At 44.5% G+C, this 72,089-nt stretch overlaps 1 protein-coding gene across 1 annotated transcript; it reads left to right on the forward strand.

Moving 5' to 3' along the window:
- Nucleotides 1-27,814: 27,814 nt before the first annotated feature.
- On the forward strand, nt 27,815-56,627 carry LOC118590733 (dehydrogenase/reductase SDR family member 2, mitochondrial-like). The gene is made up of 11 exons (XM_036198502.1): nt 27,815-27,848; nt 28,249-28,391; nt 33,417-33,461; nt 43,851-43,917; nt 46,086-46,278; nt 47,151-47,328; nt 47,954-48,055; nt 48,658-48,728; nt 54,885-54,936; nt 55,250-55,401; nt 56,477-56,627. Exons 1-11 carry the CDS (start codon nt 27,815-27,817, stop codon nt 56,625-56,627), a joined length of 1,188 nt encoding a protein of 395 aa, XP_036054395.1.
- The last annotated feature ends 15,462 nt before the right edge of the window (nt 56,628-72,089 follow it).

The raw sequence follows: 72,089 nt of genomic DNA on the forward strand, positions 1-72,089 counted from the left end.
TAACGCAGAGGCCCTGTTCCTGTCCCCATTGGGAAGAGCACTGCATAGTTTCTGTAGAAAGCTCAAATGCACCCGGAAGCTTTGATGAATCAGCAGACAGGACGAGGAAAGGAAAAGGAAGACAGACTAGAGCATTTTGTGGAAAAAGAAAAGGAGAGTGAATAACATTTCCCTCTGTGTGACAGACGCCTGTGGAAGAAGACAGTGCGGGCGCCTAATGAGACAGAGGGTCAAGAGAGGATGCGACTTCTGCTTCCTCTCTCTCTGTCTTCCCTCGGAGGAAGGCAGGGCCGAGGGAGGGCTCCCAGCACCCGACCACACTCTCAGACTGTAGAGACCCACATCTGGCCACACTGGGTGGTAAGTAGACAAGTGAGGAAAGGTGGGAATAGGGGAGGTGGTCTTCCCTAGAGAAGAGCACACCAATCGGTTGTCCAGTGCCAAGTGCTCAGCCCTGAAAACATGCACACAAGCAACGTCATACAGGCTGAACAGGCCATATTTAATATATATGTACCTATGTTTACTTATATGCGTACAATAAGCAAGAAAAAAAAAAAGGCCAAGATTTTTAAAGAGAGGTGGAAGGGGTATGTGGGAGGGCCTGGAAGGAAGAAAAGGGAGGAGAAATGTAATCAATTTATGTTATATCTCAAAAAGAATTCACACCGGGTGTGATGGCACATGCCTTTAATCCCAGCACTAGGGAGGCAGAGGCAGGTAGATCTCTGAGTTCAAGACCAGTCTAGTCTATAGAGTGTTCCTGGATAGCCAGGGCTACACAGAGAAACCCTTTCTCAGAAAACAAAGAAAAGAAAAGATGACTTTGCATCTGCTTTGTTTCCTGGAAAACCAAAACTGTCCCAGGAATGAAAAAAGGAGGTATAGGTGTGCGTGTGTGCGTGTGTGCGTGTGTGCGTGTGTGCGTGTGTGCGTGTGTGTGTGTGTGTGTGTGTGTGTGTGTGTGTGTCTATGTGTCTCTATGTGTCTGTATGTCTCTGTGTGTGTGTCTGTGGGAGTGGGGGAGAAAGGGAGAGAGAAATGGAGAGAGAGTGCATACCCTCTGGTTTTTAAAAAATATTTAATTTTAAAAGTCTTATGTGTATGCATGTCTTTTTAAAATTTGTGCTTATTTATTTGTTCTATGTGTATGGGTGTGTTGTTTGCATGTATGTCTGTGCATCACAAGTGTGGCTGGTGCCTGTAAGTGTCAAAAGAGGGGGGTCAGAGCCCCAGGAACTGAAGTCACTGACAGTTGGTTATAAGCCACCATGTGGGTACTGGGAATTGAACCCAGGTCCTCTAGAAGAACAGCCAGTGTTTATAACTGTTGAACTGTCTCTCCAGACTGGTACATTTATTTTGAGACAATGTCTCACTAACTTGCCTAGGCAGATGTGAACTTGTGATCCTCCAAGCCTTCCCAATAGCTGGGATTATAGGCCTGTGTCCCAGGGTCTCTGAGGAAATCTTACGATATCTCTATAAGGTTCCAATGGCTTATTTTATTTCACTTTCTTCCTATTAGCCAAGCCTGAGGAACAGTAGATCAGGGATGGCTTTATGTCATAGTACTGAAGTGTTGGTGACATTGTGTCATGGTTTAGAAGTCACAGGATAGCAAGAAAAGCAAACATCACCCAGGGACTTCTCATGTTCAGGGGAGAAGATCAGTGGCTTTGAAAACATACTGCACAATGTACTGTGTAGGTGGAATTATAACCTGGTATTGTCTTTATTAAGATGTGTGTGGGTGCCAAGAGTTAAATTGTGATGGTTAAGTTTATGTGTCAACATGGTTGGTCCACAGTGCCTGAGTATTTCATCAACATTATCCTAAATGTTTCTGTGAAGATATTTTTAGATGAAATTAGCATTTCATATTATCAGATTTTGAGTAAAGCAAATTACTCTCCAATATGTGTAGGTCTCATTCAATCAGCTGAAGGCGTTAAAGAAACAAAGAATGGCCTTCCCTGAACAGGAGGGAATTCTGCCAATAGACTATCTTTGGGTTTGGACGGCAGCTCTCCAGCCTGTCAGCCTCCCCAGCTCCAGCCTGCCAGCCTCCCCCTGCTAGATCAGCCACAGGAGCCGGTTCCTTAAAATGGATCTCAACGCTCCACCCCCACTTCTTTCTTGCTATGCATAACAGACATTTGCAGAAAGAATAACACAAGAACAAAAGGAATAGGACTCAGAGGAGGAGGAGGGGGAGGGAAGAACAAAAAGAGAAAGAAGGAAGGAAAGGAAAGGGAGGGGGTGGAGGAGGAAGAAAAGGAGAAAGTGTAGAATTAAAAAAAAAAAAGATCACAGATTGAAGATCATGCCATCAAATTGTCTGGAAAACTCACCATCAAAAGAAATCTCTAGACAGAGCTTCTTTGACGCCAGGGAAAGAAAAGTTGTCCTATTTCCAAGCAGGAATTAGCTGGCCATGCCCAAAGGAACAAGTCCTCACAGAGGCTCTGCATTTCCCTCTGCTCAACAGCTACACAAAGACAGAGGGACAGTGTTGTCCCCAGAGACCCAGAGGAGATGGGAGTCTCAAGGGACCCACCACACCTAATTTCAGTCTGTCCAACCTTTGAAACTTGTCAGTCAGCATCCTTTATGTCGAAGATGCCCTGGAAGGCACTAAAGGTTGTAGTTAGATCAAATCCCTGTATATTGTTTTTTGGAAAGAATGTGTAATGGCTTCCGAACACCGCCTTTGCTTTAAGTTCTAAAGTTGGTAAGCCTACAGTAAATACAGCAACCTAGACAAGAAAAGAAAAATCGAGAAAGGGGGGTGCCAGCCTGTCAAATCAAAAGTGTCAAAAGCTGGGCAATTAAGAACACTTGTTCTTGCAGAGGAAGGACCTTGGTTCAATTCTTGGCATCTCCACGGTAGAACACAACCATCCATAACTCCAGTTCCAGAGGCTCAAAAAAAAGAAAGAAATTTATTTTAAAGAGTGTCAAAACCTAAATGACTATAGACAAAAGAAGGTGCATCAGTTGTCTTTTAAAGAGTTACCCCAAGTCACAGTTCATTCATGACTATAAAGTATTTTAAGACAGGCCAGGCAGAGGTGGTTGTACACGCTTTTAATCCCAGCACTGGGAGGCAGAGGCAGGCGGATCTCTGAGTTCAAGGCCAGCCTGGTCTATACATCGAGTTCCAGGATAGGCTCAAAAGCTACCCAGAGAAATTCTGTCTCAGATTTTGTAAGTTTATATAAATATATATGTGTGTGTGTGTGTGTGTGTGTGTGTGTGTGTGTGTGTGTGTGTATGTGTGTGTGTATTTGTTTGCTTGAGATAGGATTTCACTGTGGAACCTGGGATATCCTCAGACTTGTAATCCTCCTCCCTGAGTGCTGGGACTAAACAGAAAAAAAATTAAATGCTTTCTTCAAATGTATTAAAAAGTAACAATAACACGGAAAGAAAGCCAGTATCCCACCTCAGTCTATGCAGCCACCACAGTAACTGTAGCTCAAGCAGGAAAAAAGACAGTGTGTTGCATTTCAAAATGTCAAAAGTGGACAGTGACCCTTGTCTCTCGCTTGTGTCAATCCTGAGATTTGCCTGGGTGCTGGCTGCAGGCTCACCGTGAATACCCAGTCTGAGCCGCAACAGACATCAGTTCCCTCTGGGGGCAGTGGTGACCTTCCTGTCACAAAAGTTGCTCCCAGCGGTCACCTTTAACCTTAGCTGTTGCCATCCACCTTCCCTCAGTCGTCAGGACAGGGTACCTGCAGGAGACAGCTGGAGGGAGGGAGGATGTGTTCTGCCTTGTTTCAGAGCAGTGACCGTGTGATGAGGACTCCCCACACAGCTAGTGGACCAGGGAGCTGAGAGAACAGCCAGAATCGGGGGCTGGGATCGTCTTCAAAGGACACCTTTGATGACCCACTTCCACCCGTAAGGCTCCACATAGAAAGGCTCAACAGCCTTCATATAGCACCACACACTGGGGACCGAGACCTGAAGACAGTTTGTGGGAGCCATTCCAGATCCAAAGTGCAACACCCCAAAGACCAGATTCCAAGAGCGCTACACAACCTTAGAATTATAATTAACTGATGATTTGTGCCTAGCAAGAGAGCAAGCTGGCCTGGGAACCTTACTATTCACTATAAATGAAGAATTTAGCATTGTGGTTTCATTTTTTTTTAATGGTGGTATTTCTATGAACTCCCAATCAGCTACTTTAAAATATTTTGATACAAGCCTATAATCCCTCAGACAGGAGTGCACGTCAAGAAGGAAGGCCCTTTGTTTCCCTTTGGCAGTACCACTTGACAGGAGCAGATGTAGGCTATTTATAGCCTCTATCCTGCTCCATGGAAAACCTCCTATGTCTAGCTGCAGAATCTCTGTGTTTGATTACAAGACATCCTGTATTATAGCTGTTGAGATATGATGCTTGTCCTTTTTCTGTAGTCGTTAAGATAATGCCTTTGCCATTTATTATGTTTTATAGTGAATTAAACTGATTGATTTCTTCATGTAAACTGAATTTGCTCATAGCACATCATAGTTTAATATATTGCTCAATTTAGGTTCCTGATTTTTAAAAAGGATTTTCGCATCTACGTTCATGAACATTAGCCTAAAATTTGCGTTTATAATGTCATTGTCAGCTTTTGAAATAAAATTATGTTAGTCTCATGAAATAGGTCCAGAAACATTCCCTGTAATCCCTGAGCTGTCTGTAAGATCAGGATTAGTGTACCTTCTTTCAGAAATGCTTGCTAAGAATCATAGGCCCGGTGTTTCCATTGTCAGATAACATTTGGTTAAAAAGAGAGGAAGGGAGGGAGGGAAGAAGAAAAGGAGGGAGGGAGGGAGGGAGGGAGGGCAAGACAGAAAGAGAGAGACAGGGAAAGAGAGAGAGAGAGAGAGAGAGAGAGAGAGAGAGAGAGAGAGAGAGAGAGAGAGATGTCGGCTGGAGCTGTGGTGCAGCATGCAGGAACCCCTATTTCATGGCTGGTTCTGCAAAGCAAAGCACAGCATTCCTCATCACGTAAACACTGGTGGGTCTTTTTGTACACAGAAACTTCATCTACACATTTGAATGTATTGGCATAAGTTAATGAAACCGTCCTTTGATTGTTTTCCTGTTATCCGAAGCATCAGTAGCCGGCTTCTCTGTGTTCCTGTTCTGGTCTTTCATCTCTTCTTTCTTGACCTGACCCCTACTGCCAGTCACCAGTCTCGGCGCCTTTCCAGAGAGCCAGACTCTGGCATTGGCCTCGCTCCTTGTTTCACTCTGCTTTATTTAGTCTTTTGTCTACTTTCTTTGATTTCCTGTTCCTGTTCTTTTTCATATTTCCCAAAATAAATGCCTAACTCACAGGTTTTTTTCAGCTATTCTTTCTCAATAGTTCTTTGGACTAATGAGTGTCCCTCTTAGAAGCCTTTTTCTTCATGTTCAATACATACTGTTTCATTGGTACTCAACTTCAAGTGTTTAGAATTTTCATTACGATTTCCTCTGTGGAGCGAGTTGTTTAGAAATAAGTTTTAATTTCCAAACGTGTAGTCTCCTAGTGGTTGCTGTTGTTGAATTTGAGCACAGTTTCAATGACAACAAAGAACATATACTGAATAGTTTCAATTTTTTTTCAATTTGTTTCAAGGCCTTTCATTCCTGAAGTACATTTTTCCAGGCTGCAGTTTGCTTGTTTTCTAGTTCTTTGGGCACATCCTTCATTGTCTTCTTGCTTCTGTTGTTTCTGCTGAGAGAACCAGCCAGTTGACAGGGCCGATTCCATCAAAGCACTTCCTTCAGGCGTTCATCCCCATGGTGACTGACATGTGTTCCGGGTGCGAGACTGCCTTTCCTGCCAACACCGCCTGAGCCAACACCATTCATCACCGGCTCATGAAATGCCTGATGTATCAGTACGCTCACCCAGACACTTTACAACAAGCCGGTGACAAGGGCTCAAGCCAGAGGATGTGCTGGCTCTGCCACCCTGCACTTGAAAAGAACATTGGGATGGTTTCTGAAGGCATTCTCAGGCACTGGCTTGCAGATGACAGGTTGCCTTTCGGGATTCAGTGTCCACCTTATACTGGTGGTATTTCGTTCCTGCAGACAACACATGGCTTTCCAGGAGCAATGGAAATGTGTTCTCTCTTGTTTGTTCTCAAGGACTCATTAGGAAACGTATCCTTCTGTGATTTTACTTTCGGCCAACTCTGGAGTCCTGGTTCCCAGAATGGGAACTTTCCAGCAAGAGTCACAGTGAACATAACAGCTTGGTTGTCACCAAATAATTTGCTTTCCTCTTGCCACTAGGACAGCAGACAAAGGAGTTAGGTCCTAATAGTTAGTACTAAGGAGATTGCTCAGTCAGCAAAGGGCTCACCACTCAAGCAGGTGGACATGAGTCTGACCCTCAGAACTCATGTACAAACCCAGGTGTGGTGGTTCACACTTGTAATCATGGTGCTGGGGAGGCAGAAACAGGAGGATTCCTGGGACCACCTAGCCTACTCAGTGAGCTCTAGGCCAAGGAGAGACCCTGTATCAAAAACCAAGGGATGACTCCTGAGGAACAACATTCAAGGTTGACCTCTGGCCCATACACATGGCAGCAGTGGTGTGTGTGTGTGTGTGTGTGTGTGTGTGTGTGTGTGTGTTAGTCTTAAAGACTTGAAGGAACAGCTGGGCAGTGGTGGCACATGCCTTTAATCCCAGCACTCGGGAGGCAGAGGCAGGCAGATCTTTGTGAGTTTGAGGCCAGCCTGGACTACCAAACGAAATCCAGGAAAGGAGCAAAGCTACACAGAGAAACCCTGTCTCAAAAAACCAAAACAAAAAGAACAAACAACAACAACAACAACAACAACAACAACAACAAAAAAAAAAAAGACTTGAAGGAACAATTAACTCAGATTTCCTTGAGGAGATAGGCTACTGTTGCAACACAATGCAAGTAAGAAGAAATAAGTCTGCAACTCAGGGGATCCACTGAGCATCTCTTGCCATAAGTTATAGTCATATGAGAAGAGAGACCCTCAACTAAGAAAATGCTTCCATAAGACCAGAATGTGGGCAAGCCTGTAGAACATTTTCTTAATTAGTAATTGGTGTGGAAGGGCCCAGCCCATTGTGTGTGGTATCACCCCTGGGCTGGTGGTCCTGGGTGCTATAAGAAAGCTGGTTGAGCAAGTCAGTAAGCAGTACTCCTCCATTAACCTCTGCATCAGCTTCTGCCTTCAGATTTCCAACAAGTTGGAGCTCCTGCGTCGACTTTCCTCAGTGGCCAATGACTCCAAATATGTAAGCCAAATAAACACTTTCTTTCCCAAGTTGCTTTTGGCCATGGTGTTTCATCACAGTAATAGTAACCCTAACTAAGACACCCATTTTAACTCAACAATGAGTATTGTCAACCATGGGCTGATAAAAACTTAATAAACTACCCAGACTGACAGAAATGCTACCAAGAATGAAGAGAATGAGGAGCGTATTCTACAGGAATGTCAATCATAACATTTGGAACAACTGCACTCAAAGATTGCCATGGATGCATCATTCAAGCTTCCTATGAGACTTACTGCTACACAGAAAAATCTGTTGTTAAGTTGGAGTCAACTTAATGGGAGATGTGAATAAACCTTGGCGACACAGGAGTGGGCTGTACAGAATCATGTTGATACGTTGCTCAAATTCCCTTGGGCCTCCTGATAATTTCCATGTGCCTTCCCACTGAATGTGCTTTTGTTTCCAATAGTCAAGGTCCAAGTTCATTTCTGTTGCTGTGATAAAAACATCCCGACAGAAACCAACTTAGGGAGAGGAAGAATTTATTTGAGTTCATGGTTCCAGGTTACAGTCCATCACTATGGTGAAGTCACAATGGCAAGAGTTTAAAACAGTAGGGTCACATCATATCCACAGTCAAGAGCAGAGAATGAATGTGTGCTGTGGATATTGCTCTGCATGTTGAATGTATTGCTCTGATTGATTGATAAATAAAACTCTGATTGTCCAGTAGCCAGGCAGGAAGTATAGTGTAGGTGGGATAAGGAGAGAGGAGAATTCTGGGAAGTGGAAGACTGGGTCAGGAGTCGCCAGCCAGACACAGAGGAAGCGAGATATAAAAGTACCAGTAAGCCATAAGCCACATGGAAACTTATAGATTAATAGAAATGGGTTAATTTAAGATGTATGAACTAAATAGCAAGAAGCATGCCATGGCCATACAGTTCATAAGTAATACAAGTCTCTGTGTGTTTACTTGGGGGGCACTAGTGGGAGAGATGTGTCCCAACTGCTGGCAGGCCGGGACACAGGAAAACTTCAGCAACAAATGTGTGCATGTTCACTTGCTTCTTGTGTGTGCTCAGCTCGATTTCCTCACTCTTAAACAGTTTCAGGGCTCCCAGCCTGGAGAATGGCGCTGCCAACAGCGGACTGGATCTTCCCTCATCAACTAAAGTGAGACAATCTCTCCACAGGCAAACCCACAAGACAGCACAATGTAGAAAATCTCCCACTGAGGCTCTCTTCCCAGGTGAGTTGAAGGCATATCAATTTGACAATTAAAATTAACCACCCTTCCCAGCATATATGGTTTCACCATCTTCACCATTGTCCTTTCTCCTCAGAGGAAGCTGGAAGGGCCTGAGTTTACATCCAGCCCTACATGCTTCCCAAAAGAAGCCTTTAACCAAACAGTGGTAGGGGAGGCTTATGGCAGGCCAACACCATTTCCTAGAGTTGGGTAACTCTTGGGTGTAACCTGCATTCCAGCTCTTCCCTGGGGGACTCTCCTGAAACCCGAGTCCTGCAGAACTTTGTCCAAATCATTTTTGCTTGTCTCCTCTTCCCTGTCTGGCTTCTCCATTCTGCTCCTGGTCTATTTTTGGTGTTTCCCTCAGATGGGTTTTTGCAAGCACACTGTCACCTGAGAATTTTCTAGGCAACTCAACCAAGATGTTCTTTTACATGATTTCCTTCTCATATACAGTTTACCATATGTTTGGTGTTATTATAGAAGGAGGTCCACTGTTGCAACGGAAACAGTTTTAAATAGAATGCTAGACAAAACTCGCTCACAAGGGCATAGGTAGCCCAGTTCCTTCATGGAGTATCCATCAGCCATGTTACTTGGCCCTTTACTCTAACCAAGTTCCTCTTCAGTGGTCTTGGGCTGTAGTTGTTTGGTACAGCATTTACCTAGCATGTACAAGGCTGTCACACACACACACACACACACACACACACACACACACACACACACACACACACACACACCCCACAACTTATTTATCTCTTTTCTGCAGTTCTGAGCTGTCATTGAGTTCCCAGGGAAGTGGACAATAACTTGTCCCCTAGAAACTGAGGGGCATTTGTCTTAGTCCATTTGTGTCTTGGTCCACAGAATACACAGACAGGGTAATTTATAAAGAAATTTCCTCTCAGCTATTGACAGTTCATGGTGCTGAAGGAGGGAAAGCCATTCTTCTTTGAAACTGAGGCCACTGGTAGGTTGCTCATGACTCTGTGGATTGTCACATGCCTGTGCATATGTGGGCAGCATTTATTGGACTTGAGTCCATTAATAATAAAAAAATTAAAAAAAGACTCTGTCAGTCTGACCAATAGGTAGGGCAGAGGCAGGACTGGTCCAGCCTGTCTCTCCTTGGGGCTGAGTGGGATGGTGAATGTTGATGCCCCAGACCTCCCCTGTCCACCAGAGAGAAGCACACTGAGCCAGGAGTCTTGTCGAAGTAGGAACTTGCTTTATTGCATCAGGAGTGAACTTATATAGGTTAGGGCGATGGGGGGGGGGGGTGGGTAAGGATATCGGGCCAATGAGATCATGCCATCTCAGCAGTTACTAGGCAGAGACAATTTTAGGTCCAGTAGAGCTGAGTCACTAGTATGTGGAAGTCATGTCTGAAGACAGGTTGCCAAACTCAAGCTAGGCTCAGGAAGTTGCACCGGGCCTCACACCCGGACCTTAGGGCCCAAGAAGCCTCAAGGCTGGGAGGGAGTTTGGAGGCACTGAGGGAGGTGGAGGATAGTAGTGGTGAATGGGTCTGATCAGTACACATTGTATGGAACTTCCAAAGAAGAATAATAAAAAAAAACTATAAAAAAAAAAAAAAAAAGAAGAAGAAATGTCCTCCCATAGTTCAGTAGCTCAGCAGTCTTAGACCAAGCTGCTGGCATCTGCTGTGGGATGTTCTGCATGTTAAATGGGTTGCTCTGATTGGTTAATAAATAAAACACTGATTGGCCAGTAGCCAGGCAGGAAGTATAGGTGGGACAAGGAGAGAGGAGAATTCTGGGAAGTGGAAGGCTGAGGTAGAGAGAGCCAGCCACTGCCATGAGTACCAAATATGTAAGATACTGGTAAGCCACGAGCCATGTGGCAAGGTATAGATTTATAGAAATGGGTTAATTTAGGATATAATAACTAGATAATAGGAAGCCTGTTATGGCCATACAGTTTGTAAGAAATATAAGTCTCTGTGTGTTTACTTGGTTGGATCTAAGTGACTGCAAGACTGGCGGGTGAAAGAGATTTGTCCTGACTGTGGGCCAGGCAGGACCAGGAAAACTCTAGCTACAGTTGGCACCCAACGGCTGGAGTGTCCACCTAAAACCTGAGAAAGACAATTCTAAAACAAAGCTAAAACAGCTTCCTGGTTGTTTCTCTCAAGTTAGCTGCAGCCTGCATGCTTGAGCTACTATATGGCAGGTTTGTGGCATGCATCTTGATCTGCAGTATGGCGGGAATGAGGTGTCTGCAAGCAGCACATTACACTGCTATGTGGTGGATTTAGCCTTTGCTAGTACAGGAAAACAAGTTTCTGGGCTATGCGCTGCTTTGATAGAACTGCTTCTGATAGTTGATGGTACACATGGCTCCAGACCCAGAGCTGGTGGTAAACTGTACCACCGCCATGTTGGGAAGCTGAAGTGGGTGGGAGCCAGCAGCCACAGTGCCGTTTCAGTCTTAGAATGCTGCAGTTTAAAGCAATAGGTTCACAATAAGACAGATTCAGATAGAATAGTTTACAATGTGTGTAAAATATAGTAGGCTTGAAAGAGAGTCTGGATTATGTTGTCTTTGATATTCTTAACTGCAGAAAGACATTTGATTGTAAAAGCTGATGAGTTAAGCCAATATGTATATTTTAAAGGTACCTTGACTTCAAAATTTAGATCTAAGGATATGTTGCTTTGGAAAGGAGGCTCTGCTTTTGTTTCCACAGAAAGCCAGAGGCTATGAATTTGTTCCAGATTAAGATACATCAGGTTTGACAATAGAAGACCCCCTGAAAGGTCTCTGATGACACCATGGCCCAGATGATCCAACATTCATAATAATTTCAAGGCAACTGGCTCAGACAATACATCCTCACGGACTACTCCATAATCCTAAAATTTTCTTTGTGTCCCCATAAGATACAGCACCCCCCTCCAGCAGGAAGTAGTAAGAGAAGCTATGCCCAAATTCTCAAATATACCAAGATTCTTTTGTCCCATATCAGAAGAGTCCTCTGGTATGTGATAGAGAAAAACCAATATTTTTATTTAAATCAGGTTGATTATAAATGTGATCTCTTTCTAAAGAAGAAAAGGGGATATGATATAGATATAATAGGATGAAAGGATAGATTAATGAACCTACTTTTAAAGAGTAACAACTTGTTAAAATGTTTTACATTGCTATGGATTTTAGTTTATTAATATAAGTTTAAACTTAATTTTGTTATACTGTATATATATTTCTATTCTCATTTGAGGCATTATGTTTATGTAAATCATTTAGATTGTAATGGATAATTAAGAAATACAGATTAACAATTAGTCTTCTATGGTAGTCAAACTTATAGTCATGTTAAGTTTTGTAGTTATACATAGATATATTTCAGATAGATAGGTAATCTTCAAATACTTCAAAAACCTACAGAATATGGCATTTAAAATGTTTTAAAAAATTTAGACTTTCTGGACAATGAGACATATCTGCTCCTGACAGCACCAATTTACTTCAGAGAGGAGGATGGGCATTGAAGACACTCTATATGGAGTTTATCTTCTTCTTGGCAAAAATAGCCATTTAGGCAAGAAACTGTTCTTGCCTGGACTGCTTGAAAAAATGTATCATCTGGACATGCATGACCCATAGGAAGGTGACCACTGAACTTTGAAGGCAAAAATGGTCCTTCAGGTTTCTGCTTTGCAGAGGAAACTGCCAGACCTTCTACAGGACATAGAGAGAAGTGACTGAGAGACTCTAGACCTGTGGGCTGAAGACAGATGCCCCAACTTTACAAAAGAACTTTGGATGACTATCCAGGCTTCCAGCTGTCTCTGTCTACTCTTGCAAGACTCCCGAAAGTTACTTGTATCCTTTTCCCATTTCTCAGGTAATAGTATATCCTTCTGAGGTCTTTGGTGTAGTTGAAGACTGGGTAGTTATAATTTCCTTAGTTATGGTAAGAGATAAGTTAGATATGAAACCTTAGACTCACAAATATAGGATATCTTCTTTAGTTTTGCCAAATACAAATAGACTAGATATATATAAACTAGATATTGTAACTGTAATTCTTGCTTGATAATTGTTTTGTTATCTGTAATTTTACTATGTGAAAGTTAAAACCTTCCTTTTGAAAAAAAGAAAAGGGGAAATGCTGTGGGATGTTCTGCATATTAAATGTGTTTCCCTGATTGATTAATAAATAAAACACTAATTGGCCAGTAGCCATGCAGGAAGTATAGGTGGGACAAGGAGAGAGGAGAATTCTGGGAAGTGGACGTCTGAGGCAGAGAGACGCTTCCAGCTGCCTCCATGAGTACCAACATGTAAGATATTGGTAAGCCATGAGCCAAGGTACAGATTTATAGAAATGGGTTAATTTAAGATAGAAGAAGTAGATAACAAGAAGCCTGCCACCACTATACAGTTTGTAAGCATTTTAAGTCTCTGTGTGTTTACTTGGTTGGGTCTAAGCGGCTGCAGGACTGGTGGGTGAGAGAGATTTGTTCTGACTGTGGGCCAGGCAGGACCAGGAAAACTCTAGCTACAGACATTTGCTGTCTTTCTGGGTTTTCTTACCATGTGCTCACATGGGCAAAAGTGCCGAAAAAGAGTGCACACCCTTTCTCCAATCTCTCTCTCTCTCTCTCTCTCTCTCTCTCTCTCTCTCTCTCTGTGTGTGTGTGTGTGTGTGTGTGTGTGTGTGTGTGTGTGTGTGTGTTGGGGGTATGAGTGGAAGACATCATTCACCTTGTTTCTTTGAGACTAGGGTTCTTACTGGGCTGGAGCCACAGTGATTTTCTTATCTCCACAGATCTGGGGTTAAAGACCCACAAAAGTGGTCATGCCTTATACCCAAAGGACTCTACATCCTACTACAGAGATACTTGCTCAACTACATTCATTGCTGCTCTTTTCATAATAGCCAGAAATTGGAAACAGGCTAGATGTCCATCAGTGGATGAATGGATAAAGAAAATTGACATAATAGAATATTACTGAGCTACTAAAAAAATGAAATCATGAAATTCTCAGGTAAATGGATGGAGCTAGAAAACAAATCATCCTGAGTGAGGTAACTCAAGGCACAAAAACATAAATATGGTGTGTATTCATTTATATGTGGATTTTAGCTGTCAAATCCTTAATAAACAATTTACAATCCATACATCATAGTTATAGCAAGAGACTAGGAGGAGGGAAGATCTCTCTAAGAAGAAGAAAGAAAATAGATGGTTATGGATGGATGGGCTAGGGGAGGGACTGGAACAAGAGGATCAAACAAGGAGGAGGGAGGGGGTGGTAAGGGAAGGAATTCAGGGAAAGGCAGTTAGGAGCCATGTTAAGGGTCATATGTAAACCTACTTCTATAGACACTTCTTAAAATATATACATATATGAAAGAAATCTAAATTGGAATCACCAAAGAACAGGAGAGACAAAGCCCCAACTAGACATTTCTCATCCCCAAATAAAACCTCCAGTGCCAGGAATAGGTTACATAGAAATAAGATGTTGTCCAAAGGGGCCCAGTAGAAATTGCCAAACATTCCAGGCTATTGCCAAGGCTGTTGGTTGCTCTCCACAAACTGATAGTAAGGCTTTATTGCTGAAGACAACATCTGCACAATTCACTGAACATGGAGAAGTTGAACTGGTGCCTACTTAAGAGTCTTCACTCCTACTGATGAGTGTTCGTGGTATGGGAAGGTGGTAGAATATTAGTTGAAGATGTGTTACATTCTTTTATGCTAGGAATATTAGTTTAATGATGCAACAATGTGTTGCATTCTTTTATGTTGCATGTGTTTAACTCTGTGAAGCTGTGTTACTTTGCCTGTATAGAACACCTGAGTGGTCTAATAAAGAGCTGAATGGCCAATAGCCAGACAGGAGAAATGATAGGTGGGGCTGGCAGGCAGAGAGAATAAATAGGAAGAGAAATCTGGAAAGAGAAGTTAGAGGAGCAAGAAAAGGAGAAGGAGTAGGGCTCTAGGGGCCAGCTACACAGCTATACAGCAAGCCACAGAGTAAAAAGTAAAGAAAGATATATAGAAAGGTAAAAGCCTAGAGGCAAAAGATAGATGGAATGATTTTTTTTAAAAAATGATTTATTTATTTATTTATTTATTTATTTATTTATTATGTATACAGTGTTCTGTCTGCACATATCCCCACAGGCCATAAGTGGGCACCGGATCTCATTACAGATGGTTGTGAGCCACCATGTGGTTGCTGGGAATTGAACTCAGGACCTTTGGAAGAGAAGCCAGTGCTCTTAACCTTTGAGCCATCTCTCCAGCCCATGATGGAATGATTTAAGTTAAGAAAATCTAACTAGAAACAAGCCAAAAAGGCTGGGCATTCATAAGAAAGAGTAAGTTCCATGTGATTTATTTGGGAACTGGGTGGTGGGCCCCAAAGAGCAAAAGAGTAAAATCATCCAACTATAGGAAGGTATGCTGCATACTTTGAGAGGAGAAAGATAAACACCAAGCCAGCTACAAACCCTTCAGTCTGCAGTGATGACCTGCCTGCAAGATGCACTGGTGCAGTAATAGCACCAAAATTTGTTGTACCAACCAACCAACCAACCAGCCAACCAGCCAACCAACCAACCAAACAACCAACCAACCAACCAACCAACTAATATTTGATTTGAATTAAGGCCCACTCCATGAGATGGAACCCATACCAGACACTGCCCAGGTATCCAAGGACCTAAGACTAGATAGGCCATCTGGGTTTACATTACAAGTTCCAATAGGCCAAGACTACATAAGACAACTTTGCTTCAGGAAAAAAGTGAAGGGTTTATCTAATTATTCTTTATCAATAAAAACTTGGAAGTCAGATATCAAGGTAAGAACCTAAATGATCAGAGAAACAGCAGCAGAGAAGTAACCAGTGACCACCCTCCCCATTCCTTGATTCAAAAAGGCCAAGACTCTCTCTAAGCCCTGCCCTATTACTTCCTGTGTCTCTCTATTGGTCCTTGGTCCTCCAAAACCTCTATGGCTAATTTTGGTCAGCTAGTAGCTAGCTCCACCCTCTGATTCAAAGCAAACTTTATTGTCAGTCTCAGCAGTGTCAGAGTGTGATCAAAATATCAACAACAAAAGATGAAGAGGAGGAGGTGGAGAAGAGGAAGAAGGAAGGAGAGGAGGAGGATCACAGTGTGAGTGCGGTCTTTGCTGGGTTCCTTCTAACACTCAACATAAAGGTGACCCAGGCTGCTGTAGGAGCTCTCACTGAAGAATTTCAGAGACTAAGGCCAAGGGGCAAAATGCATTATGGGACTTGGTAGAAGGAGGGCTGGGCTTTTCCTCCCAAGGCCCTTGCTGTCCCTTAGGCAGAGGAGGACCCTAGTATTCTCCACATTCTAGCTGTCCGTGCAAGGCTTCAGTGAGAGACGCATTGGAGTCCTCCTGCCCTGGCAAATGGGGAAGGCACCTTGGGCAGATCCCTGGGGCTGTTTCCTGGGGTCTGTGCCACAAGTGGGGGACCCAGCCCCTCACAGGAATGGGCAGAGGACCCCACTGCCTGGTTGTGTCTGGAGAGACTCGTACCCTCTAAAAAGTCACACCATTTGGCCAACAGGAAGTACTTTGCCAGCCCAGTGTGAGGTCAGGGGTTGTATTTACTTATGGCCTTTATCCTCTGCCCCCTTTTTTGTTGTTGTGGTTTTTTTTTTTTGAGACAGGGTTTCTCTGTATAGCCTTGGTTGCCCTGCAAGTCACTATGTAGCCCAGGCTGGCTCGAACTCACAGAGATCCTCCTGCCTCTGCCTCCCGAGTGCTGGGATTAAAGGTGTGTGCCACCACCGCCCGGCTTGCCTTTGTCCCTTTTATGCAGCTCCCTCCTCTTCCCCTTCTCGTCCTTCCCTTCCACCTCTGCTCCTCCTCCTTCCTCCCCCTCCTCCTCCCCATTTTCCCTTATCCTCCTCCTGTTCCTGATGTGTGAACCCAATTAGTCTTAACAATAAAAACCCAGAGTCAGATATTGAGGGTGAATGATAAAAGCTCAGAGAAGCAGAGCAACAGCCACTAGAAATGTCTTACCTTTATGAATCCTCTGACCAAATGGGAGTGAGAGCCTGTCTCCACCCGCCTTATATTCTTGTCTCTACCCACTAGTGCTGGGATCAAAGGCATGAAACAAAGTGTCTGTGTGACCAGAGGTTTGAAACTGTTCCTTGGTTGTGTTCCCGTGTACACAACTGAAACAGTGATTGCCCCTCCATCAGAATCCACCAGCAGCTAATAGTTCAGTCCAGAGGTGGGGTATCCCCTCCTGAACCCATCTCTGGTCAATGATTGGCTGGGGACAGATCCAATCCTGTGCATGCCCAGTACAGGCAACCCCAGCTGCTGTGGGGCTATGATCGCAACAGCTGAGTCATGCCTAGAAGACGGAATTTCAGAGCCTTTCTTTCTGTTTTCTGTCTTCTTTTCTACAGTGTTCCCTGTGCCATAGATGGAATGATATAAATGTCCTGAGTAGGAATGAGCACGTGACTAACCCTTCTTCTCAGCATCTAGAGCAGCTGCTGTGAGTCCTGGCATCCACTACCATCATTGCAAAAAGAAGCTTCTCTGACTAAGACTGAAGGTGACATTTGTCTGTGGGTATGAACAGTCATGTTTAGGAGGCAGTTTGAGGCCATCTTAATTTAGCTACACAACAGTAAGGTCTTTCTGTAGAGACCTCCTCAGCCATGGGCTCTTGGCTGGGTGTTTAGCGCCTGGCATGAGTTTTTCCTGTGGTGTGGGCCTCTTACCCAAGCAGAGACTCATGATTGTCCTAGCAATGGCCATACCACTGTTGCAACAGTGAACACATCTTGCCCAGCAGGTTGGCATTGTGGTTCACAGGGTTCACAGGGTTCATATTTGGGTAAGACTGTTGAAGTCTTTTCTCCCCAAATAGTCTGCCAGCTGTCCTGGGACTATGAGAGCTTGCCAGCAAGGAGGAAGCTTCCAGCTCACTTCCAACCTGATTTGGTGATATAGATTTTGCAATAAAGATGAGTAGTGTTTTCAGCATTAGAGTCTTATCATCTAGTTTCAATGGGCAACCAAAAGAGATGGCAGGAGCCTGTATTGTTTGGAGGGCCTCTGAGGATTCCCTGACCAATAGTTCACAAGGATTTAATTGTCTTACAAAATGGTAGGTCTTCATATGAGTTTTTCCACACAGCCTTTGTTTCTGTTAACTTCCTCCTCAGCCTGCTCATCTCTCCCCTCCCTCTACCCCATTATCAACTACTGAACTTCTTCACCTCTCAGTAATCTCCATTTCTACTTTAGATCACTTACTTCTTCTATGCCAGCCCCCTCCTTTAGATTCCCGGTACAATGGTCCCTTTCTGGTTTGTAGATTATATAGGTATTCCAAGTTAAATATACAAATCTTGATGTTTGAAGATAGAAGCAGAAAAAAAGAAAAGAAAACATTCAGTGTTTGTCTTTCTATGCCTGATTGCCTCAGTATAATTTTTTCCCATTTCCATCCATATAAATTCCATAATTTCTTTTTTTTTCACTTTTCTTTAGAGCTAAATAAAATTCTATCATGTGTATATGGCACTTTTATTATTTATTTATTCATTGGTTTGTGGCTACTTGGATTGGTTCCATTTCCTAGTTATTATAATTGAAGATCAGCGAACATGGATGAGCAAATATCTCTGTAGTAGGAGATAGAGTCCTGGAGTCTTAGCTAGAACAGTAAGACAAGAGAAGGAAATAAAAAGGGGGAGAAAGAAGTCAAAGAATCCCTGTTCACACATTGTCTTACTCACTTTTCTTTTGCTGTGACAAAATGCCATGTGACCAAGGCACCTTGTAGAAGACAGCATTCAGTGGACACCTACAGTTTCAGAAGGCGAATCTATGACTGTCCTTGAGAAGAGCATGGCAGCAGGCAGGCAGGACACTGGAGCAGTAGCTGAGAGCTCACATCTGCTCCACAAGCACCAGACAGAGAAAGAGACACTGGGAATGGTATGGGCTTTTGAAACCTCAAAGCCCACCCCCAGTGACACAAGTCCCCCAACCCCACACCAAATTCTCCTCAAATAGTTCCACCAACTGGAAACCCAAACATTCAAATATATGAGCCTATGGGACTATTACCATTCAAACCACCACATTCCACTCCCTATCCCCCATAAGCTTACAGCCATGTCATAATACAAAATACATTTGGATCAACATCAAAATTCCCCATAGTCTTACAGTCTCAAAACTGCTTAAAAGTCCAAAGTCTATTCTGAGACTCAAGGCAATCTCTTAATTGTAACCCCCTATACAACAAAAATCAAGTCTTGTACTTCCAGCACACAATAGCACAAAATATGCATTACCATTATAAAAGGGGAAAATGGGGGCATTATGGGGAAATACTGGACCAAAGCACGGCATAAATCCAGCAGGGCAAACTCCAAATCCAGTTCTGTGACTGATGTCAAAGGGCTTCGATGGCTCTCCTCCTTCAGCTTTGCTGACTACAACACATTTCTCATTCTTGGCTGGTTTCACTCCCTGTACATAACTTTTCCTAGTGGACATCGAATGTCTCTGTCACCTCCAATATCCTGGGGTCCCCAACACAACCCAAACTTCATTTCCAGTTTCACAAAATGGCCTCTCAGGGCCTCAATGCAGGGACTCTCCTGTCTCACATCTAGCTCCGAAGCTCTCCTTAACCTCAGAGGGAGAGTCTACAACCTCTCTACTCCTGTATCATTCATGACTCTAAGCCAAGTTCTGCTGCTTGGTTGGGATGGTACTTGGTGTCCTCCATTATATTTACATAAGCTTTGATTCGTTGTTGTTCTTCAGGGATTAATAATTCCTTAGTCCTTTTCTTTTTACAAATTGCAGGATTAACTGTGTGAGATCTTGCCCTGAGGGTATCACTCCTGAATTCCATTTCTCTTTAACTCTTTCAGCACAAACCAACAAAATGCTAGAAGCATTGTCATCTTGGATCTCAAGTTATGCTACAGAGCCATAGAAATAAAAATAGCATGGTACTGGGACAAAACCAGACATGCAGACCAACAAAAGAGAATAGAAGACCCAGATTAAAATCATGGCAGCACTTGATCTTTTTTTGTTTATTTGTTTTACAAAAATGCACACTAAATAAAATAGATCATCTTCAACCAATGATACAGGAAAATATAGACATCCACATATTTTTGCTGTGGAATAATCCTTGTGTACATTGTGTGAATATATGTCACTATGATTGGTTTAATAAACAAGGTGACTGGCCAATAGCTAAACAGGATAAAGTTAGGTGGGAAAGCCAAACTGAGAATGATGGGATGAGGAAGGGTGGAGTAAGGAATCGCCAGCCAGATGAACAAGCCAGACACACAAAATGGGATAGAGGTAAAAGCCATGAGCCTTGGGACAGCACATAGGTTAATAGAAATGGGTTAAATTGTAAGAGCTAGTTAGCAACAAGTCTGAGCTATTGGCCTAGCATTTATAATTTATATTAAGTCTCCAAGTCAGTTATTTGGGAAGCAGCTGCTGTGGAATAGAAAAACTCTGCCTACAAATGGCACCCAATGTGGGGCAAGAATTTACACATAAAACCTGAGAAAGCTTTAAAAAAGGTTTTAAACACACAGAAACAGAGACAAATGCAGCTTCCTAGTCTCACAATCTCACACCAGCCACAATGCAGAGATGCCTCTCCACATCTGCCTGTGAGATGGAGCCAGCCACCATCTGCCATAAGCCAACTGGCATGGTAGATTCCTAAAATCTCTCACATGGGCTGCAATACAGAGGGGTGTCTCCCAGTCATGGACTGCATGGCTGATTTGGGAGTTTTGCTTATGCAGACAGAAAAAGTTACAGATACACAATAAGGGCAGATTCAGATGGAAAAAAGACCTCTAAACAGGTTACAATGTGTTAAAAAATTATACATAGGCTTGGAAGAGAAAAGAAAAAGGGTAGAGAAAGTCCTAAAAAAGGAATAGAGTAATAAAAAAATATAATAAGCCAGGTAAAGATGGGAAATAGAGAGAGAGTCTGGATCCTGTATGTTATTGTGTTGTCTTTAGATTTTTCTCATTGCTAATAAAGAAATGAAAGCTGCTATGACACATTGGATTTTGAAACCTGCTGGATTCAACCAACTTATATATTTTAAAAATATTTTGATGGCGGCAAAATTTAAGTCAAAAGATACGTTACTTTGGGGGAGAGGTTATGCTTTTATTTCCACAGGAAATGAGAGGCTGTGGATTCATTTCAGGTTAAGGAAAATCAGGTTTGATTGAGGAAGACCCCCTGAAATCCTGACTGCAGACACAAAGATATAAACCTAAAAGAACTACAAGACACATGATGTGTATTTCACCTGCTCAAACACATAACAAAAAAAATCATCTTTGGTTGACTTGTGTATAATGCATAGTCTATATTTATATTGATGCAAATATGTATGTTATCTTTAAAAGTTTATGTATTTTCAGAACAAGGAGACCAAACACCAGTGAAAATGAATGACCTAGGTGATCCAGCATTTCAAAATGCCTCTGTTATAGTCTCCTCAGAGTTCTGCATCCAGAACAGCTTCAAGACTGCTGGTTGAGATGATCCAGCAGCACAGAATACTCCAGTCAAGATTTCAATGAAAAACCCAGAACTCTGAAGCTGCAAGACTACTAGGTAAGGACTACACTACATGGTTTTGGCATAGGTGAGGATCCCCCCCCCCCCCCGGCCTCTCTCCCCGAGGATTTTTTTTCTTCCACTTCTTTAAGGGAATGTTTTATTTCCTCTTTAAGGGAGTTTTTCATTTCCTCTTTAAGGGCATCTATCATCTTCTTAAAGCCATTTTTAGGATTGATTTCTTCTGCTTCTTCTGCCTTGGTGTGTTTAGGTCTTACAGGTGTAGAATCACTAGGTTCTGATGTTGTCATATAGGTCTTTATGTTTTGCACTGGCGTCTACTCATCTCTTCCTTTGCTCAGTATAGGTGGTGACTGTGTTTGAAGGTATATCTCTTGTTCTAATTGTTATTCTTGGTCCATTAGGAATTCTTGGTCGAATCAATGCTGTTGGGCTCTGATTCTTGGGGAACACCTTAGTCCAATCAGTGTTAGTGGGTTCTGTCTCAGGGAGCAGTTGTTCCCATTTGGTGCAGGGTGGGCTTATGGCTCCAGTGGTTGTTGGGTTCACAGGGGCTGGTGTGTGTGTGTGTGTGTGTGTGTGTGTGTGTGTGTGTGTGTGTGTGTGTGTGCAGGGAAAGGTAGCTGTCATGTCCCTGGGGCTCCAATGGCTGGGGCCTAGGGGCTGGAGACCTGGTCTGCCGGTCCAGAGATGGGGCCTTACCTGTTCCCATTTGGTGTAGAGTGGACTTAAGATTCTGGTAATCTGGTTAGGTGACTGGATGGCTCCTTCTCTTGTGTTCCCAGGTCGCATTTTGCTCATTTTTCAACTCCTCAGCTGTTCTTGTTTCCTCAGACTGCAGAGTGTAGGCTTCTGAAACCTCTCCCAAATGGGTCTCAGCTGAGCAATCTCACCAATACCTCCAAATTATTGGGCTTTGCAGGATCATAGCTGGGTCCTGGGTTGGCCTCAGGCAGATTGTTCTGGTTGCGTCCCACAGAGACTGCTCCTTCCCTGAGTGCTGGGATTAAAGGTGTCCCTGCTCCAAGCTCTTAATCTCCATGTTCTCACCAACTCCTTAGTGGATAAAAGCTCAGCTTCCAGTCTTTACTACGACTGTGCCTCTGCCTCTCTGGAGGATTTTTTAAATAGGACTTGAGTCACTCAGGAAACAAGGCCCACACTTAACAGCCAGACAGGGTGGGAACACCTGTAATTCTAGCACTCTGGAATCTGAGACAGGAGGATTGCCTAGAGTTCAAGGACAACCTGGGTTACATGTTAGACATATAGATCTGTCTTGAAAATATAAAATACCAGAAACAATCAGAGGAGATGAAAACATATTCTTCTTTGTAAAAGAGTAGCTACAAGAAATAGGAGAAATTGAGAAACGTTGCATTTGATTTGTCCATGAGATTCAAAAGGACCAAGTATTTCTGAAGAAGAAGCAGTCTGGCATTAAGAAAGATCTGGATCATCCAAACTTATAATTTATAACTTAAAACGCACAAGGGGGACCAGAAAGATAGCTCAGAAGTTATAAGCACTTGCTACTCTTCCAGAGGACCATCAATCAGTTATCAGCATAAATAAAAACAAAAGTAAATCTTTAAAATAAGCTTTAAAAAACTTCAGAACAAGTTAGCTGAAGATAAGGATTGTTGGTAAGTGAACTCACAATGGGGCAGAAAACAAAACTCTGGCACAGAACCCAGGAGGGAAAATCCACACATCACTTTCCTGCAGGCAAAAGTCACATCAAGACTTCCTAGTTAGATGGACTTTGTCCCAGCATGAGTCTGACCCCCAATGGTGCAAAATCAGGACCCTGGAGGGTACAGACCCAAAAAACAAGATTACTATGGTTCCCAAAGTGTCCTCCCAAATGCTATGCTGGAAATGCAAACTCCATTGCAATTGTATTGGAGGGGTTGTACAAGTATTGTTCATGAATGAACAAATGGCACTACAGAACTGGCCTGCAAGGAGTGTGCCCCACTCCATCTGCCTTCTGCCATTCAAGGACACAATATGTCTCTTTGGGCCTCCCCTAGCACCAACGTACCTTGATCTTGAAATTCCCAACCTCTAGCACTGTTGGAAATAAACTTCTGCTATTTATAAATTGAGTAGACTGTAGTATTTTGTCATCCAAACACAAAATGGACTAGGGTAAGGACTCAAAGGCTGGCTCACATGGTGGTGCTGGCATACCGGACTTTAGTTGGACAGGCTTAACACTGAGCACAGTGGAAATGGATGAGACATGCATAAACTGGAAAGGGCACATCTTCAATATAAGATCCTCTTCCCTGGAGACCCTACTATGTAAAGTTCTCCTGACATTTGGGCTCACGACTCTCAGTGACAGATTTCTCATACAATTAATTTATTTTTAGCCAGCTTGTGTTAGAGTTCACATGAGCAAAACTTCTCGTGTCACTTCAGCTAAAATGTGCTGCCCAAACAGGAGTCATTCTCTTGTTTTCCCTGGAGTTTTCGCGGGGCTTTCTAGAGACTTCCCTAACTATATTGCATAAAAGTATCTCTGAAACCACATCAACTTGCAAACCAGAGTGAGAAATGACTCTTAAATGTGCCCATCACTTCTGTGAGGCCACACTCTCAGATTTCTATGTCTCTTCCAACCTAATGGTGCCTCAGTCTCCATTGCCTTTCCACAGTTAACTGTGGGATTAAATGTAAGGGTGTAAGAGTCAAATCCATCATTTCCAACAGATTCTTGGGTAAGTCATCATTTAATCAATACAGACAAGTGCCAAATAACCATAGTTAAATGAGAAGTAAAGTGTTGTGGAATCTGTTGATTTATTAAAGTTTGTCCCCACTCCTGTTTTTTTTTATATTTCTTCTCACATCATTTGCTCATCCACAACCTTAATGAATGTGGAAATCCTTCCATTTGGTCTCATACTTTGGATGCAGGCTCTAGTGGAACCCAGTGGTTGCAGAATGTGAAGGATATCCCGCCTCCAGCATTCAGAAACTGTCCCAGCTTCTCATCCTGATGGAAGGGGCTTCAGGGAAAGGTGGTTTCTGGGAAAGAAGAAACCAGAATTCTTGATATTGTTTCTCACAGACTCTATAAAACTCCTGGGTAGGTGCAAAAGCAAATCTCTCCCACCCTAGTGGTTATGTCGCTGTGGATTCAAAATCTAATCATGCAGAGATCTTATTTGTCAAAAATACAAGGAAAGGCAAATCCTCTATAATTTTTATTTTTTTTCTGATCCAAATGATAAACATTCAAACTTCTCTTAAGGAGTTGGTTTCCTGATGGATTTTAACCTCAATCAAGTCATGGCATATTCAAGCATCTTCACCGTCACACTTTTATGGGAACGTGAGACTTCTCTGACTTCAATCATGTTGTACAGTAATGAGGAAATTGTGATGAACAGACAAATCAAAAATAATTCCTTTGGAGCTGAGGTGTAACTCAATGGTAGAGCATTTGCCTAATATTCATGAGTCCCTGAGTTTGGTCCCTGTGGTAGTCTGAATGAAAATGGCCCCTATAGACCCATAGGGAGTGGCACTATTAGGAGGTGTGGCCTTGTTGGAGTGGGTGTGGCTTTGTTGGAGGAAGTATGTCACTGGGGGACAGGCTTTGAGGTCTCAGCAGCTCAAGCCAGGCCCAGTGGAATACTGGTTCTTCCTGCTGCCTGCCGATCCAGACATAGAACTCTCAGCTACCTCTCCAGCACCATGTCTGCCTGCATGCCACCTTGTTTCCCACCATGACAACAATGAACTAGACTTCTGAACTGTAAGTCACCCACAATTAAATGTTTTCCTTCATAAGAGTTGTCATGGTGTCTTATCACAGAACTAAAACCCAAACTAAGGCAGTCCTTTTCACACAAACAATCCTGATTCCTGAATAAAACTTTGGGAGTGGAGCTGTGGTCCTGTGGTTTCTACTTCAGATATTACTTAGAAATATTTTTTAAGCTTTCTGAGGAGAGCATGGGATGGGAGGTTGAAAAGTCTGAGGCTCATTGTGGGGTTGGCTCAGGTGGTGAAGCATGTGCCAAGTAAGTACGAGGACCTTTGTCACTCCCCAGCACCCATCTATAAAAGCTGGTCACAGGGATGCATGCTTGTAATCTCAGCATTAGAAAAGAGGCAACTATACCCAGGCACCTCATGATCAATTCCTACAAACTAAAGACAAAGACTTTGAAAGCAGTGGAAGCAGCTACATGTCACCTATGGGGGACAAGAAACACAACTGCTTTTCTCCTCAGTAACTATGGAGCCTGAGGAAGGGACACACGTTGTCAAAGGGCTGAAAGAAAAGACCTGCCAACTTAAAGTTCTGTCTGCTGTGGACAGATCCTTCAGAAATGTAGGTGCCATAAAGACATCCTTGGATTCTGGAAAAACTAAGAGAATTCTAAAAGAACTAAGCTGACCTGTTTTAAGAGATAGGAATGGCCAATTACTAGACAAAAGAGTGAGACACTCCACATGTGCTGATGTGAACAAGTCTCTGTGCTGTGTTGTATATAAAAAGCAAGTTACTGGGGTTGGGGATTTAGCTCAGTGGTAGAGCGCTTGCCTAGCAAGTGCAAGGCCCAGGGTTTGATCCTCAGCTAAAAAAAAAAAAAAAAAGCAAGGTACAGAACAAAATGCCCATTACAAGACTAATCATGTTGGCAAATGGCCCACACACTCATGGGCATTTGGGCTCAACCCATGTGCCTGAGGGAAGGTCTGGAAATGTGTCACAATTAAAATAGTTCTTGAGAGGTCACTGGGATTACAGAGGCACAACAGCAGCCAAGGGAAATTTCACATGCAATTTTAATTTTAAGACAAGAACGTATTCACATACTTTTCAAAAAAAAGTAGTTTTGTAATAGTGGGATGGGACAAGATAGTGCAGAGGTTCCTCTTTTTATGTTCTTGCTGAGGCCATTTCAGGTTTAACTAGAATTTGGTCTCCTTGATGGAGAATCCAATGAAAAGTTACCCATCTCTATCCTAGGAACCAAAGGTCAGGATGTCCTAGCTAACTTAGCTTCTGTTAAACTGCCTGTTTGTGCAAGAACCCTTCCCCACCCTGCAGCTAACTGCTTAATCTCAGCTTCTGTTAAACCGCTTGCTTCCACTTCAGTGTGCTTACTCTACAAAGCCCCCAGAAGCTGTCGAGCAGATACCAGGATGTGGTTTCTGCCTTTAAGAACTCTGTGTTCTGGATACTCAGGGTCACACCTAGGTTCCCCTGAACACTTGGGTGTGGTCCCAGCTGACTGGAATAAAGGCTTTTAATTAGCTGCACTCTTTGAGTGCTTATCTCCATTGCTCCCCACAGGAACAGGGACTCTGAGATTGTAAGTCTCAGCCATTAGTGGGCTGTAAAACTAATGCAGTGGTCTCAGTTCAGGTTTTCATTTTACTGTGTTTCATATAAACAAAAACACAATACTTGGGGGCTGGAGACGTTGCCTGGTGGTTAAGAGTGCATATTGCTCTTGCAGAGGACCTGTTTGGTTCCCAGCACCCATATCAGGCAGCTCACAATTGCCTATAACTCTAGCTGTAGGTCTTCTGGCCTCCACAGATACCTGTACCCAAAGGTGGAGACAATGAATATGGGCTCTCTGGAGAGCCAGCCTGGCCTACTCATGCTGGGGAATAACCCTCTTGTACACTGTAAAGATTTATCACTCAGAAATTGTGGTAGTGGTCTTATTCTTGCCTGGTGGGATTAACACATAATCCTGATGCCCATAGTTTATGGTGGAGCCCACTGTACTGAGTGTTCTAGCATTTGAATAACTATAATGGCACATCTGTGCTTACGGTATCAGACAGAATAATTTCATTGCCCTAAAAACCCTCTTTGTCCTGCCCGCTCACCCTTTCCTTTGCCACAGCGTCCGCAGCACCTGCCGATCTGCTTCACTGTCACCACAGTATGCCTGTCAGGATGTCACACCATTAGGGTCCGAGTATATTTTCAGATCGTCTTTCACGTAATCAAATGCCTTCAATCTTCCTCCATGGAGTTTGGTTGGACAGTTTATTTCTTCTTAGCTGTAAACAGCATTCCTTTGTCTGAGATGGTGGCGTAGCTCAGCATTTGAGCACATGATTAGTGAACATTTTCAGATTTCTGAGGCAGTGCAAAGAGACAGAGGCAGAAGGAGACATGAGTCTGACCTCCAACAGGTGGAACTCTGTTTATTAGCACACACAGCAAGGGTCAGCCTCTCTCCCTTGGGAAACTGAAGGGTCTGCCAAGGGGAGAAGCTGGCTGTGACCCTTTATAGGGGTGGAGTGGGGCCTTAGACATGAGGAAATCGTTGTAGTTTCTCTCCTGAAGCCTCTCCTTCCAGAAGTTCTTTGCCCCAGGTGAGACAGGCTGTCCCAACAGACATTCCTTCCTAGGACGACTGAGCAAAGTTTTACTTATAGAAATTCCATTTCGCTGCCAAGACACTCTGAGTGTAAAACCCTGGGTTCAATCCCCACCAGTGACAAATAAACACATAAATACCACTGTCAGTTATTACACGGCGCTGTGTTATTCATTAAGCTGTGTTGTTTACCATGCGAGAAAAGCCACAAGGCACGACACAACCCACTGTAAGAGCTTATTAAGAGAAGGAAGAGAGGGGGGTGCTTAGGCCGATGGGAAATGAAGATGCAGAAAGAGAGGGGGAGGGTACGAGGGATCCGCCTTTTATGGACTCCTCTGCACATGTGCATATGGGCTTATGTAGCTATACCATGTATGCACATGGATTACATGATCATGCTGCATGCAAATTATGTGACCACACAACGCATGGATTACATAGGATGTCAGGACCTGGAATGACTAAACCTCTTGCTTGGCTACTGGACAGCACATGTGTGTTCATGTAGCTGGGAGAATGGCCAGGAATTCTATCAACCACTATCAGACTTCTTTAAGAAAATAGTAATATTCCATTGTCCAGATACAACACATTTCTTCCCTCACCTACTAAAACAGTCAGGAGGAGTGAGCATGGATGCTCACTGCTGGGTCCTATGGAAAGAGCATGTCTGGTTTTGCGAAAACTCATCAAATTCTCCTTCAGAATGCTGCGCAGTGTGCATTCGCACCAGCAGTGAGTTCTCCAGAACACCAGCACTAGCCGCTGCCATTAACTGTGAATTTGGCCATTCCAACAGGGGTGATGTGGTGCCCCTTTGTCCTTTTAGTTTGCACTTCCCTGGTGAGGTGAGACCGGAACCCCTTTAAATATGCTTAGTTACCATTTACATACCTCCTTTGCCAGATGGTTTTTAATCTGATTGTTTTCTTACCACTGAACTCTTTGATTATTATATATACAAATCTTTATCAAAGATTGATATTACAAACAGTTTTGTTGCACAAAATCTAATGGGTTTTATAATAAAAACCTGAAGGCAGATATTGGGGTGAATGCTGAAAGATCAGAGACAAAGGAACAAGCCACTAGAGAAATTTCTCACCACTACTGAATCCTTAGGCCAAATAGAATCCTCATTTGAAAGACCTCCATCCGAAAAGGCCTCTAATTCCTATCTCCTCACTCCTTACATGCCTTTCTCTGGCCAGCCATTTCCCTTCCTCCCTAGCGCTGGGATTGAAGGTGTGTGTGCTTCCCAAACACTGGTAGCAAAGGTATGAGATCTCAAGTACTGGGATTAAAGGTGTGTGCCACCACTGCCTGGCCTCTATATTTGATCTAGTGGCTGAGCTCTGTCCTCTGATCCTCAGACAAGCTTCATTTGATATATAATACATCACCATACAGTTTCTTCTAGACTCTGGGTGGTGGTGGTGGGAGAACAAGTGGGATAAATAGAACACACTCACCATTCACCTGAAATTCAAATTTCACTGCATGTTCTGCATTTGTGTTTGCTTAATCTGGTAACTAACTTCTGTGCCCTCTGAGTATTCTCATGGGAAATGCCTCTGAAATGGAACATGTCTATGCTGGTTGTTTTTTGCCAACTTGATACAAACCTAGACGGATATGGGAAGATGGATTTTTTTTTTTTTTTTTTTGGTTTTTCGAGACAGGGTTTCTCTGTAGCTTTGGAGCCTGTCCTGGACTAGCTCTGTAGACCAGGCTGGCCTCGAACTCACAGAGATCCACCTGCCTCCACCTCCCGAGGGCTGGGATTACAGGCATGCACCACCACCGCCCGGTTAGGAAGAGGGAATCTTAACTGAGAAAATGCCTCCATAAGATTGGCCTGTGAGCAAGCCTGTGGGGCCTTTTCTTGTATAAGCAAGCAGACCAAGCAAGCTGTGAGCAAGCCAGTAAGCAGCATTTATCCCCAGCTTCTGCATCAGCCCCTGCAGTTAGTTACTGTCTTGAGATCCTGCCCTGACTTCCCTCAGTGATGGACTACGATCTCATATAATTACTAGATTATATGATAATTCTGTTTTTACATCTCTGTGGAACCACAATGCTTTTCCTACATGGAAGTATTCATACACTCACAGCTCATTTATTGAAGAATCCCTTAGCTTTCTGTCCTCCCCAAATGAGTGTCCTCTGGCCAGCCAAAGCCCCTGACACCTAATTACCACAAGCTGGTATTAGTGGGGAAAAAATGTTACTTGTATGTGTGTTTTCAGGGCTGACCATTTGGTATTGGATAATTAATTGGTGTGCTCTTCCCTGGGGAAGACTATTTCTCCAGCTATCAGCAATCCTTAGCTGCCTGTAGATCTCTGTCTAAGGCTGGGGCCTTGTGGGCTTCCTCCATCTACTTTAGCTTGTCTGGTGCTGTTGTCCTTGCTCAGCTCATGTTCAGGCAGCCATGTTGGTGATGTAACTTCTGACATCACTAGGAGACATGGTCTCATAGTAAACTTTGTGATCTTACCACTCTTATAGTGTTTCTGCTTCTGCTTCTCTGCCATGTTCCCTGAGCCTTCCATGCAAGAGTGTTTTGTAGATGTATCCAGTGGGAATGGGCTTCAGAACTCTGCATTTTGATTGGCTGTGGTTTTTTGTTTGTTTGTTTGTTGTTTGTTTGTTTGTTTTTGAGACAGGATTTCTCTGTGCAGTTTTGGTGCCTGTCCTAGATCTCACTCTGTAGCCCAGGCTGGCCTCAAACTCACAGAGATTTGCCTGGCTCTGCCTCCCAAGTGCTGGGGATTAAAGGCCATCACTGCCTGGCTTTGGCTGTGTTTTCTTATAGTGGTTTCCATCTGGTACAAAGAGAAGTTTTCTTGATAAGGATTAGAGACTATACTTACTCATGAGTATAAGAACAAATACTTAGAATTTTGCATATTTTTAATTATTTGAGAATTTTATACATGCATATAATAAATTTTGCCTGGATTCACACACACATGCACACACACACACACACACACCTTCCCCAACTCCTCCCAGATGAACTCTCCAGCCCACCCCTCTAACTTCATGTTCTCATTCTTTTATAAACCACAGATGAGTTTCTAAAACAGTCTAGTCTTATTAAATAAAAAACACAGAGACAAATATAGGGGTGAAAACCTTAGATCAGGGAATTAGGGAAAGCCACCAGCCAACCTTACCTCACCAACTCTGCAGCTTCCAAATGCCAGTTACTTCCTGTCTACCCACACCTTATTGCCTTGCTGTTCTGCCCTCTCATTGGCTATCTTAGCCCAGCTACCTCACTTCCTCTTCCTACACAGTTCTGTCCCTTTCTGTCCGTCTGTACCTCTAGGTCTCTATGGTTGGTACTGGCATTAAAGGCCTGTATCACCATGCTTGGCTGTTTCCTAATGTGGCCTGAAATACACAGAGACCTTGCCTGCTAATTGATAGGATTAAGAGTATGTGCTACCACTACCTGACTTCTTTGTTTACTTAAAATGGCTGGTCTTTCCCCCCTGATCTCCAGGCAAGCTTTATTAAAGCACAAATAACATATCACCACATCTCAGCACAAATAAAATATTACCACAAATGCCCGAGGAGGCAACAGAAACTGCTGTCTCTTCCACAAACTCAGGAAAGCTGCTGACAGCCCCAGCTGCTGACAATCCCCGAGCAGGTGATTCTCAGGGGGTGCCCAAAAGCTGGAGCAAATTGCATGTGTATCATATGCCCAAGCAGCTGTTCATAGCTGCCAACAGGGATGCTGACTCCGCTTCTGCATCCCTTGTCCTGCCAGCACCTTTAATTGTCAGATTCCAACCCAGTGCCATATCCAAAAGTGACATTGGGAGAGGAAGCTCACAACTCCCCCACAACGCAGGGAAAGGGACAGGAAGGTACCTAGCTGACAATGGCACCTGGTCAAACCGGTTTGAACCAAATGCCTAGATGGAGGGTAGAAGTGGTGCAGGAGACCATCAAAGCCCTGTGCCTCACTGTGCCGTGCATCAGGGAAGAATCCCAGACACACAGAAACCTTAGGGAAATTAAGTCCATGCAGATGTTATGGTTGAATAGTTCAGCCAGCTTCTATTTCCTTCTCAAATGTCAAACTGCTCAGAAGACTCAAATATAAATCTGACACACTCATAATTCCCATGTAGCATAGTTTGTCTTTTGTTGATGCCCTCAAGCACCCAGACTGTTCAAAGCTCAAATTCAATATTGCAAAGTCCACGAGACAGCAGTAGCTTCCCCTCTCTTACGTCTAAGCCCCCCCCCCCTCCCCGGGCAGCCCTTGCTTGGACCCAGATCTTCCCTGGTAAACAATACAAAAGTCCACTGCCTTCTGTTTATGTTGTCACCAGAGAGCTGTGGCCTGAACCCAAGGCCCCATGGGACAATCATGCTGCTGTGCAAGGAAAATGACATACAACAAAAAATGACACGGACTTGACCAACATGCATGGTATCAGGAGCCACTTTGTTACACGCCTGGGAGTCCACCTGAGGAGACTAGGTAGATGACGGTGAAGTAGATGAAGGAGAAGGCACTCACAGAAGACATGGGTGCATTTGGACCAGCTGAGTGTGAGCTCCTCCCAGGAGAGCCGGGTGGAGGCAGCCAAGAGACGCTGGGTCCAGGATTCTGTGCATCCCTTTTATTCACAATACACAACAAAGCCAACACACTGTTGGCTCTCCAGCGTTCCCCAGAGCACCTTTTTTCTGGCTGACCTTCACACCCCAAGAGCAATGCTGCAGCAACCTCACCAGGGGACCCTGCAACCTGCCTCCCCATCCTCCCGCTCCCCTCATTTCTATATCAGCCACGCCTGGTTCCCAGACCTATGGAAACGCAGCCATCGCAGAACAATCTCTTGATAAATATTGATGGAACTGAATTAACTGAAGGGAAAGGGCAGGTTTGCTTAAATTATTACACATCTAGTTGCTTCCAATTCAGATTTAAGGGGAATCTGATCACAGTCCAGCCTGAATCAAAAGCAAAAGCTACCAGCTCTTCTTGAGGTCCTGGCTCCGTGCCTTCCAATTTCCTATGTATTCTCTCACATCCTAATCCATGAGAGAGAAAAAAATCCTAATCTGCCAGCTAACTGCTGTGACTTAGGGAGAAGAGTCTCCGCAAAAATGGCTGTCTGCCAATAGGAGACAACCCCCTTCCCACCATACCCACTTCCCAGCATGCCCATATGGCTAATAACTACGGCTTCCAACTTCCCTTTTAACTCGGTTAAGAGGTTGTACCTGGAGTATGAACCTGAGGTTTCACCCATTTTTATACCAAGAGAAACGTTTCTTGCTGACCTTCTCACTGCTGAAGCAAGAACAGCCTCTGGGCCCCAGGTAGACTCAGCCTGGCTAGGCTAGTCTCCCACTGCCAGCCCTGGCCCTTAGATGAAGAGAACTGACCAGCTACAGACATCCTCTCCCAGGATCTAAAGCTCACAGGAAACAGACCAAAACAGAGCAGAACAGAATTAGAGGGCAGCAAGTCTACTCTGTCATGTTGGGATTCCAAGTCCAGTTGTGGTACCATGTCCTGGCTGGGTTCCTTAGAAATCAGAATGCTAGGTGAAGCTTGCGTGCTAATTCTTCTCTGAGGGCAAAACAGCATCTGGTGAGGCAAAGAGGGTAAGCCAATTCTAGCTTGCTCCTGTTCTGTCCACAGCTCACAAGAAACACTGTCAGTTGCTCTGTCTCCCGTGATAGTTGGGAGATGTGTCAATCACTATGCCTCTATAACAGTTCCACACTTTCCATGGCCTTGTTTTTTTTTTTGTTTGTTTTGTTTTTGTTTTTGTTTTTTTTTTCAAGGCATGGGTCACAGCTCTCTTTAATGCTCCTTCCCCTCACACCAGCTTCGGGTCCAGGAGCATGCCGAACCTGAGACACTCTTTCCTATGGTGAGTGTACCAGCCTTCAGTGGGATGGTGTCTTCTCAGAGCTGCTGGATGAGCCCATCTTGCAGGTGTGAATGAGGTCTTCCTCCCCTGGTACCTCAATGTCAGTCCACCTTTCTCCTTTCCTGCCCTATTAAGTACTAGTAAAGAATCAGGACCTTAGCTAATGTGCCCTGAAAGTTCTAGAATAATCTAGATAACCATTATCATGATACACATGGCAGACACCACAACTTGAAACAGAACTAATGGGAAATTAACAATACACAGCTCAGCTTTGTGCCTACAAAACAATGGATCTTCAAACCAACAGAGATTACGAGAAGCTGGCGGGCCCACATGGGTTTCCCTTCAGTAACTGGCGGGCCCACACGGGTTTCCCTTCAGTAACAGTTCTCTCCTCATTAAATCACTGATGGAGCCTTCTCAAGCCCCATTAGTTTTAGTTTGGTTTAGTCACAGGAGCTCCTTGTCTGCGCACAGTCTAACCGTGGTCTAATCTGGTGCTTTATGATCACTGTTGACAACACGCTTTTAGTGGGGAACAAATGAAGGGCTGGCTTGTCTGCCTTTTGTCCCTCTGCAGTACCCCTCCATGTTGAGTAACTGCTGTTGTTAGTGTTTTCTACTCCTTTCAGCTGCTACCCAGCTCCCAAACAAATTACACGGAGACTTATCCTTAATTGTAAATGCTTGGCCTTGGTTTGTTTCTTGCCAGTTTCCCCTTAATTTATCCCATCTACCGTTTGCCCCTGGGCTTCTCCATTCTCTTACTTCTGTAAGTCTTACTCTTACTCCATGGCTAGCTGAGTAGCTGGTGGTTGGCCCCGGATGTCCTCCTCTTTCCTTTCTCGTTTCTCCCCCAAGACTTCTCCTTCTATTTATCCCCTCTGCCTGCCAGCTCCCCCATCCTTTCTCCTGCCTTGCTATTGGCCATTCAGCTCTTTATTAGACCATCAGGTGTTTTAGACAGGCACAGTAACACAGCTTCACAGAGTTAAACAAATGCAACATAAACAAAAGTAACACACCTTAAAATAATATTCCCCAACAAATAACCACCCTCAGAACAGCTCAGTTAGGTAAGACCAGCCAGAACTGGATGCTTCCCGCCCAGCTTCTGCCTGCAGGTAGATACCATCCTGTCCCAAGGACCCAAAGGCTTGAGTTTAAATTCAGCATATTCCATCCCCCATATTTCGGCTCTGGGCAGGCAGATATGGTACCACACCGCTGTCCTCCCTACACTTGAATTTGGGGCTAGCCTGGGCTCTATAGCAAGAGCTTTGCTTGTTTCACACAGACAGCAAACCAGGGGTGCAGTCTGCAGACAATTACTAGTCGAGTTAGGGGAGACTCTGACGGGAGGCGGGCAAATCACGATTACACTAAACTGCAGTGTACGCCTTTATGAAGTGAGATGGCCACTATAAAGATCACTTAAGTGTTGGGTAAGTGAATGGTCCTGAGTCTGGATGCTAGGCAAGGCATCTTTTCATATAGTTTTCTTCCCTCTGGGCCCTACAAATGATTCCTCAAGATAACATGCAAGATTTGGCTCATAAGTGGGTAAGAGCTGCTTGTAACTGCAAATCTAGACTAAAAGCCTTAATTTTCGCTGCATTCAAAGTCTAATTTAGAAAGGAGAAGGGGTAATTTACGAGACAAAGCAGTGAAGCGTGAGTATTAAGTAAGTACCATTCATTGTTAGACCATGGCCAAAGCAGTCAAGATATATTAATGTGACTGAAGAGTCAGATAAATAACCGGCTAGATTTGAAAGGAAAGCATCCTCTCAAAATTGTCAGTTTCAGAGGTGATGTGTAGGGAATAGTCCACTCATAAGGACAAAACATGGTTTTCTGGCAGGGGATGCTGCCCAGGAAGTTGCCCAGGCTCAGCTATAGGGCCTTGACAACTCAAATGAGCAAAGGCTGGCAGAGGGCGGGAGATCCTGGTGTGTCCTGAGGGAGGAGCAGTGATTTAGAGCCTGATTTAGAGCAGATGAGTGGCCGCTACAGCATCGGAGCCTGAGGCAAGATCTCAGAGCTACTCCTGTCCTTGGGGTGCTGTAGAGCCCTTGACAACTTGACAAGGCCCCTCCTCTAAGGTTAAATGAAATTAGATGCTTCCAAACAACTTCCCTGCCTGACCTGGAAACCACACACTTGGGTGGGGTATCCTGTGGACAGCCAGTGCTAAAGAGAAGATGTTTTGGTGGAATGTTCCAGCGGATCAGTGTCTCTAGGTAGATGCTCCCCAAGGATCCCAAGTTCTTGCCCTGAAAATACCTCTAGGATCTTCAGCAACTAAATATAATTATTGTCTAGTATAAATCCAAATATTTGAGAGTACAATATGTTAAGAACATATTAAACATCGCTGTGGTAGAAATCAAATGCCTATTCCTTTGGTGTACAAGTCTGGGCAGTGAGAAACAACCTGCCCACCTCCCCTGTTTACCATTGCCACAGAACAAATACACTGCTCTGTGTCCTTCCCTAAGGCACTCCCCAAGAAAAACCAACACCTCTCTTCCCCGAGTTACCTTCTCTTCCTCAAATACAGCCTTCTACCCAGCCCAAACTAGCAGTGTGTCAGCCAGATGTGTTTTATAGACCCAAAGTAAAATATGAACAAACCAGGCATACTGGTAAGGCCCTGCAGTGCCAGATGCACAGAAAGCCACACGTGTAAAGCAGTTCTCTTTTTTTTTCTTTCTTTCTTTTTTTTTTTTTTTCCTGAGACAGGGTTTCTCTGTGTAGCTTTGCACCTTTCCTGGATCTTGCTCTGTAGACAAGACTGGCCTTAAACTCACAGAGATCCACCTGTCTCTGCCTCCCGAGTGCTGGGATTATAGGCATGTGCCACCACCGCCAGGCCCTGAGTCTATTTTCTATTGCTTTAATATAGTCATTGGAGATCAGTTAGCTTGAAGCTCCAGAAGCTGGGAAATTCAAGGTCTGAAAGGCTGCATCTTGTAAAGGTTGGTTCAACTCATGGCAGAAAACAATAACTCAATCATGTGAGAATGGTATTAATTCACTCATGAGGTTTCTATTCCCAGGAATCAAGCCATGTCCCAGGGAGCCTCTTCTCCCAAAAATACCACACCAGGAACACAGTCTCAATGTGACTTTTGAAGGGAATAAAATACACCTAACCTAGAACAGTTAGCAACATTTTAGAGATCACATAAATTCTTGTGTAAATCTCCAACCCATTTTACTCATTTTGGTATTCCACTCAAAGATAGAAGAAAGTCAAGTTTGAAATGTCTGCCCTGGAGTACCCCCACAGCCATGCTAACCCACCCAAGAGACAAGGAGTGCCCTAGTTTTCCTACTAAGCAGGATAAAAGCTGCTGGGATGCCCTTAGATCCAGAAACAATGTCACTCTGCACCCACTTCGTTGTACAGATTGATGGACAAGAGCTTGTAAAACATGACCGCCCCACACTGGTTGTTAGCAAAACCAAAAGAGTTCAGACCTTTGCTTTCTGATGCCATGCCATTTCTGTTAGTACATCCATCATGCTTTGAATACAGGGAGGTGAGGAAGTCCTTTTCATTCTCCCTTGATCAGTTCTATTTACTTCATCTATCACTCTGAGGCTACTTCTTCGAGATTGGAGAATTTGCAAACCTACCTGGGAATTTCGGCCTCCCAGCTCTTCTGAGCTCAGAGGATAAAGGAAACTCTAAGTTCAACATCGGCTTTCTATTAAGCACAGCCCTTTGGGGACACAAGAGTCCTGTCCACAGTGAAGACAGCTCAGTTCGGGTCTTTGCTGTGCTATAGCCTTTCACATCATGACAGTGTTTTAGTTCAGTGTCTCAGAACCAAAAAGCCCACTGAGCATTTTCATACTATCAAAAGGGCAGTGTCTAAAGATGAACTGCAAGCTCCTCCCTTAAAAAAACAGCAAGGTTTCTGACTTTTTAACTGGTTTTCTTCAAGCTTCTCATCACTGAGTTTATATAATATCCTTAGCCAGAAGGAAAAGGAAATGCATTAGGAATTTTCCTAACAAGTAAAGATTGTATTTTTTTTTTTTACATTGAGGTTTACATGGTTTTCTGAGGAGAGGAGAATGAAGAAAGACCAAAGAAAGGAGGGTCCCTCTGAGACAGAAAGAAGGCCCATCCAAGGAAGAGTTGACTACCAAATATTTTCAAAGACTTCTTTTAGTTTTAATTCAGTGTGGTGGCAGTGGGGGACAGGATAATATGGCTGGGTGCAGGTGCCCTCAGAGGCCAAAAGAGAGTGTTGGGTCCCCTAGAGCTGGGATAGGTGTTTGTGAACTCCTTGACTGGGTTATGGGGAAAGAATTCAAACTGGTTTCCTCTGGAAGCACAGAAGTGGTCTTAACTAAGCCATCTCTCTGGCCCCTAGACCCCTAAATTCTGCTGTGGATATCACTCTGTGTAAATAAAGTTCTGATTGGCCAGTGGCCAGGCAGGAAGTATAGGCGGGATAAGAGAGAAGAGAATTCTGGGAAGTAGAAGACTGGAGAGAGACACCGCCAGCCACCACCAGGAAAAGCAACATGTAAAGACACTGGTAAGCCACAAGCCATGTGGCAAAGTATAGACTAACAGAAATGGGTTAATTTAAGATAGAAAAGGTAGATAACAAGCAGCCTGCCATGGCCATACAGTTTGTAAACAATGTAAGTTTCTGTGTGCTTGCTTGGTTGGGTCTGAGCGACTATGGGACTGGCGGGTAAGAGAGATTTGTCCTAACTGGGCCAGGCAGGAAAACTCTAACTACAAAATTCTAAAGCCACTGAATGCTCCCCTCTGATCTTTACTTTATAATTTAGGAAACCACAGCCCCGAGAGATGAATTAAGCAAAAGAAGATACCTAATTAGCTTTGAGGAGCTATGAGTGAATCATACCTCTTGGCTCTATTTCTCCCCTGCATCTGCCTTCCAGAGAAGACATGGTCTTTTATAGCAATCCCAACTCCTCCCTAGAGCGGCGGTCTGTCTCACACCCAGCTGGGGTCTTTGCAGCACCGATGGGGACATCCTAGAGCAGAGATCTTTTGATTGTCACTCTCCCTTTTCACCTGGGGATATAAAACAGGCGACAGATACAAATTGTACATTTATTGATAATAAATCACAGAGAAGTAAATTTTACAATTCTTCGGTATGCATAGTTTTGCTATGTGTTACAGATTAAAGCAACAGTGCTAAGATGAATGGACTGGTTTGTATTTCATAAAGAATTAATCTCAGTTGAAGATGGAGAGCATCTTTATTGCTTTTCAGAGTTGACCAATATTTTGCATTCACAGTCATCAATGCTGAGAATGCCGCTTCATATATATACATATGTAGTACAGAATGGCAGAAGCATGCTTAGGACCATTTCAGGGATTGTTGAAAATTGTATCCTGATCTCAAAATAAAATTCATTTAATGTCTTTTTTATGATGCTCGAGTCAGCAAATCAAACAGCAGTTTTTAAACTCAAACATCCCAACAACACAATCCAAAGACACACTGATTTGATACATGCTGAGGAATGATGGTAGAAGACTATTAGGTCTTTGTTTTGCATAATTAAACCATTATATTTCTGTAAGAGCAGAGAACTCTGTACGTACACTTAAAACACTGTAATACTGAACTTATGATAGTCTCAAGTCTGTGCTGCGGTGTTTGAGTGAGCGTTCACTGGTATTGGCTTGGCATGGTGATATGCTGAATGTAAAGTGTGGGTATTGTGTATTCAAAACCAAGAGCACAGGGAATCAGGGAACCCTGCCAGCAACATTAGATTTTGAAGTTTTTGTCACTGTATGTTCAGAAATATTTTACTGTTGTCAACTTTCTCACAATTCAGTTGTAGGGCACCATATGGGGTCATAAAACAGTTTAAGAAGTGGAGTCCTCTTCTGTGGGCAAAGGACACTGTCAATAAGAAAAAGCAGCCGCCTAAAAAATGGGAAAAGATTTTCACTAACTCCACATCTGATAGAGAGCTAATATTCAAAATATATAAAGAACTCAAGAAACTAGACATCAACAAACCAAATAATCCAATTTAAAAACGGGGTACAGATCTAAACAGAATTCTCAACAGAGGAATCCCAAATAGCTGAGAATCACTTAAAGAAATGTTCAACATCCTTAGCCATCAGGGAGAAGCAAATCAAAACAACTTGGAGATTTCATCTTATACCTCTCAGGATGGCTAAGATCAAAAACACAAGTGACAAGTCATGCTGTTGAGAATATGGAGCAAGGGGAACACTCCTCCATTGTTGGTGGGAGTGCAAACTTCTATAGCCATTTTGGAAATCAATATGGTGGTTTCTCAGAAAATTGGGAATTGATCTAACTCAAGATCCAGCTCTATTACTCTATGTTCCATCCTACCACAGAGACACATGCTCAACTTCATAGCAGCTTTATTCATAATAGCTGGAAACTGGAAACAACCTAGATGTCCCTCAATGGACGAATGAATAAAGAACATGTAGTACATTTACACAAGGGAGTGTTACTTAGCTGTCAAAAACAATGACATCATGAAATTTGCTGGCAAATGAATGGAACTAGAAAAAATCATCCTGAGTGAGGTAACCCAGACCCAGAAAGACAAACATGGTATGTACTCACTTATAAGTGAATATTAGCTGTAAAGTAAAGGCCAAACATGTTACAACCCACAGCCCCAGAGAGGCTAAGTAACAAGGAGGACTCAAGGGGTGGTTGGGGAGCTGGACACATGAATCTCCCTGGGATGGGGAAATACAGATATTGTGGGTGGAGTCAGGGCAGGTGAGGACAGGAATAAGAGGGGTATGTTGGGAGAGGATGGAAGGGAAAAGTACTGTGAGAGACAACTGGAATTGGGGCATTTCGGGAGCAACATAGAAACCAAGTGCAATAGAAACTCCCAGGACTCTATGAGGGTGACCCTAGATAAGACTCCTAGTAATGGAGGGATACAGAGTCTGAACAGGCCATCTTCTGTAACCAGGCAAGGCTTCTAGTGGAGGGATTGGGGCACCAACCCAGCCACAAAACCTCCGACCTACAATTTGTTCCGCCTACAAGGCATGCTGGGGTAAATTTGGCGCAGAATTTGTGGGCGTGGCCAACCAGTGATTGGTCCAGCCTGAGACCCATGCCACAAGAGTAAGCCCAACACTGGCACTGCCTAGCAGACCAGGAATTGGAGGCTAGGTAGCCCAGACACCTCAGATAGAACCACACATGACTAGACTGGAAAACAAAGTCAGTGAAATGATTCCTAATGATACTCTGCTATACTAGTAGACTGGAGCCTAGCATAATTGTCTCAAGAGAGGCTTCATCCGGCAACTGATGGGAGCAGATGCAGACCACAGCCAAACATTAGGCCGGGCTCAGGGAACGCTGTGGAAGAGGGGGAGGAAGGATTGTAGGAGCCAGAGGGGTCAAGGACACCACAAGAAAACCCACAGAATCAACTAACCTGGGCTCATAGGAGCTCACAGAGACTGTAACAAAAGTCACAGGCCCTGCATGGAACTGACCTAGGCTCTCTACATGTGTTATAGTTGTATAGCTTGGTCTTCTTATGGAACTCCTAACAGTGAGGGTGGGGGCTGTCTCTGACTCTTTGGGCTGCTTTGGGGACCTTTTTCGAGATAGGGTTTCTCTGTGTAGCTTTGTCACCTTTCCTAAAGATCGCTCTGTAGCCCAGGCTGGCCTCGAACTCACAGAGATCCACCTGCCTCTGCCTCCCGATTGCCGGGACTAAAGGCGTGCGCCACCACCGCCCGGCTGAGGTGCCTAGTCTTACTGCAACTTGATATGCCTGGGAGGTGGACACATTTCTGAAGGGAAACAGGAGGGATGAATCTGAGAGAAAGGGGAGGTGAGGAGGAGGGACTGGGAAGAGACAAGGGAGAGGAAACTGCAGTCGGGATATAATATACAAGAGAAGAAAAAGTACAGGAAGGAAGGGAGGGAGGGAAGGAGGAAGGGAGGGAGGAAGGAAGGGACCTAAGACCTAGAGAATGTGAATGATGCTGAGGGAGAGGTTGTGGTGGGGTGAGATGGATTCATAACACCTGGTACTTCTATAGGGAGACTGCCAGCAAATGGATCAGGGTTCCATTACAGGAAACATTTCTATTTAACTAGGGGTAAATGTTTTGTCTTTGACAAGGTTTTGTTACTCTGTAAAGTATTTTTAAAGAAGGAGTGCCATCAACAGGAAGACAGGGTCAACCAGGGCACTTTGATCCTAGTGTCCAAAAGCACCTCTGCTGGAGACCCACGGGTGACCCATGACCCTGGAACTATCTGGTTACCTCCTGTCCTAACTCTGCACCTTCTGAGCCTATGCCTAGCCCGCTGAGCCTTCCTAGGTGGAGAAAGGGACTGGCTACTCTGAGCAGTAGCAAGAATATTAATGGCAGGAAACAGGGTACAGAAGCAGCCAGAGAGGAGGGCTCAAGTCTGAGTACGTGTTCTCTCCACCTCTGCCCACAGAATCAACTTTGCCATTGCTTGTGTCTGGTCCAGGATAAGGCCTAAATGGTTGCTTTCTATTTTTGTGATCAAGAAAACATGACCAACCCAACTTGGGCAGGAAAGGCTTTTTTTTTTTTTTTTTTTTTTTTTTTTTTAACCTTACAGCATACAGTCCATCATGAAGGAAAGTCGGGAACTCAAGCAGGACAGGAAACTGAAGGCAGGAACTGAAGCAGAGACCACTGAGGATCAGTGCTCACAGGCTTGCTCAGCTTGCTTTTGTGGTGGTTTGAATAAGAATGGTCCCCTTAGGCTCATGTATTTGAATGCTTAGTCATCACAGAGCAGCATTTGAGAGGGGTTAGGAGGTGTGGCTTTGTTGGAGTGGGTGTGGTCTTATTGGAGGAAGTATGTCACTGGGGGTGAGCTTTGAGGTTGCAAAAGCCTAAGTCAGGCCCAGTGTCTCTCTCTGCTCCCTGTGGCTTCAGATGTAGAAATCTTCTCCAGCACCATGTCTGCCCATGTGCGGCCATGCTTCCCACCATGACAACAATGGACTAAACCTCTGAAACTGTAAGCTCCAATCAAATGCTTTCTTTTATGGGGTTGCCCTGGTCATGGTGTCTCTTCACACAATGGAACACTGACTAAGTCACTTGCTTACACAATCCAAGATCACTTGCCCAGGGGTGGCACTGCCCACAATGGGCTAGACCCTCACACATCAATCATTAATTTAAAAAAAAATGCTTCCACAGATACGCATACAGGCCCAAAATGGTGGAGGCATTTTTCTCAATTAAGGTTCCCTCTTCCAAGATGACCCCAGCTTGTGTAAACTTAATAACAACAACAACAACAACTAATCAACACAATGGTTTACAGAAGCCAGAAGCAATAGAATGTGGATATGTTTGGGGCCATGTTGTGGAGCAGGAACTGAGCATGGAAGAAACTATGTGCTGTATGGGGGAAACACAGAAGCCCATGACCACGGCGAAGGGCCAGTAAACAGAAGAGCACCGCTCACTTGAAGACCTTAACCAGACCGAGTGGTCTGGCACATGACTAAGGCCATGAGCTCATTCACTGCAGAGCCCCAAGATCCACCTGTATGAGCCACAGACCTGGGCATAAAGATGCTTTAAGTCTGATGGGGAGAGATGGCTCTCTCTCCTCACCTGGTGCTTTTCTCAGCTGCTCTGGGTTTGATCTAGGGGAGACCTTAGGGACACTAAATGAATATCACCTCCCACTGCAACAAGAACCTTCTTGACCCAGATGTTATTAGTGAGAGTGTTCTAGAGAAACAGAACCAATGGGATAGATACGTACACGTATGCACAGTAGTATGTGTGTGTGTTTATTGATACATATTTTATATGCACATAGAGAAATTTATTAAGTCAGTTTATGTTAAAACAGCAACATCATCTAGATGACATCTGAAAGGCTGAGAACCCAGTGGTTCCTCAGTCCCTGAGGCTGGTGGCTTAGCAGTTGGAGTAATCCTCCAGTAGCCATCTCTCACTGGGGACGTTCAGTCCTCAAAACTGAGCGCCTGTGCAGTCCCAACCTGGCACTGAAAACCTGGAATGTTCCTAGAAAGCTGCTGGGCCTGAGTCCACCATGGAAGCCTGGGAACCCCAGTACTGATAGCAGTGGAGTGAGCAGCAGTCACAATTCAGTGCTGAGAGGAACACCAGACAAGCAAACTCGAGTGATCTTCCTCCTGACTTGCCCTTTTCCTCCAGACTGCCACCTGAAGCTGCCACACCTCCAGGGTGGGTCTTCCACATCAACTAAGGCAACCAGGACAGCTCCTCAGGTACGGCTCCCTGCTCAGGTGTTTTTAACCTGTGGCACATTGACCTGAAAACTGACTCTCCAGGTCTTCTCCTTTGCAGGCCCTGGAGTGCTGTGGAGAGACTGGGCTTCCTGTCATGAGCAGTAGGGTCAAGTCCATGAAAGGAAGTACAATAGGGAAGATGGGCAGATTGGAGACAAGATAGGGTCTAGGGAAGCCAGTAAACTGCCAGCAGGTTTCTCCCACTTTCTGAGGAGGCCCCCTCCATCTTGGTTCATCTCCCCCATTGCTCTGAGTTCAGACCCTGAACACCCATGTGAAGCATGAGGGCACCGGCCCTGTTATAACCCCACCATGGACTGAATTCGTTCAGGCTCCTGTTCAAATATGACATTCTCTAGGGTAGTTTTGTGGGTGGCAATGATCAATATTCCTAGATGCAGTCTATGTATACCCCTCAAATCCAAACAGACCAAAAAGAGGTTGTGAGATAAGTTTACTTTTTATTATGACTGTGAAATGTCATGAATAGTTTCTACTCAGCCTGTCCCAAGAATGTGACCACTTGGATAAGTTCTTGGACTTGTGCAGGCTTTGTCAGGCAGCTTTTGTTGGTCCAGGTGTCACCTCTGCAGGTAGGTCAGCTCTCGTGCAGTCTTCTTTACTTTCAGATACTATCGGATGATCAACGTAAGACCAAGAACTTGAATCTGTCCAAATATAATTCCACCAAATTGTAACAGTGGATGCCAATTTCAAATAACCCTACAGCAATTCAGTAAATCTAAGTTGGAATTCTTCCCAAATGAAACCAAACTGTCATTGGCTGTTTTCCAAAACTGAGACAGAAAAAAAAAAAAAAACAGTATTATCTGGATAAATCATTGAGTATCAGTTCAATTAGCCTGCTGTGACTTGTGTGTTGATGAGCAATATCAGAGATTATCAATGTTGTGGGTAGCATGACTTTATTCCAGCCTCACCCTCTGCTTCATCAGTGTCCCCCACCTTGAGTAATCTGGCAGACCATTGCCACGGTTGTTCTGAGCTCAAGTGTCACGTCATCTTTGCCCTCTGAGATTATGAATTCTTTCAAGTAAGAGAAAAGTTAGTCTACCCAACTTATTTAAACAACTTTTAGTCTCATTATTACAGATAATAACCAAAGAATTCGATATTTGGCTTAATCTTGTTCATTTGAACTTCTTATGTACCTAATGAACCAACTCGGGGAGGGTTGAGTTCACCACTTCTAAACTCCATAGTAACTTGGTTTAGTAACTGATCACTATACAGATACAATGTGGAGCATAGATAACCAGGCACCCAGCCAAGAACCAAAGTCCATCAATACTTACCTTCCTAGTCTTTCCTCTCCCAAACCTCATATTGCAAATCGGGGTTGATCTAGTGAGTCCTGTTATTGATGCCATCTGTAAGAGCTACCTAACTATGAAGCCGGAGAATAGTTCACAAGATGGCCCTCACTTGTGGCTTCAATTGCAAGTTTGGAAATTGGAGGTCCCTAAACTATGCTCTTTCAAAGAATAACCCATTAAGGATGCACAGAACTCAGCGAGAGCTATTATACAGTCAAAGGGCACAGATTAAAATCAGCCATGGAAAGCCCACAGAGGGCAGAGCCCAGGAAAGGAACCAAATGTGGAACCTCTCATTGTCTTGTGTGCATAGAGTCAGGACAGCATTTCTTTCCTGATATTTGCAGGGACATTGTCAACTCAGGAAGTTCATTCAATCTCTGGCGTCTAGAACTTTTGAGACACTGTCCAGGATGTACAGATATGTGCACAAGATTGATTTCCATTTCCAGCACACCAGGAAGCTGAGCTGATACCATGTGAGGCAATGGCCCTTACTTAATCACCTTCTTAGTGTGGCTCAAATACCTTAACCTTACTCATAGTGTTGGCATTTGGCTGGGTGAAAGCCTGAATGCACAAAAACACTCCTACCAAACAGAGCATCCCAAGGTCCCTTCAGAATATGGGGGCAAGTACCAAACCTCTTTTGGGATATCTTTCCTTACAGTCCAGCAAGTCTCAGGGCTTACTGAAACATAGAAGGCAGGAAGTTGTCTCAGTGGGTAAAGAGAGATCCTTCCCACCCTGATCCTGGCCCTCCATGCCTCCTCCTCACTACTGGCCCTAGAACACTGAGGGAATATTATGTCAAAGTGTTGGATGCCACTGCTAGACTGAACTTCCACCAGAGAGTCCTAGACCATCCCAGTCTCGGCCCAACAGAGAGTATCAAAATTCACCCCACCTCCCCTTATAGGATCTGGCAATGTAATGTGATTGCCTTTCTCTTCTAGAGGTCACCCTCCCTGGACCCAGCTCGCCAAAAGGAAGAGCAAACGGAATCCCAATGCTTAGGCCTCTGATCCGGAGCTGGGGTAGACTCCCCACCCCAGTGGCTGCACACTCTGTGAGAAGAACCAGTAATGGAGCGAACTGCAGGCTCAAACTGGCCAACAAAGTCGCTGTGGTTACAGGGTCCACAAATGGGTGAGAGCAACCCTTTGCGAACTCGGGAGCTGTGGGTATCTCCAGATTTTACTGATCTCTTTGTCTTGACCTTGGCCCCACAAAGCAAAGTCCACGAGGCTTAAGAGTCTGGAGAGAATGATTCTACTTAGAAACTCCAAGGGGCCAGAGACAAAACCAGTACCAGATGTGTGACCAGCCCAGTACAGGCCACTCTGTGATGAGCCCCAAGTCCAGTAGGAAACAGGAATGTATCACAGAGTAACTCACCAGAGGAAGGCACAAGGGATTCAACCACTGCTCCAAACTTCTGTTAGTCAAGAGTAGTGTGTAGATGTAATTCTGAACGGTCTTATTAAATAAGAAACACAGAGCCAAATGCAGAGTGAAAAGCCCAAGAGGTCAGAGCAGCAGCCAAGAGCTGAGACCAAGACCGCCTTCTTACCCCTCGCTGTCCTGTCATCCTTCCCCGCTGTCCTGTCATCCTTCCCCTCTATTCTATCAGTAGTGCTACCTGGGTTGATAACTACCTCCTTCCAAGCTGAGTGCCTGGGAGCACTCAGCAACATTCAGAGACCTGGATCAAGGAACTCTACAGTGGCACCCGCCCCTGGGGAACTGGATGTGGACAATCAGTTGTGGCTCCAGCAGGAGATGAGGCCAAGATCTGATGAGGGACACAGAGATCTGATTCAGCCAGGACTGATATATCTCTCTTTCCCATTCTGGCCATCTTAATCACCCAGAAGTAGGGCATGAAGCTAGCTGCTCTGGATTAGTAGAGAAAATTAATTTGATACCTCAGGGCAAAAAAAAAAAAAAAAAAAAGTAACAAGCAAGAAAGGGGTCAACCCAAGACTGAATTGTCACATCCTCTTCATCCTTGCCCATAGAATTGGCTTCTCCATTGCTCAACGTCTGGCCCAGGAGGGGGCCCACGTGGTCATCAGCAGCCGGAAGCAGCAGAATGTGGATAGTGCAGTGGCCATGCTGAAGAAGGAGGGGCTGCGGGTGTCAGGCACTGTGTGTCATGTTGGGAAAGCAGAAGATCGGGAGCGGCTGGTGGCCACGGTGAGGGATGTAGGGCTTCAGCTTCTGTGACCCACACTAGAATTCCCAGTTAAAGACTCCATTGCATGAACCTGGGTCACTTGGTCCTGCTTGACATGCCCGTAATCTCCCCCGCCTCCCCAACAGAACTGAGCAGAGGAAGGACACATTCAGGCCAGGAGGGAGATGTTGGGGTGGGGAGCATATGAGGAGCGGAGAAGCTGCATCCAGCCATGTGTTGAATATCCACCAGACCCTCCTGGAAGACCAGACCCTTGGGGAGGATCCAATCAGGGACAGAGATGTTATAGAGGAAGAGGTCCTGGTTCTTAGCCAGACCTAGAGTGTTCAGGAAAATGGATATGTGACCAGTATATCTCAGATGTGTAATGTAGATGAGAGGTGTGTTAAGAAAATGGCAGGCCAGGGTGCCTGGAATGAGAGGACATCAGAGGCGATTGGAGCTGAAACCCCAGCTTTGTCCAGAAATTTGTTGTTGGCTCCTGAAAAGAGACCCAGTCATTCTCCAACCTTGCTTAGGATTACTCCTCTCCAGGATGGATCCAGGCACATTCCCAGACCAACAAGAGCGGTATCCCACTGCAACAAAAGCTTCCCTCCCCCCTTGTCTGCTCCTCACCCACAGGCCCTGGAACACTGTGGAGGTGTGGACTTCCTGGTGTGTGTCGCAGGAGTTAATCCCTTAGTGGGAGGTACCCTTAAGAGCAGTGAACAGATCTGGGACAAGGTAAGATCTGAGGAAGCTAACTAGAGGCTGGTAGAACTTCATCTTCAACATTTAGATAACCCTCTGCCCGAGTAAGCTTGCACACCTAGGGTACTCCTCAGCTTCCACACATCCATGTTCTCTCATAAGCTCACTCACACAGGGCAAGGCCAGGTGTTCTGACTCCCTGAGCCTCGGTTTCCCCATCTGTAAGATGGAACCAAGAATGTCTAAGTTGAAGTTCTGGTCATCTAGAGAACTGAATGTCTTTCTCCCTTGCCCAGGGATGCTTATTCCTCAACACTGGCCCTTGTAGGCTATAATCTTGAAACTCAGCCTTTCCCACATTCCCTTGATGGTGTCTGCTGTGATCCAGATGGAATTAGTACCTTTGGAAACAAGGAAAAGTATCCCAGACTTCAGGGTCTTCAATCCTGAGTCATCAACCTGATCCCTTTTGTACTGAACCTTCAAGATGTCGCCCTTACCCCCATAAATGCCTCAATAATTTTCCCTTGGCAGAAGCATCATGTACACATTCTACATTGTATGTTTCCTGCTGTGAGAGAACATTCAGCTGATTACATCTCTCCTCTCCTGCCCCTTACTTGCTCTGATTTCAGATCCTGGGTGTGAATGTGAAGGCCCCAGCCCTACTGCTGAGCCAGCTGATGCCCTATATGGAAAACAGGGGGTGAGGATCTGGAATGTGGGGGAGAGAAGGGGTGGAGGGGGAGTTACTTGTATGAATCAGGGAGTAGGGAAGCAAGAGTGTGCCAATAATACAAGAACAGTAAGAGTTTGTCTTTCAAACTTTGGGGGCACTTAAAGAAATCAAAGAACCCCGTCCATTATTGTGCCCAGAAAATGGAATGCAATGGCCAAGGAATTTGTCAAGGAATCTTCTAAAAGAAGAATGGGGCGGTTGGGAGGAGGGTACATCCGTAGGCGTTCCCACAAGTGTCCAGGAATCCAGAGATAAAAGTGACTTCTTTGGAGTGCAGGAACTCAGGCCGCAAGGCCTGGTGAACCTGAGGTGCATATCCACAGTCTGCTGTTTCTCCGCCTTCTCGTCACAGGCTGGGGCCGGGACCCCCCTGACCAGCTAGCTCCATCTCGCCTGTGAGGGAGGCCTGGCACCGACTTTCTCTCCTTTGATTTCCCACTGATCTCAGCGACTTGAGGTGTTTCCAGAAACGTGTTCCCCAGGAGTTCAGCATTCGTTTTGGGCAGAAGCCCCGTGGCTGTATTCTGGAGAGCTCTTTCTCATTGGCTGCACTGCAGGCCCACCCACCATTAGATGCTTTCCATTGTCAGCTGGGTGCAGTAACAGAGGAGAGTTCAAGGTCATCAGCTACCAGTCTCCTTCTTACTCAGAAATCCCCCTTCCCTTGCACCACGGTTCCTCCTCTGAAGACCAGCGTCAGCAGTGTTCTGTGCCAACATAGCCCTCACTCTGTAACTCAGAGCGATAAGTGGAGGTTGTCTCCGGGCCAAGTGCTTTGCACATATTGCTTTAAGACTCCAGTTCCAGGGCTGGGCTGGGTTTGTAACGGTGGAGTGCATGCTCAGCGTACTTAAGGTCCCCAGGGAGAAGAGAAATCGAATCTTTCTTCCGACCAGACTGCTTCCCTGTCTGGTCCCATGATGGCGTTCTGAGTCCAGCAAGCACAGGCTGAGCACCTGGTGCAGGCTGTGTGTTGCTTCTCCAGATTCAGTTGTCAACTATGACATGCAACCAGCACTTCTAATTATGACTCTGAAGTCCCGTTCCAATTCCAACACAGGCATGCTGTAGGATTAGATTGTCATGTTTTCAAAAATGTCACGTTTGCAGGATAAAAATGGCCATGTGATAGTTTAGAGGGTGCTCTCTGTAGGAGTCCAATACAACAGACAAAAGTGGACGATGCCCCAGCCTGTTATGTGGATTTCTCTCTGTTTCCTGGTACCTGACCTGGGCGTCTCTGCAGAACCTAGCTTCACAAAACTAGCTGCAAAGGACTAATAAGATGGCTGCATGGGCTTTCACGTCAGAGGCCTGCCTGTGGATCCGTGCTCAGCACTGCTGTGCGGTCCTGCCATTTATAGTTTTCAGGTCTTTGTTTATCTGTTGAGCAAGAGCTTAGATGACTAACAGACTCGTGAACATAACTGACTTGAGATAAAACATGCCAGCTCCCAAATGAAATACAAAAATCCATCTGTATATTTACTGCATAAGTAGTAATATTATTTGAAAGTAAAATACACAGCAGCCTAGTTTATCACATCAGTAGTATAGATATAATTTAATAATTAATTTAGCTTATCATCTATAAAATAGTAATTTATTGTTATTATTCTGGGATCTAAGCAAGCAAAATTACTTCCATTTTTTTTTTTAAAGACAGGATCTCACCAAATGAATTCCATTTAAATTGTTTCCTTCGTTCTTATCTACTTGCTAAGATCCTAATTATTCTTCTTCATGATCCAATTTAAATGGAGCTTCCTGTATGCTGGAAAAAAAGGAAATCCCAACCTGAAATTCTATACTTAACAAACTCATCTCTCACAAACTCAGGGTAGAGTTACAGCATTCTTGGGTCAACGGAAGTCAGTCACTAAGGACATTCTAGCCACATGCTTCCAGCAGGAGGAATTAGACAGCCAGTCTTTAAAATGTGTAAGAGCAAAAACTAAGACAGAATAGTAACATGCTCATCTATTCCCCAACGCAAAGATATTTTGGAGGTTTCAGAGAAATAAAAACATACAAAAATAATGTTCACATCAGAAAGATAGAAGTTGAGTCACACTGTTAAGAGATTCATATGTTGTTTAGACAGAGCAAGAGTATTACATTTTAGTTAAACAGCTCTATTTTACTTCCTGTACAAACAGATCCAACAATATCCATAGAGGACAAAATATATTTTTTAAACTAGTAGATAGGGAGGTAGAAACAAAACAAACCAAAACATCCAAAAGAAAATGATAAGACAGGCAAAAAAGGAACTGGGGGTGGGATTTGACAATCACAAAATTGAATGTTAGGTTTTAACTGACTCTTAGTACATCAGTGAACACTGTTAAAATATAAAAATCACCAGGCTGGGGCCAGGGAGATAAATAAAGAGTTTGCCTCACAAGTGTGAGGACCTGAGCTTGCTCCACAGAACCCATATAAGAAAGCCAAGAGCTTCACCACTGAAGGCCCTCGCCACCCAGCCTGGGCCAGGAGATAAGAGAGCTCAGATCAGTGAAATATCCCTCCTCAAAGACAGTGAGAAAAGACACCTGAGAAACGACACCCAAGCTGGTCCTCTGATGTTCACACACACGTGCAGGAACACCTGAACACACACACACTCACACACTCATGTACACACACACACACACACACACACACACACACATTCAAGGGGAAGAGGTTGGAGGAGGAGCAAGAGAGACTGGGAGTAATGCAATACATAAATACATAAAACCAAAGATTTTCTTTAAAAAAAAAAATAAACTCGTGCTTGTGACAAATTGCCAGTAAAATTGATGAAGGAAAGAACAAATAATACCAGGAATAAAGACAGAAAGAAGTGCCACTAGGGACACTGAAGGCAATGAAAAGGCCTTAAGCAAATGATACAGAAAACTGTAATAAACACATGCTGAAATTGTAATGAAACACAATTTTTAAAATTATATACCTTAACAACCTTAATTCAAGAACACATAGGACATGCTTCTAGTCTTTTTTCCCCCTTATTTTATTAGGTTTTGAGAATTTCGTGCAACACATATTGATCATATTCACCCTTCCCCTAACTCCTCCCAGAGCAACCCGCCCCCACCCAACTTCCTGCCTCTTGGTTTAAATCTCTCAAGTCTAACTTGGGCTCTGATATACTCTTGGATGTTGGGCCTTCCGTGGGAGCATGGTTGACCTACCAAGGGCTACACCCTGAAAGCAAACTGCCTCTCCCTCTCCCAGCAGCCACCAATGGCCAACAGCTCCTGGGCTCAGGGTGGAGCTTCACGTCCCCTGCTCTGTGTTAGGAGTCGGTCTGGGTTGAGCTTGTACGGATCCTGTGCGTGCTGTCACAACAGCTGTGCACTCATTTGTACAACTGTCCTGCTGTGTCTGGAAAACATGGCTCCACTGTAGTCATCCCAAACCTCTGGTTCTTACACTCTTTCAGCAGCACCCTCTTCCGGAACGATCCCTGAGCCTGGAGGGGAGGAGGTGTGATACAGTTGTCTCATGTCAGATGAGCATCCATCCCCAAAGCTCTTATTCTCTTCACTATGACCAACTGTGCGTTTCAGTGTCAATTCCCATCTATCACAAGCAGAAGCTTCTCTGATGAGGGTTGAGAGGTCCATTGACATAAATGAAAGTTATTAAGAGTACACAGGGTGGGGAGTTAGGTAGAACACAATTGAACAGTGTTTTCCTTCCTTTGCACACAAGCAGAGGCCTGGGAGACAGATCCTGCCTCCAGGGACGGATATTCTACTCACCCCGAGAGCTTGACTTTGAGAGGGGAAGAAAGTTGGGAACTGAACAAAATCACATGGGATTAGCTTGTGTGCCCTAGAAAAGGCCGAATTCTGTAAGAGGAGATATCCTTCTACTCAGGGGAAAGCAGTGAGATCCCTGCTGATGTCATGTGAACAAGCTGCCCTAACACCCACCAAGAACAGAGGAAGAATGGCTGGGTGGGTCTTAGGCCAGAGAGAACCTAGTGTTGCTTTGTTAGCTGGTCATGTTGTCACACTGCCTTCTTGCGTTGGTTTCCTTTCCTTGTGCTGTAATAAATACCCTGACTAAAGCACCTTAGGGGAGAAGGGATTTATTTTAGCTCACAAATCAAGGTTATAATCCACCATTGCAGGGAAGTATGCCTTTGCAGCCCATCACATCCACAGTCAAGTACAAAGAGGATGGACACATGCATGCTTCTGCACAGCTGGCTTTCTCCACTCTCCCATACCTAGGAAATGGTGCCACCCACAGTGGACAGGTCTTCTTCCCACCTCAAGCAACATAATAAATCCCCAGACAAGCCCACAGGCCAGCCTATCCAGACAATCCCTCTTCAGACTTCCTTCCCGGTCATTCTTGATTTTGTCTAGTTGACAACTTAAAACTAGCCATCATGCCTCTGAATGTTTACGTTTCTACCATAGGTCTATGTTCCTATTGTTCTCAGCCTTAGTCAGACAAGCTCCTTTTTTCAGTGGACCTCCCAGACACATAACTGAGTGTGCTGAGAATAAATGTCTATGACTGCCTAGTCCTAAATGGGGCATTTATATCAACCTCCAACACCCTGGCTAAGGCTCAAGCAATGTCATGTAATAGAGGGAAGAATAGTATAGGATCCAAAGATTTGGAGGCCTGCTAGGAAAGGCTACCCATTGGACGTGACATTGCTCTCATGGACCCACAGCAGCTGTGGTCACCTGCACAAGATCAAACCAATCAACATGGAGAACAATAGTTAAGGAGTTCTTGACAGTTCATGGCTACTGGAGAAGGGAAATTCATTTTTCTTAAGGGGTAAGGCCACTGGTAAGTGGTCCATGCTCCCGTGGCTGGCCCTGCACCCAGTAGTATGCAAGCAGCACTGGGTTATAAATTATTTCTTCAAAAGAAGAGGTTATGAAGTTGGGGGGGTCCAAGGGGAGTTGGGGGGAGGTGTAATTAAAATACATTGTATATATGTATGAAATTTCTCAAAGAATAAATTCAAAATATTACAGAAAAATTAGTTTTTTTTAAATAATAGGGACAGATATTGTCTGATTTCAAGACAAAATGCAACTTATGTATGTTTTCAGAGGCTTGACCCAGAATTCAGTCTTATGCAGTCAAAATCAAGCATTAGTTTATATAAAATTTTAGGTGCATGTGCATACAGCATACACACACACACACACACACACACACACACACAAATTTTTAATTAATAAAAATTTTAAAACTGTACCTGCTAGTTTTTGTTGTTTTGGTTTGTTAAATGAAAAGTATAGCATGCCATTGTTTTGGACTAAGCTGATGGATTAACCCCCAACAGACCAGATCAGAACTCAAAATGGAGTCACTCACAGTAAAGTTCCATGTTACTAAGTTGAAAGTTATTATTAGATCTCCCAAAAAAATCAGGAGGCGTGATCCACAAACTCTCAAGCGGTCAAGTTTTGGTGTGTATGAGAATAAAAGTTCCCTGTTTTAATCCTATAAAAACCTCTGCTAGAATCACCAATCACTTCCATTTCTGTTGCCTCCCTGTCCTCGCTCCAGAGTGAGGCAGCTCGGAAAAGCCAGCCCGCTCTGAGTTGTTTGCCCGGCTTTCTCTGGCCCTCCCTGTGCTCACAAACACACACCTCACCTTGTCAAACACTTACCTGCGTATTATGGAAGGATGTGTTGCCCAGTTCTTTGCAGTGGTGGCACACACCTTTAATCCCAACACTCAGGAGGCAGAGAAAGGCAGATCTCTGTGAGTTCAGGGCCAGCCTAGTCTAGAAAGCAAGTTCCAGAGCAGCCAGAGCTACATAATAGAGAGACACTGTCTCAAAAATAAAACCAGAGCAGGTTTAATGGTATGTCTACTTAGCGTAACAATAGTAATCTATATTCGATTTTTTTCCCTCAAAAGCAAAATCCAAACACAGATGGCCTCTCTGTTAAAACAACCCAATTAACATTATTGATGACCTAAGGAAAATGAAGATAAATCCGCCTGCCAGGCCTAAGCTGTTCTCCCTCACTCCCAAGGCTTCCATCCCCAACACCAACTCCATTCTCAGGCACACACGGAATAACTGTGTCCAGCTTGTGTTTTGTCCCTCTTTATCTTGCCAGACAAGGTTCGGTGATCCTGGTGTCCTCAATGGCAGCCTATATACCATATCCTGTAAGTATCACTGTCTGTGGCTTCAGTCAGGTAAGAGGAAACTCCCCCTTTTCATCCAGAAAATTGGGTGATGGAAATAACGGACATTTAACAATGGGTTTCCTCAGAACTACTCATATGCAAAAGAGGTAAATCGTCTTCTGTAAATGCACTTGGCAGGAACCTGTGCCACCCCTTCCGGACACTGGCTTCCAAACTTGATGAGCAGGCTATGTTACCGGGATAGATTCCCTGAGCAGAACGCAAGAAACACAAGTGTCTCTTCCTTGTCCTCAATTCCAGTCTCTCCATCTAGTCCCCTTTCTGTCCTCAGAGGCTCGGGGTCTACAATGTCAGTAAAACGGCCCTGCTGGGACTAACCAAGACTCTGGCGGTGGAGCTAGCACCAAAGAACATCCGTGTGAACTGCATAGTACCAGGCTACATCAATACAAACTTCAGCCAAGTGGTGAGGACCAAGGGCGGGTGCTCTTCTAGCCGCTGAGTGCTGGGTCCCTGCCACTGGGTGCCTGCCAGTACTTCCTGGGCGCCTGCCACTTCCCACATACGTCCCTGCACTCTTTTCTTTAATTCTCGCATACAATACATCTTGACCACAATTTGCCCTCCCTCCAAGCCTCCCAGTCATCACACACACACACACACACACACACACACACACACACACACACACACACACCTCCCCTCTCCGGCAGATCCACTCCTCTCCTCTGTTTCCCTTCAGAAAAGAGCGGGCCTCCCAGGGACATCACCCAAACACAGTAGAACAAGATACAAAACCAGGCACCAGCACTCATATCAAGGCTGGATGAGGCAACCCAGGAGGCGGACAAGGGTTCCATGAACAGGCGAAAGAGTCAGAGACACCCCCAATCCCGCTGTTAGGAGTCCCACAAACACACCAAGCTAAATGCAGAGGGCCCAGTGCAGACCCGTGCAGACTCCATGATTGTCCTCGCTTCAGTCTCTGTGAACCTGTGTGACCCCGGCTGAGTTGCTTCTGTGGGCCGTGTTCTCCTGGTGGGACCTGCACTCTTAGGCTTACCTTTGGGCTCTTTTTCGCTCAGATGTTCTGGTCCACAGCTTTGGGGGTCCACATTAGAATCAAAATCAGGGTCATCCCAGAGTGTCCCACAGAAGCCCTTTCACAAACACACAGCATGCATCATGGAGAGCCCATGTGACCGCGTCTTGCATGAACACTAACTTTTGACCTTGCCTTCAGTTCACTGAAGACTCAGCCTTTGAGGAACATTTGAAGTATTTCTTTGGAATGCAGAGGTAGGTTATAGTGAGGCAGATTCCCTTGTAGAGCTAAATTAACATGGCCTCAGAAGCTACATGAAAGACGAAACATCATAGTCTACCTCTCTGCAGGTCGTTAGCCATTCCCCTTTCTAGGGTCTGAAGATCCCCAAAGGCTTGAGACAGCCTCTGGAGCTCCTTACAGGGCCCACAAGTCTTCCCTTGGAGTTCCTTGCTCGTAGCCACAGGGTCTTGATTCTGCAGTTTCACACGAGAGCTTGGGGCTGATGAGGAGGGTGTCACTGTTTCAGCCTCTTCTCCTCTCTCCATACAGAGTGGGTCAGCCTGAGGACTGTGCAGGGCTAGTGTCCTTCCTGTGCTCCCCGGAGGCCAGCTATATCACTGGTGAGAACATCGCTGTAGCTGGCTGGTCCCCCCACCTCTGAGGGGCCTGGGGTCAGAGCTCAGGCTCATCTCTCCCACTTAGGAGATATGATGCAATTTTTTTTTTTTAAAGCCTGTGCTCCAAATGTGTACCCTTTGGTTCAAAGCTTTCAGAGGAATAAAACCTCATCAGGAAAGAGTTTGTAATACAAAGCCATCATTAAAAGGAACAAAACAATGTCAGTTTGCCAGAAAACAAAATGTGGGCTTGGGAATCTTGGATAAAAGGAAGAAGGCACAGCTGGGGAACGGAAATGCTGGAAGCGAGGACAGCAGGCTGGCCTTCTGAGCATGTTACTAAGTGCTTTCATGTGGAGTATTTCCTAAGTGTTCCTTAATATCTAATTCTGCAGCTAAGGAAGCTGAGACTTAGGATTCTCATTCTCCCATCAGACTTACATCCTATAAGACCTAAGGTGGTCTACCTGCATCCCTGCACACTGCCACCACACTGCATCCCTGCACCCTCCCACCACACTGCATCCCTGCACACTCCTGCCACACTGCATCCCTGCACACTCCCGCCACACTGCATCCCTGCACACTCCCGCCACACTGCATCCCTGCACACTGCCACCACACCGCATCCCTGCACACTCCTGCCACACTGCATCCCTGCACACTGCCACCACACCGCATCCCTGCACACTCCTGCCACACTGCATCCCTGCACACTGCCACCACACCGCATCCCTGCACACTCCTGCCACACTGCATCCCTGCACACTGTCACCACACCGCATCCCTGCACACTCCTGCCACACTGCATCCCTGCACACTCCCACCACACTGCACCCCTGCACACTCCCACCACAATGTGCTGGTTGAATAAATCTTTTCTCTTCATATGCTTATTACCTCGGGTATTTCTTGTAATTATGGAAAGCTAGCTAACATACACAGAATGACAGTTGATGTTTTCTTTCTGAAAACTCAATTCCAGGGTCCTCCACAGTCCAAACACTCTCAGATAGTTGCCATGAGCCATCACTGCCCCCTACCTCAGCTGGGTTAGAAGCATCATCACCTGGAAGGAACAGAAAAACACGTCTCAGTGCCCTTCTACTAACCCTTAGAGAAAAATGCAAGCAAGAAGAAACTATGGAGTGGAGTGAGTCAAAGGGAGGAATGGAGAAAGGAGAGCTAGAACTCAAGTGGGTTGTTTGGAGACCACTCCTGTCAGAAGCAACACAAGCCACATGCAGACCAACTCAGAGAGCTCCTACCCCGATGCCAAACCAGTGAGGGGGTACGCTGGCTGAATCCCTCAACAGCACATGTCATGTACACACACGGACATATATATATACGGAGCAGGTGTACATAGACTGTGCTCTCTGAGGACCTCAAAGATTCTCAAAGACAAAAGAAAAAGGGAGTTGGGAATTTAGCGCAGTGGTAGAGCGCTTGCCTAGGAAGTGCAAGGCCCTGGGTTCCGTCCTCACCTGGGGGGGGGGGGCAGGGGGAGGGAGAAAGGGGGTGGGGAACGACAACAAATGACCATTGAGGGAATGACCATTGAGGAAGCATCACAGGACTGGTGTCCCCAACTGTCAGGCTAACAATAGGAATCCAACACAGCAGAAGGACTGGCTGGATAGCTCTGTGGGTGAAGTACTTCCCACACACGCGTTAGGGCCTGAGTTCATGTCTCCAGAACCCAATGTCAGGGGCAATAGCGCATGTGTCCGCAACTCCAGCACTCCTGTGGTGAGATGGGAAGTGGAAACAGGAAAGTGTCTGGAAAGACAGGGACCAGATCGCCTGGCATACACAGCTGCTCACAACAAAGGCAGAGCAAGGCAGAAGATAGAGACTGACATTGTTCTCTGCTCTCCACACACTCACCCACTCACACACACAAACGTGCACACACAGCACAGCACACATGCACATTAAACACACACACACACACGCACACACGCACGCACACACACACACACACATACATACAGACACGTATAAGGATAAAAATATTTTTGCTGGGTGGTAGTGGAGCACACCTTTAATCCCAGCACTTGGGAGGCAGAGGCAGGCAGATCTCTGTGAGCTTGAGGCCAGAGTGGGTTCCAGAATAGCCAAAGCTACACAGAGAAATCCTGTCTCAATAAACAAGAACAAAAACTAAAATAAAGAAGAAAAGTATCTTAAAATATGGTCTGGAGAGATGGCTCCAGTGGTTAGGAGCTCTGGTTGCTCTTCCAGAGGACCAGGGTTTGGTTCCCAGAACCCATACGGTGGCTCATAATCATCCATAACTCCAGTTCTAAGGGATATGATGCCTCCTCTGGCCTCCACAGGCACACAAATAGTGCTCAGATATATATGCAAGTGAAATATTCATATACGCAAAAAATTAATTTAAAAATGTTTAAATAAAAATAAAATAGAAAAAGCCATTATATCCTAATTGTTCTCCAAGGAGCAAAGCTATAATCATGTGAGGGATTTCTGAGCCACAGAGATATTAGCAAGGGCAACAGGCGTTAAGGCTAATAGAATGGAGGGGAGAGATGGCCCAGGGATTAAGAAGCTCACTGCTCTTGGAGAGGACTCACCCTAACTCCAATTGCAGTGGATTCAGTGCCTTTTTCTGCCTCTCACAGGCACATGTACTCCTGCACACAGACACATACATTGACACACAGTAATTTAAAATATACATACCCGTAAGTAAAAATAATCTTTTTTAAAAAACTAATTAATAAAGCAGCCGAGCAGTAGGGGCTGGACCACTCCAGTCCTTTTAATCCAAATCAGGAGCCTTGCAGGCATTCCACATGAATGTGGAGTGTTCCCCAGCTCAGGTGTTACTCCCAGCATGGTGCCGTATGCTGGGGTGGGCGGTCCTCTGTGCCAGATACTCCAATCCTGTCCTGTTGCCCCTGTCTTCTACACACATGGATGTTGGTGTGGGTCTCTTCTTCACACACGGATGTTGGTGCTGGTCTCTTCTTCACACGCGGATGTTGGTGCGGGTCTTGTAACTCCTGGAAACTTTTTTGCTACATCTATTTTCAGGTTTTGGGGGATTTGTAAATGTTTTCCAAGGGCCTGAGGCTTTAAAAAGCAGGATATGAGGAGTTCTAGCATCATACTGTACTATCCTCCAACCCCTGAGAATTTGGGAGGAAAACATCCCAGCAAAAGGAAATGCCCTGGATAAATTAATTCACCTGTTCTGGGGGTGCAGAGACACATTTGTGTAGGTCACATTGTTTAGAGCAAAAGTTCAAGAAACTAGACCAAAAGTTTCAGAAATGTTTCAGTGCTGTTTGTCACAATTTAAAAAGGACTTGGACTACTCATATGTTTACTGTATTAGAGTTCTCTAGAGTCCTAGAATTTATGGAATGAATATCTCTCTCTCTCTCTCTCTCTTTCTCTCTCTCTCTCTCTCTCTCTCTCTCTCTCTCCAGTCTAACAGTGGCTAATTGTGAATGGAAAATCCAAGAATCTAGTGGCTGCTCAGTCCCATGAGGCTGGGTGTTCCCGCTGGTCTTCTGGATGTGCTGACAAGGTGAGGGCAGGCAGGGGGAAGAAGAGCCCTTCCTTCTTCCATTGTCCTTATATGGGCTTCCGGCAGAAGGTGTGGTCCAGATTAGAGGTGTGCCTTCCAGCCACCAGGTCTGGATTAAAGATCGTCTTCTTGCCTCAAGACCTGGATCACAATTGTGTGGTCCATTTCCGGATTATAGTCCATTCCAGCTATAGTCAAGTTGACAACCAAGAATACCCATTACCCTGACTTTACAAACCTGTGCATCCCCCACATAAGAGTTGAGACTGCAGCCCACAGCTCCAACAGGCTAGAAACTATTGCAAGGGACTCTTTACAAACAGTGTCATGATTTCCACAAGTCCCAAATCCTTATTTGAGTCTTCTGGAGGGCAACAGAGAAAGAAAGCAGCTCAAAATTGGTCTAGTCTATGGCTACATAAGACCAAGCCAACAACAAGATCGTTTGAACATTCTGTACAAACTGCACTCGGTGGGTTTGTGATGGCTGTTCTTAGTTGTTAACTACATCTGGAATTAACTAAAACCCAAGAAGCTGGGTACACCTGTGAGGCATTTTTCTTTAATTAAATCATGTGAAATGGGAAGATCCACTTTTAATCTGGATCTTTTGTGGTGGGAAGAGCTACCTTCAATCTGGGCCACACCTTCTGGTAGAAGTCTACATAAAGGACATGGAAGAAGGAAGCTCTCTCTTTTTGCCTGCTTGCCCTCACTCTGGCTGACAAGTCATTCCTTCACTGGCATTAGAGCCTGTGTCTTCAGGATTCCAGCATGTACTGAATGAAGGCCAGCTAAGATAACAAGCCTAGGGTACTGAACAACTACTGATTCTTGGACTTCCTGTTGGTAGATAGCCATTGTTGCCTACCAACAATGGAGTTTAGGACCACAGCCTAAAAACCAGTCTAATAAATCCTCTGTGTGTGTGTGTGTGTGTGTGTGTGTGTGAGAGAGAGAGAGAGAGAGAGAGAGAGAGACAGACAGAGACAGAGACAGAGACACAGACTCATTCTATCAGTTCTGTTCCTCTAGAGAACCCTGTCTAATAGAGGTTGTGGTAACAGAAGTAGTTCTGGAACAGCAGAAGTATAAGTAGGAATTTTTTAGGTGAGTGGATTAGGCTTTCCAATTTGCAGACACCTAGAGTTACTGAAGCCTCTCCTAAAAGTTCAGAGAATATTGAAAACCCATGGTGTGAAGTATTTTACAAATTTATGGAGACAAATACATTTGATTATTCTGATTCATCAATTGTGAAAATAACAGATTTGGTGAGTCTGTATATAAAATTTTTTACCATCTGTGGAAAAATAAGGAAAAGATGATGCTGGTTGGTTGCTCTAGCATCTTTGAATAAATTGAGAAAGGAAAACAATGAGCTCTATGGTAAAGTTAACAACTTCTAGCATCTCAAAATATGGTAAAGGAAAACAATGAACTCTGATAAAACTGACTGGCTCCAGATGTGCATAGTCTAAAGGTTTCTAAGTGTGCCCAGGAAGAGAATCTTCTCTCCGGCAGCCACAGAACTCAAGATGCAGAAAATCAAGGCAAAGCCTTCTTTATAAGGTTGGCTGAATTACACAGAAAATTCAAGTCCTGGCCTTGGAGAGTGTCGGGGTTAAAGTAAGGGCATTGATTGGTAAGGAATAGGATCTTGTAACTCGGGATGGAGATGTGTGGGAGGACCATATCGAGGCTCAGATTCTCAAGGGTTTCTCTCACCTGAGGGAGTCATCTCTCCACTCTTAGCAGAAGATGCACTATCCCCCTACCCCCCTGAAATATGCCTTTTCTGCCTTTGACAGAAGAAATGAGTCCCTCGTTGTCTGCTAAAATAGCAGTGACATTCCCTGAAGGAGATGCCAGGCAAGACAATACTGACGTCCCTCAGGGCCCGGCAATCATTGCTTCTAGACCCACAACCACACTGTAGGCTAAGCAGGCTCCTAGAGGGGAGATGGGAAATGTAGTCCATGCAGAGGTACACTACACTTCTAAAGAACTTAATGAGTTTGCTCATTCATTCAAGCAGAGGTCTGGAAAATATGTGTGGGAATGGATTTGAAGGGTGTGGGGTAATTGTGAAAGGAACCTAAAACTGGATCAGGCTGAGTTTATTGATATGAACTCACTGAGTGGAGATTCTAGGTTTAATGTGGAAGTCCACACATGGAAGGTGCCAACATTTTGTTTGAATAATTGGCTGAAGCACTGGTCAAAGATGGCCTACTGAATAGTCCTTGGAGAGGCCTGATATCCCTTGGTTTAATGTTGATGAAGGGAGTTTAAGTCTCAGAAAACTGCAATGCTGGACTGAATACACCATGTAAAACCTACTCCTCCACAATGGGAAGGCCCAGAAGACACACCCTTCACCTGTGAGACACAAAATGGTGAGGGGAAGCAGCCCATTTGGAGAGCTTTGTGTGGCCCTTTTCCTTCTGCCAGACCGTAGGGTAGGAGATGCTGCTGCTCAGCTGGGTAAATTAAATGCAGTGGATTTAATTTGGCCCTGAAATAGCAGGAGTCAGTGACAGCACAGACTCACCAAAAGCAAGGTGACCATAGTTATGGTGATGGGCAGCACAGACAAAACAATGTCCATAATGGTCTGACCCACAATGGGCTGCACAGCAAAGTGAATTTATGGTGTCGTGACTCCTATACACCTGTGGTACTGGCTAATCCATCTTGGTGTTTCCTGGCATGAAATGGGTAAGAAAGCCTACCGCATTTTTGTTTGATTTGTATAAGCAGAAAATTTCTCAAACAAATTTAAGAAAGGCTACACTGGATCATGGCAAAGGGAAATCTCAGTCCTGAACCAGTTTCCAGACACAAGCCAGTTTGCAAACCCAGATCCTCTTGAATGAAGAGACAGCCAGGTTCTTCTGAGGAAGAATCTTCATAAAATAACTAAAAATTCTAGTTAGCCTTTCTCCAGTCCTTCCCCAGAGGGACCTATGGCCTTTTAAAAGGGTAACTGTGTACTGGGGGGAAGGAAACAGACTTCCCAGGGTCTATTGGATACTGGTTCAGAATTGACACTGAGTCCAGGAAACCCTGAGGAACACTGTGGCCCTCCAGTTAAAGCAGGGGCTTATGGAGGTCTGCTGATTAATGGGGTTTTGGCTGAAGTTCGACTCATAGTAAGTCCACTGGGTCCTCAAATCCACCCTGTGATTATTTCCCCAGTCCCAGAATGTAAAATTGGGATAGATATACCTAGAAGTTGGCAGAATTCCCACATTGGCTCCCTGACCTGTGGAGAGGGCTATTTTGTGTGGAAAGGCGAAATTGAAGTGTTTTAGAGTTACCTCTGCCAGGGAAAAGAGGAAGTCAAAAACAGTGTTTACCTCTCTAGAGGTGGTGGGACCTGGGAGAATGGAGCCAATGAATGAGGCAGACTGAAGCCAGCTTGTTCAGAGGGTCAGACAATTCATCTGAGAGTTAAGAGGAGTCACATAAGTAAAATGTCCAATCATAAGGAGAAATTTGTGTGACAAACAAGCCAGGACAGACATGGCAGCAACATATTTTTCCATAAATTGCACATAAACAACCAACAACAGCCAGTTTGTAATGAATAACTAGAAGCAAACTCACTCCCATCTGCTACACGTTGGAGGGGCATGAAAGCATAAGCTAAGAACAATTCTGTGTTTTGAAGAAACTGAGGCCACAAGACTCTTGTCTTGTTTTCTTGAAGTTTTCTCACAAGCCCTCAGAATTCTCCTCCCAAGACTCTATTGTTTGTTGGACTGTGTTCCAACAAACAGTAACGCATCCCTGGAGGAATTGCAGAAAGTAGTGCCACCATCAAGGACTTGAAAGATGCAGGGATGGTGGTTAACACCACATCTCCCTTTAACTCTGCTATCTGGCCAATGCAGAAGACAGATGGATCATGAAGAATGACAGTTGACTATCAAAAACTCAATCAAACAATGACTCTACTTGTAGTTGCTAGATCAGGTGTGGTGTCCTTACTTGAGCAAATTAATGCATCTCCTGGTCCACGGAATGAAGCTATTGATCTAGAAAGTGCCTTTTTCTTGGTACCTGTCTATAAGGAACACCAGAAGCAATCTGCTTTCATTTGACAAGGACAGCAGTATATATACCTTTACAGTTTTGCCTCAGGGGTCTATTGACTCTCCTGCCCTGTGTCATGAGTCCAGCTCCAACTGACTCCCACCTTTTGAAGGACTCTTGGGTGGAGCAGAGAGGAGTGAGAAAATATTAGGTAGAAAGAAAGAGACAAAGAGAAAGACAGAGACATAGGATAGCTTGGGGGGGCCTGGGTCAATACCCAGTCACCCAGAGGTTTATTCAAAAGGGCTTTTTCTAATATGCCAAGGGAATAGGCAAAAGACCTCCCGCTTGCATGATCAAAGCACACCTAAGCCAAGTGTAGACCCTTCCAAACACCTGGTACCCACGCCCATGGCCAAATCATTCCATTATGCAGCCCTGCTGGGTAAAGCAACTCAGATTCTCTGACTCTGATTAATTTGGAGGAATCTTGGTAATCTGTCTCTTCTACAAGATACCACACTAGTGCACTATGTTGATGACATTATGCTGATTGGACCAAGTGAGCAGGAGGTAGCAACCACTTTGGACTTGTTGGTATGTGTATATGCATCAGAGGATGGGGAAAAAATCCAACCAAAATTCAAGGACTCGGTGAAATTCTTAAGAGTCCAGTGCTGTGGGGCATACAGAGATATTCCTTCTAAGATGAAGGATAAACTATTGACCTGGTCACTCCCACCACCAAGAAAGAATCACAACGTTTAGAGGCCTATTTGGATTCTAGAGACAGTACATGTCTCACTTGGATGTGTTACTGTACCCCATGTACCCAATGACTCAGAAAGCTGTTAGCTTTGAGTGGGGCCTAGAACAGGAGAAGGCTCTTCAACAGGTCCAGACTGCTGTGCAGGCTGCTCTGCCACTTGGACCATATGATCCAGCAGACCCAGCAGTACTTGAGGTGTCAGTAGCAGATAGGGATGCTGTTTGGAGCCTTTGGCAGGCCCCCATAGGTGAATCATAGAAGAGACCTTTGGGATTTTGGAGCAAATCTCTGCCATCATCTGCAGACAACTATTCTCTCTTTGAGAGTGAGCTCTTAGCCTGTTCTTAGGCCTTAATGAAAACTGAATATCTGACATTGGGCCATCAAGTTAGCATGAGTCTGAACTGCCCATCATGAGCTGGGTATTATCTGGCCCACCAGGCCATAAAGTAGGATATGCACAGCAGCAATACATTGTCAAATAGAGGTGGTATATACATGATCGGGGCCTGAGCAGGTCCTAAAGGCTTAAAGAAGTTGCCCATGTGCCTGTGGTTTTTACTGTCATTACATTATCATCTGCTCCTAAGAGCACCCCTATAGCCTCCTCGAGGCTATAGCCTCCCTATAATCAGTTGACTGAGGAAGAGAACACTAGAGTCCAGTTTACTGATGGTCCTACAGGGTGTGCAGGCACCACCCAGAAGTGGACAGCTGCAGCGTTACAACCCCGAAAGACACAGATGACAAGAAATCTTCACAGTTGGCAGAACTTAGGGCAGTAGATGTGGTCATACACTTTGTTTGGAAAGACAAGTGGCCAGATGTCTGATTGTTTACTGATTCATGGGCTCTAGCCAATGGATTGGCTGAATGGTCAGGGACTTGGAAAGAGAATGATTGGAAAATTAGTGAGAAAGACATCTGGGGAAGAAGTATGTGGATAGATCTCTCCAAATGGGCAAATGATGTGAAGATACTTGTGTCCCATGTAAATGCTCATCAAAAAGTGACTTCAGCAGAAAAGAAGTTAAATAATCAAGTAGATAGGATGACATCACCATCGGAGGACAGTCAGCCTCTTTCCCCAGCCATTTCTGTCATTGGCCAGTGGGCCCATGAGCAAAGTGGCCATGGTGGCAGAGATAGAGGTTATGCATGGGCTCAACAACATGAACTTCCTTCCACTCACCAAGGCTGACCTGGCTACAGCTGCTGCTGTGTGCCAGATAGACCAACAGCAGAGACCAACACTGATCTCTAGATATGGCACCATTCCCCAGACTGACCAGCCAGTGACCTGGTGGCAGGTTGACTACATTGAATCAATTCCTCTGTACAAAGGACAGTGCTTTGTCCTTACTGGAGTAGATACTTATTCTGGTTATAGATTTGCCTCTCCTGCAAGTAATGCTTCTACCAAAACCACCATATGGTTAGAATGCCTTACCTACCATCATGGTATTCCACCCAGTATTATGCTTCTGACCAAGGAACTCACTTCACAGCCAAAGAAGTGTGACAGTGGGCCACGATGATAGAATCCACTGGTTTACCATTTTCCCAACATCCAGAAGCAGCTGGCCTCATAGAAAGGTGGAATGCTCTTCTTTTAAGACACAGTTACAGTGCCAATTAGGTGGCAGCAGCCTGAAGGGCTGGGGCGGGGTTCTTCAGAAGGCAGTATATGCTTTGAACCAGCGTCCAGCATATGGTAAAGTTTCTCCCATAGGCAGGATCCACGGGTCCTGGAATCAAGGGGTGAGAAGGGGAATAGAACCACTAGGAACTAGGAATAGACCCACCAGGAAAATTTTTGCTTCCTGTTTTCATCACCATAAGTGGCCTAGAAGTTTTGGTTCCAGAGGGGGCAATGTTCCTCCCAGGAGCCAAAACAAACATTCCATTGAACCAAAGCTCAGACTTCAGTCTTCCAATGCCCTTAAATCAGCAGGCTAAGAAAGGAGTAACAGTGTTAGGAGGAGTGATTGATCCAGGTCACCAAGGGGAAATTGGATTGCTTTTCCACAATGGAGGTAAGAAGGATTATGTCTGGAGTGCAGGAGATCCTTTAGGGAGTCTCTTGGTGCTACCATGTCCTGTGATTAAAGTGGATGGGAAACTACAACAGCCTAATCCAGGCAGAATGACAAAGGACACGGAACCTTCAGGAATGAGGGTATGGGTCACTCCCTCAGGAAAAGAGCCAAGGCCTGCTGAGGTACTTGCTGATGGTGGAGGAATACAGAGTGGATAGTAGAGGGAAGTAGTTATAAATACCAGCTATGGCCACATGACCAGTTGCAGAAATACGGATTATAATTGGCATGGGTGTTTCTGTCATCTTATTAAAAATGTGTTTGTACAAATATTCATGTTTTCTTTCATTGATTTATTTATCATGTAATGTAACATCAATTAAGGGAATATCAGTGGTTGTCATATCTAAGTTTTGAGATACTAAAAGAATGTCCCTTAAGGGACATTGCCACCTATTCTAAATTTTATAAAGTGTTTGTGGTTTTACAGAGCATAGTTATATCATATTAAGTATGATTATGATGTTGTTAAATATAGAAAGTGTTTGTGATTGTATGTGGGATGGTTATATCATGTTAGGTGCAATCATGACCTAGTTGTTGTTTTCATTTGGAAATTAAGCATGACATAAAGAGATAAATATGACTGGGTGTCAAGTTGACAAGGGTGGACTTGTGATGGCTATTCTTGGTTGTCAACTTGACCACATCTGGAATTACTAAAAGTTAAGTGGCTTGGTACACCTACGAAGAATTTTTTCTTAATTAAACCATTTGAGGTGGACAATCCACCTTCAATCTGGGCCACACCTTCTGGTGGAAGTCTACATAAATGACATGGAAGAAGGAAGCTCTCTGTTTTTGCCTGCTTGCCCTCACTCTGGCTGGCAAGTCCATTCCTTCACTGGAATGACAGCCTGTGTCTTCAGGATTCCAGCATACACTGCAGACCAGCTGAGACATCCAGTCTGGTGGACTGAACAATTACTGGATCCTTGAACTTTACATTCCCACTGGTAGACAACCATTGTTGGAGTAGCAGGACCACATCCTGTAAGCCAGTCTAGTAAATCTCATATACATATATGTGTGTGTGTGTGTGTGTGTGTGTGTGTGTTCATTCATATGTGTATATATACATATACCATATTGTCCATATGTGTATATATTAATATGAATATATATTCATTTTATCAGTTCTGTTTGTCTAGAGAATGCTGACTGATACAGGGTTCTAAAAAATTGGGGGAGGGATACATTCTGGGGAGTACCTGGAAGGAGGAATGTATATGTTCAAGATACATTGCTTACATAAAAGAAATTATCAAAGAATAAATAAAAGATAAAGAAGTTTTAAGGACTCAGTATTTAGATGCTAACTGGATAGGCATATCTCTAAGCTATAATGAAGCACTACAGAAAGCAAAGAAGAATGATACATAATGGGGGTTAATATGAGCCCTGGGCACTAAACACATGTATTAAAATGTCGTATAAAATCTACCATTTATACAATAATATAAGCTAATAAGAATTATTTTTTAAAAGATAATATAAAATGTTTGATCTTATATAATATCAAGTATAAGTGCATAGTAATGCAGTTAGGAATACACATATTGAATACATAAGTGCTGGTCTGAACGAGAATGGCCCAAACAGGCTTATATTTTTGAATTCTTCTCCCCAGTTGGTGGAATGTTCAGGAAGAATTGGGAGGTGTGGCTTTATTGGGGGAAATGTCATCTTGTTTGGGGAGATGTGTCACTGGAAGTGGGCTTTGAACTATCAAAAGCTCACACCAGACTTAATCTCATGTTCTCTGCCTTCAACTAGCCCATATGATGTAGGATCTCCCTGCATGGGACCAACCTAGGCCATCTGCATGTATGTGATAGTTGTACAGCTTGGTCTGTTTGTAGGGCTCCTAGCAATGGGATCAGGACCTGTCCCTGGTGTTTGAGCTGGCTTTTGGGAACCTATTCCCCATGCTGGGTCGCCTTGACCAGCTTTTGTAGCATGAATTGTTAGGTCTTATTAATAAAATTAAACCTGGAGCAGGTATTGGAGTAAATGCTGGAAGATCAGAGAAGCAGAACAAGCCACAGCTACCTCACCTGGCCAATTCCTCAGCTGATCCTGTTTCCTCAGACTGGAAGCCTCTGTGTCCTCATCCAAATGGGTTTCAGCTGAATTGCTGCTCAAAAGCCTAAAACCTTAACCAGCTAAAAGCTTCTAGTTCCTGGTTTTCACGCCTTATATACCTTTCTGCTTTCTGAGACATCACTTCCTGGGATTAAAGGCTCACTTCATGGGATTAAAGGTGTGAGTCACCATGCCTGGCTGTTTCCAGTGTGGCTTTAAACTCACAGAGATCTGCCTGGCTCTGCCTCCCGAATGCTGGGATTAAAGGCGTGTGCTATCACTGCCTAACCTCTATGTTTAATATTGTGTCTGTTCTGTCTCTGACCCCAGATAAGTTTATTAGGGTGCACAATATTTTGGGGAACATAATACCACCACAAGCTTTGATGCAGGGGGAGGAGCCTCAACTTGATGTGCCATGCTTTGTTGACTCCCATGGGAGGCCTGCTCCTTTATGAATGGAGATGGAGAAATGAATGAGGGAGTAGACAAGAGGTAGAGGGAGAGAATGGGAGGAGAAGAGAGAGGGGAAACTGTGGTCGATATATAAAATAAATGAAAAAAATGTAATTAAAACAAAAGATCTTGTGAGGCAGAGGCAGGCGGATCTCTGTGAGTTCAAGGCCAGACTGGGCTACAGAGTGAGTTCCAGGAAAGGCGCAAAGCTACACAGAGAAACCCTGTCTGGAGGGGAAAAAAAGATGTAGGCTCTCAGCTGCTGCACCAGTGCCTGCCTGCCTGCCTGCCTGCCTGCTGCTGCTATGCTCCCCATCATGATGGTCATGGACTCAGCTCTGAAACTGTGATCAAGCCCCTAGTTAAATGCTTTCTTTCTTCTATGAGTTGTCTTGGTCATGGTGTCTCTTCACAGCAGTAGGACAATAACTAAGACAACATAAAAATGTAGAAAATCTTTCCCAGACCAAAGGGTGAATATACCAGAAGAGAAGATCAATACTGAGTGAGGGTAAGATGAGACAAAGGAAGATTTGAGGTGTCTGTACTTCTTACAGTTTTCACAATAAAAGGACATCCGTGAGCCTATGTGAGAGAAGCCAGAGTCCATTTGCAGCGATTGCTAAGGGATACCCACCAGTCCTGCTGTATCGCTCCCCTCACATCTCAGGTGGATCCTCACTTCACTAAATGATGCCAATTGGCCATTGTTGTTTATTTCCTAGATAGGAAATTGTTTCCTTGGAGTGTGAAAAGTCAAATGATGACATTCTATCAATAATAAAGGGAGAGAAATGAATTATTGGCCTTACTAACATATCATACATCCTTTCCCCCTTCATCTTACCTGTGCTTCTCCTGTGCCTGGGAATACCTCTGGGAATCAAACTCCAAGCCTTAAAATGAGTCAATAATAAAGAATATCTTACAGACACGAATTACTCCTTCTAGTGTTAGCTAACATGACTTTCCTCACCACACCTGACATTTTCCCTTAACCATTCTATTTACCTTGAATATATATGTGTATATTATAGTTATTATTATTATTATTTCAGATGCCTGTTCATATTTTTTTGAGAGAGAGAAAGGGTGTGACTTTGGGTGGCTAGGGAGGTGGGGTGGATCTGGGAGGAGTTGGAGGGAGAGAAACCATAATCAGAATATAGTATACGAAAAAATATATTTTCAAATTTTTAAATGGAAGGACTTATTAGATTAAACTTGGAGGATACAGCCCAGGTAGTCCGGCAATGGCCATCTCACAGTGGAGAGACTGAGACCTGGTAGTTGTTCAATCCACAAGTCTGGATGTCTTAGCAGTCCCAGGCTGACACTGAAAGCCTGGAGGATTCTGGGAGAGCTGCTGTTCTTCAGCCTACACTGGAATCCCAAAGCTGCTTCCACTGGTGCAGAGATGTCCACAGGGTGAACAAACTTGCCAGAGAGAGTGAGGCAAGCAGGTTAAAAGCAAAGTTTCCTTCTGCCATGTCCTTTTGTCTGGGCTCCCACCACAAGGTGACACCCAGATTCAGGGTGCGTTTTTCCTGCTTAAACTAATCTGACCAAGAAAAATCCCTTCTAGAAGTGCCCAGCAGTGTGGGGTTTAGTTAATTCCAGATATAGCCAAGTCGACAACCAAGATTAGCCATCACAGAAGCCTTATCTTTATGGGAAGAAAATGCTGTCAAGTCAGAGAGATAGCACTTGGGTGGCTGAAGTTGACTTGAGTTCATATGTCACAGATGGAATTAGCTCTCCCCAGGAACTCTGCCCAGGGTTACACATGCCTACTGTTGGGCTTGAAGATGCCTCACTGGGGACATTCCAGGGTCACTCTATCACCAAGAGACAGCCAAACTAAGTATATCCTGGAAGACTCATCCACACTCTGTAGACATTTCCACATGTAAGGAATTCTCTTAAAATAGGCAAGGTTCAAGTTGTAATAAAAAAAAAATGCCAACAGGAGGACATCTTCTGAAGTCTGGAAATAGAAGGATTAAAGCACAAAGATGTGTCATCTTATGTGAACCAAGCTACAGGACAAAGAGAACAAGAGAAACTTGAAGAGCTTTAAATAACCCTTGGATGAGATGGGTGCCAAACAGCCACTGTGAGCGACCAACTAAGGTGTCCATCAATGGAAAAATGCACAAAGACATGGGCTGTGTGCGTGCGGTGAGAGAGTTTGACCACCGGAAATAATGAAATCGGGTCATTTGCAGCAACGTAGATAGTGTAGTGGATAGCCATCCCAGCATTGGCCTGGAAGTTCCAACCCCCATTGAGGCTTCGGTAATGATCACGCCCACAAGGCGGGGCAGGGGAGGGAGCGGAAGACCGAGGATCAAGAGGAGGGTTCGCACTTGGTTCCGGGACCCTGGACGCTGGAGGTAGACCGAGCAGAGTTCTCCAGAGAACACCGCTGGACTGTGCTATACCTTTGCCAGACCCTGCAACCTACACCTTCATTTGTAAGTTACCCCACAAA

The sequence above is a fragment of the Onychomys torridus genome, chromosome 9, assembly GCF_903995425.1.
Source record: "Onychomys torridus chromosome 9, mOncTor1.1, whole genome shotgun sequence".
NCBI lineage: Eukaryota > Metazoa > Chordata > Mammalia > Rodentia > Cricetidae > Onychomys > Onychomys torridus.

Coding starts and splice junctions, on each gene's coding strand:
- LOC118590733 (XM_036198502.1), top strand. CDS start 27,815: ATGGGAAATGAAGATGCAGAAAGAGAGGGGGAGG. Junction 28,392..33,416: donor GTTTGCACTTCCCTGGTGAG/GTGAGACCGGAA, acceptor CCCTCACACCAG/CTTCGGGTCCAGGAGCATGC. Junction 43,918..46,085: donor GGTCAAGTCCATGAAAGGAA/GTACAATAGGGA, acceptor TTTCTCTTCTAG/AGGTCACCCTCCCTGGACCC.